The following is a 71912-nucleotide window of genomic DNA, read 5'->3' on the forward strand; positions in this document are numbered from 1 at the left end:
ATGAAAGAATTAAGTTCCGTTACCAAATTAACTATTCCTGTGTCTATACCAAAGGATCCGCTTCTTTATTTGTTTGAACTCGGTTAAATTTAACAAATTCTCTTTGGTTATTTGATCTAAAATTTGTTGTAGAAGTTCCACTAAAGAAGTTCTTTACATTAACTGTACTATTAAAATTGATATGTTGACTTCTAAATAGAATGATTAATCAGAAAAATTATTGTCATAATAACTACATAATTAACAAATGGAATTTCAAATTCTTGGCCACTCATTTTGTGCCTTTCTCTGGTCGTGTGCAATGCTTGAAATTAGCTAGTTAAAGCCATTATTGACAACCATTCTGTGGGCTGTCACTAAATAAATGTAGTGGGCACTACACTGCATTCTTATTAGCTAAGTATGTTTGGGAGCTTGGCAAATTGGACACTAATGAAGGACACATAAGGACAGACTATTGTTAGTCCACTGCCAACAAGAGGCATGAGGTTTCTATACAATAGTCAACATTTGAACTTGATCAAAACATTTCATCAAAGTTGTCCTAAAACAATTAAGGACAATTTTAAAAAAACTTTTTTGGTCGACTTCATATGTTGACTACTGTACATTATTAAAAAAGACTTGGCAGTGCTGGAAAAAGCCAGCAGGATGGACATGAAAAGACAGATATGATCTGAGAATGTCAGACCATATTGACAGAAGGTAACAGGCAGTGGAGACACTGAGAATAGGTCTTGACCTGCCAGGGAGCTTCTTCCATTATGTTGTTTTGCTTAATGTAAACCAATAAACCTGGCTAACCTTGTATCTCCAGTCAATGCTTATTTAGAATGCCATTGATTAACAGTTCTGGTTATTGATCATGTTGTTGTTGCAGGTTGAGGAATCCCATGGCACTTGATGGTGGGTCAGGAATAGTCTGTTGTAAATGGGCCCTATGTTGTACCCAATTTAACACTTAAATAAAACTGCCCAAATGTTTACATTCTCTCAGTTTATTAAAGTAAACATTACTTGTTGTTGTTTTCCCTTTTTAAAATGTGAAATGTAAAAAATAATATCAGTACATATCAGTAAACTGTCAATCAATTTTGTAATATGCTGAATACCCTTGCTGCCAATCAATGAGGTTATTACCTTTTTATTCACAAAAAAAAAAAAAAAAAAAAAAAATATATATATATATATATATATATATATATATATATATATATATATATATATATATATATAATTATTTAATGAATTGAAGCATCAATGGGATTACATTACATTCACAAAGTGCATCCGGAAAGTATTCATAGCGCTTCACATTTTCCACATTTTTACAGCCTTATTCCAAAATGTATCAAATTCATTTTTTATCAGAATTTTACACACAATACCCCATAATGACAATGTGAAAAAATATATATATTTTTTAATTGTTGCAAATTTATTGAAAATAAAAAAAAAACCTGAAAAACCACATGTACATAAGTATTTACAGCCTTTGCTGTGAAGCTCTAAAATGAGCTCAGGTACATTCTGTTTGATCATTCTTGAGATGCTTCAGTAGCTTAATTGGAGTTTACCTGTGGAAAATTCAGTTAATTGGACATGATTTGAAAAGTCATATACCTGTCTATATAAGGTCCCAGGGTTGACAGTGCATGTCAAAGCACAAACCAAGCATGAAGACAAAGGAATTGTCTGTAGACTGCCGAGACAGAACTGGAAGACTAGTCAGGATAGAGGGAAAGATGAATGCATTAATGTACAAAGACATGCTGAATGAAAACCTGCTTCAGAGTGCTCTTGACATCAGACTGGGGTGACGGTTCATCTTCTAACAGGACAATGACCCAAAGCACACTGCCAAAATATCAGTGGAGTGGCTTCACAACTCGGTGAATGTCCTTGAGAGCCCTGACCTTAATCCCATTGAACAATTCTTGAGAGATCTGAAAATGATTGCACACTGTTGCTTCCCATCCAACCAGATAGAGCTTGAGAGGTATTGCAAAGAGGAATGTGCAAGAAATCTCAAAGACAGGTGTGCCAAGCTTGTGGCATCATATTCAAAAAGACTTGAGGCTGTAATTGCTGCCAAAGGTGCATCAAGAAAGTATTGAGCAAAGCCTGTAAATACTGATACTTATGTGATTTTTCAAGTTTTTTTATTTTTAATAAATTTGCAACAATTTCCAAAAATCTTTTTTCAAGTTGTCATTATGGGGTACTGTGTGTAGAATTTTGAGGAAATAAATGAATTGAATAAGGCTGTAAAATAAAAAAATAAAAAATGTGGGAAAAGAAGCGCTATGGATACTTTCCGGATGCACTGTATACACTGTACTTTTAATTTTAACTAAGCCAGCTCAGGGGCTTACATTAAACTGTCATTCCATTATAAAATCTGATTTGTTTCAAAATAATAATCTTTACTGCCTAATTGAAATACAAATAGAGTGGTTTCATGTTGGACAAGAAGCACTGCATATAATTACAATGTTCAATACCTTGTCTTTAAAATATGGACTTTTTTTATCACAGTATTTTCAGTTTCTGCACATGCCTGCTTCTCACAATGGTGCTTGCATTTAAACAGTCTTTCATGTTGTTGCTTGAACAACTAAATTAATGCTGAAGTTTATGTCAGTGATAGTATTTTAATTAAATTACATTGTCAATGCTGTAAAAGGAATGCTATGACAATGAATAGTCAGATAACCCTTTCACTGAAAGTTATCAGTGGCTGACAAACACTTGCTGTGCATACAGCCCTTTTATTAGTTTTGAACAAAAGTACACTTTTTGTGCTTTGAAGGCTCCCTCTTAAGGAGGGGCTCTGTTAATACACAATACACACACTGTATTATCAGGATATAAAAAAGGGGTTACTTTAAACAAGTTTAATATTAAAAATATATCAATATTATTGACATATTCAAAGTAAACAAATGTTTAGCCATATTAAACTCCAAGTAATAACAATTACAATAGGTAATTTTACAATAAAGTCTCATTAGTAAATGTTAGTTAATGGACTAAATTCAACAATGAGAAAAGGCCAGATTTAATATTATTTTGAAAATACAACTCGATTTTTGATATTAACTCAATTTAATAAAACAATTTGACTTGTAATCAGATTACGACTCTAATGCACTATTAGGCATTAACTTATTACCATCACCTAAGATTAATAAAAGCAAAGTAGTTTTCATTGTTAGTTCCGTTAAATAAACTAATGCGAACTATTGTAGTTTTATTGCACAATGTAAACATACAAGAGCCCTATAAATAATTACAAAATTTTCTATCATTATTTCAGCATGTAGTAGACCAGATTAACATTTGAAAGTGTTAAAGTTTAAACTATTAAACCAACCGATTATTCCAAACTTCAAGCATTTTGTGATGTTTGTGCTGTTACATCTGCAAATACTATGAATATTCTTTAAAAGCACTCTGAAAGTTTAAATATTAAATAATTATTCATAGTATTTTAAAATGCCCATGATATCAATGTTTTGCACATTCTTTATCACAATATACTGTATATTGGTGTATGTCTTATCCCAAAAGATCTAGGCCAGTTTGTTTTCTCATATCATGATTACCTTAGCCAATTGGCAAAACAGACATAAATATTTACAATTTAATTTTAATTGATTGCAATTTGTTGATTTTATGAACCTAAAAGCCCTGAGATCATTTTTAGTTTTTTATTACTTAAGGAATTCTGCAAAACTATATTTAAAATAAAAAGTTTATAAAACGGTTCTGATGTAAGGAGAGAAGGGCCTGTCTGAGTTTTTGTCATGCTAATAAATAATGGAATGAGCTTGCTCATGTATGCAAAATGAGGCACTCAAGCAATGCACATTGACTAAAGGGGAAGTGCCCCTCCATAATGAGACAGAGATGAGATCTATAAAGTCAGAGGTCTAAGATGACTCAAGGGCCAAGGTCAACACCTCAGAATACAAGCTCCACAAAACCTCCTTACAGAGCACAGCAGTTTGTTAAATGGCACTGCTAAACAGAGAAGACGCAGAGAGAGACATGTGACATAAAAAAAAGCCAGACCTTACACTAGTACAGCTAAGAGGATGACAACAAAGAGGCCAAAAATGTGGGGATGTGTCAGTTTGCTTTGAGATACAAATATGTTAAGTAAGATTTAGTTTACTATGGTAGCAAGTGTGCTACTGGTTTATATTTAAAACATGTTTTATTATTATTTATACTTTTTCCCCCACAATGATTCAACTGTACCATAAGTACTTTTTTTAAAAGTCATAGTTGTTTACAGGCCTGTAGACTTTACTGTAGTTCACTTTTTCCCATTTCTCTTCACTTGAACTCTTCATTGTTCAACCTTAGAAGCAACAGTAATAACAGTATTTCAACTGAAAACAATATAGTCAGTGCTTCATCTAAATAACACAGATACATAATTTCAGAGGCAGAATGGGCAAAGCAGTCGATTGGCATGAATCATTCATTGGCACCCAGCACCAGAGCAACTGGCAAAAAAAAAAAACATTTGAATTACTTATAATGTGTCAACTGTGTATTGCATTTGACCAATAGATGGCACTGTTACAAAGTTTACATGGTGTGGTCATGACAGGTAATAATGACACCACAATTTTGTTTCAATGTGTTAAGCATTGCAGAGAAACAACCTCAGATGTAGTTTAACATCATACCAACAGTGCAGTTTTTTTCAGTGCAGTAAACAAAAAATGGTTCATCTATCGACACATGTTCTAAATTTGCAGCATGATCCAAAGATAATCTGATTCAGGAAGATTGGCTGATTGTTGCATAATTTATGTTTGTGCTGTCAGCAAGACCCAAGGAATAATTTGAGACAAAAAATAAAAAAATAAATAAGGACATGCAATCAAAGGTTATTACATTTTTTATGCTTCATTTGTAAAAGTTAATTAATGATTTATAATTATTAACCAGTGGGTGGTGCTGTTACCAAATGTGCAAGATGTGGTCAATCTGGGGGAAAGGTCTGCATTTCCAAATAAATTTCCAAATAAATCGCGGGAGCGGTCGGTAACGGGTTTAATTTGGGACGGGAGCGGGCTGTCTAGCAATATCGCTCCCGACTCCCGAGCGAGCACGCGTATGTATGTGTGTAAATGAAATCGCGCGATGCTGTGTTTAGCTTGTTTGTTGCTGTGTGTGTGTGTATGTGTGCGCGCGCAAATGAGAGGTGTCTGTGTGTGTGCAAATGAGAGAGAGCTTTGCCTGTGTGTGCTTGGTGCTCATGTGCGTGTGTGTGTGTGTGTGTGTTAGTGCGCGCGCGCGAATGAGAGAGAGAGAGCTTTGTCTGTGTGTGTGTGCTTGGTGCTGTGTGTGTGTTTATACAGACAGCTTGTTATAGGCTGTCTGGACTGTATAGCTGGGTGATTTTCGGTTTTGTTCTTTTGTAAAGCGCGGCGGGTAGAAAACGGGGCAGGTTGGGCAGCGGGACAACAAATGCTTAATATAAGTGGGAGCGGTCGGGTTTGGGCTAAAACCTGGCGGGTGCGGGCGGGAGCGGGATTCAAAATTTTGTCCCGCGCAGTTTTCTAGTCTGGGGAACGACAATGACACACTTATGCCGAGTTCAGACTGCATGATTTTCAAAGTAATCGTGTCACAGATGTTTTCACATTGCTTGGCTATCAGGGCTAGCATTTGGTCGCTGCTTTGTTTACACTGCACGATGGATTGAAGACAGGGCGTTTCACATTGCATGACTTTACAATAGGAAGAATCGCAGACAACTTCATCCAAACTACGTCTCACAACCAAAAACACATAGTATATCTTTTGTTATAAACTGCATAACGAGAAAGAAGCCTTTAATGGGGTAGAAAATGTACATATTTGCTCACCTGGGTTTGAGGGGAATTATCAATTTCTCCTCAACTTTCTTTTTCAAATATCCACTAGTTTTCCTCCATTTCTTGGGTCCAAATAAACTAAAAACGAGCGCTTTTAACTTCTCCCCCTACCTCCCGCTAGCCTGCAGGTACCCACACTAGTGAATGCTGCTTTCTCATTGGCTGTAGGCGATCGCCGATGTCTTTTTCAGTCAAAACTCATTTCACACGACAGGATTTGAATCGCTGACAGGCCCAGATAATTACCATGCCAAATATCTCACAGGCATCAGCAACTCATTGGCAATTCTCTCAGGTCCCGTCTCTTATAGTTCACATTTTGTGATTGTTAATCGTGTGAGCTAGCACCGATTTGTCTGTGATTTCAGGCATTTGTCTGCGATTTCTTAAAACCTGTCAGCGAGTCTAAATCTGGGTTAAAATCATGCAGTCGGAACTCAGCAGTAGGGTGAGCGCCATTGACCAACTGAAAGCTTGTCTAAAGTTCAGCGCAGAACGCATTAGTGTGCCAGTGTGGGTCCAAATGCTTACACATTGCTTAATACACACAGGATTTACAGCAACACACAAATATATTTATATATGAAAAAAATAAAGAATTAAAATGTTACAAAAATTATTATTTTCCACCTAAATATAAAAACGACTGCCTCCATGCCTTCTTCATGTCGGGGGCTTTTTTCAGTTTACTGAATATTGAAAAAGTTTTGAAACAAATCTTTATGCTTAATAAATGAAATAAATGTAGGCTAGTGGATGTCTTCAGTGAAGTGCGCACAACACAATTTCCTTTTCCATGGAAGTAAAGGAGTAAAGTAAAAAAATAAAGTAAAGAAAAAATAAAAAGGCAGAATGAAGGAGGCTCGTTCTTTATCCTTGCACTGCTGATTATCTGTTTAACTGTTTTCTTGCTAGTGAAGCAGTCAGTTTTTCCACTTACAAAGTCCACCATGTAAATAACAAATGCGCCATGGCACTACGCATCTGACTCTTAAAGGGAATGGGAGATGAGACTCTGACTGGTTTATTGCACATTATGCTCAAAACACACCCATAACTCATTAAGAGAATAAGCACAACCCTGTTAGACCATATTTTTCCATCCTTAAAATGCGCTTTAGACTTTGTAACTAGATCATTGAAATAGAGCTACTAAAGTTTGATGTCAATATGTGTAAGCATTGCAGAGTTACAGCCTTTGAATTTTTGGCCAAATTAAAAATGGTCCATGGCCAAAATAGCTGACCTAAGAAAATTGGATATCATCTGACTCAGTTTGACTAAACCATTTATTTATTTTTTTGGTAAAGTTTTTGATTAAAATGGTCTAAAGATCATGTAGTAAAAATTTGTTCAAAATTAAACAAACTTTACAGAACAGTGGTTCTCAAAACTTGACAGTCCCCTAAACAATATATGTATGTTTTAGGTAGAACCTGTTCTGGTGTGAGTTGCAAGTTGTGTGTGTGTTCTGTGGTGGGACAACCACATAACTGATTATGGTGCAGTGCAAAGACAAGACTAAAACTCTAAGCAAACATAGCACGTATATGTGAAAATGAACATGTGTGCATATGTAAAATGTCCAGAAAATGTGTATACAGTCAGAATGTAGAATAAATAGAATACGTGTCTGTGTGCTATCGGGCTCATGTGTGCAACCGTTCCATTAAAAAAAGCAACCAGAAAAGTACTGGGAATGGATCTTGAGTGAGGTATTTGTGAAGTTATGTATAGTTGAGTGGCAGTGGTGCTTCCCCAGTGGTGACAGCTCTGTTTTGTCATGTTTCTTTGTCATATAGTCTGCAACCACATTACTGCTTGCCAGGTCAATGACGCACATGGAACTTGTAGGGCTGCTTTGTCAGCAAAAACTATTTAACAGACATCTAAGTCGATGAACCTTTATCACATGACGAAAATAAGACCTGACCAAAATTGCTGGTCGTGTGATGATGACAATTAATAAAATTTATAATAAAATTTAAAATATGCAATATTGTAATTAATAAGAATGAAACCAAATGTTGTTTACATAATAAAAACTATGCTAAAATGTCTCTTTATTTTTGTTGACTAAAATGAGAAATAAATAATATTATTGTTTTGCAGTAAGGTCGCACTGTGCAGATGCAGAAGGCGTCCCTTCCTCTAACTGCACTCACAGCATTATTTAGAAGACAACAAACAGACACACACTGAGAAAGCTAGGGAAGGATGAAGTTGCAGCTCTCTGTCGAGAGCTAAAGTCTGCTGCCGGCTGCCATAATGGGTGACAAAATTTAAGTTAATTTACAGTGCCAAAAAAATAGACAGTCCAGTAATAAAGTATATAAACAACGACAGAGTAAATAAGTAACAAAATAGCAAAGAAATTATTCTTATTATTTTTAATTAAATAAACAGGAAATATCCAAATAAATAGTAGAGTGTGTGTGTGTATATATATGTTTTATCATTTTAAGCTTAACTATATATAGGATTTTTTTTTCTTTTTTGTAGTCTGCCTATGGCAGATTAAGGAGATCTCAGATTTCTCTCTAAAATACCTTATTTTTTCTTGCAAAGATGAGTTAGTGTCAGAAATTTAGAACAACATGGGACAAAATGAGTAGTTAACAGAATTGTCATTTTTGGTTGAACTAACTCTGTAAGGCAGGTATTGGCTCAGTCAGCATTCAATTTTGACACTGTATTTACCTGAATCTGACCCTTCTTTAAAGTACAATAGAAACAAATTTTGTTTTCTTAAGCTACATTCCTATTTGTAAAAAATTACCAGTGTCAAAAATTGGTACTTCTATGAATAGCTTTATTAACTGTAAAAAATAAATATGCAATTAATTGCTGTTTATTTTGTAATAGCCCTCAGTAATCATTCCTCTAGACTTTACTCAGTTCTACAAGGTAGACATCATGTTGTGGGTGGTGCGTTTTTTTTATATATATATTTTTTGCTCAGCCCGGCGTGGCTAACCGCTTAGTGCCTAAAGAACAAGAAGCCACTTTAGATACCACCACAAATCCCTTCTGGTAGAAATTATTAAATTATTCATTCACGCTCTATTTCGCAGATTTTTATAATATTTTTTATGTCTGATAAAAGGGTCAAAGGCTGGAGGCACCTTGATCAATCATTTAACATACAGTGAGGAGCACAAAGCAGATGAAGGTGCTGGAATTACAGGACACTGGCCATGTTTCATAGCTTGTTTGCACTGCAGAAAAGACAATTCCCTTATGCTAATGTTTGCAGAACATGAATGTTCCCTCTGGGCATCATGGGAGCTTTTACGTTTTATTACCTGAGCAGCACAGGGGCCCTGGGGCTAAGACACAAAGCCATTTGCAAACGGGTATGAAGAATGTATAGCCTCATAAAATTCATTCTGCCATGCCTGGCCAAGTGCAATTACAAATGGCATTATGTAAACCGATATATTCTAGCTGTAATAACATTACATTTAGCTGCATACATGTTGCTCAAGGCATTGCTGAAATAGGTTGTATTTGTCACCCTTGACCTGAACATTCACACATGACAGATTCAGTGACTCACAGAGACGTATGCATGATGACTCTATATGATATATGTGTGTACTTATAGGCCACTTTATTAGGTACACATAAAATATCCAATCAGCCAATCACACGTATAACATGAATGCTTTAAACAATGTAGGTGTGGTCAAGGCAGTCTGATGAAGTTCAAATCAAGTGACACATGGCATGATTGTTGGTGACAGAAGCATTGGTTTGGATATTTCATTATTCTAATCTACTTGAATTTTAATGCAAAACCATCTCAAGTGTTTACAGAAAAGCATCAAATATCTAAAAAAAATATAATGTATGAGAGTGAAAATGCTTTGGTGAACAGGGGTTAAAGGAGAAGAATGGCCATGTTCAAGCTGAATAAAAGGCAATACAAGCATATTGGACCTTGAAGGAGATTATCAACACAAGGTCACTCTGGGTTTAATGGTGTTGGCACATTTTGTGTAGTACATACTAAGCAATGTTTACCAGCTAGCAAAATGAATGTGGCTTAAATCTGGCCCACATGGAATGATGGGTCTTGGGCGGTCCACTCCTGCTTGCCAGATCTAGGCCACAATTAAGCCATAGTAATACCACATATCAGCCAGAATTCAACCACATAAACCAGAACTGACCTTATTCTGGGCCACAGTTTGCTTTTTTTTTTTTTTGGCCCAGATCTAGCCCACACCAGATACTTAAATCTGGCCCACATATCGCATGTAATGGTGGGTCTTGGGTGGTCCACTCCTGTTTGGCAGATCTGGGACACAATTAAGCCATTGCATTACCATATATCAGTCAGAATTCAACCAAATATATCAGAACTGATCCTATTCTGGGCCACAGTTTGCTTTTATTCTGGCCCAGATCTGGTCAACACCAGATACTTACATCTGGCCCACATACCGCATGGAATGATGGCACTAGGGCAGTCCACTCCTGTTTGCCAGAGCTTACTGTGCCAAATATTTGCCAAAAGTGGCCCTCCTATGTTTTAAAATAACTGGGCTACATTTGCCATATTTTTTCTGGGTCACTTTGGGCTCACAGCCACATTAGCCAGAGCTTACTGTGCCAAAAATTTGAAAAAAGCGACCCACATATGTCTTAATATAACTGGGCCACATTTGCACATACACATGTGAGCCACTTTGGCTTTAGACCCACATTACCCTTGAATGACTATGCCAAATATTTGCCAACTGTGGCCCACATTTGTCCTCTGTCATTTGGGACAAATTTACCATTTTGCACATTGGCCATATTAGGCTCACGTTCAGATTACATTTTGCCATAAGTGCCAGATCTTTGCCTTAAATGGCCCATGGCCCGAAATGAAATCTTTGAATTTCGCAAATGAATTGGAATCTTTGGCTCCCTTTTGCCATTGTACAGGTGGGTCATTTTAGGCTCACATTCATTCTGTCTGGACCAAAAGAAAACCACCAGTGCAGCATAACTGCCTAAAATGGCCCACATTCATTTGCTATCTGGGTAAATGTTACATTCTAACCCAGTTTTGTTGCTGACCAAGTCTGTTTATGACAAAAATGTGTCCATATTGTGATTAGTAAGTCCAGCAGGATAACACACCATGTAATAAAGCTGTTTTCTTGAACAAGACAGAGTTCACTGAATTCAAATCACCAGTTACCAGATCTCATTCTAGTAGAGTGCCTTATAGATGGAGAGGTAGGGGAGATTCACATGGGCGACAAATCTGCCTCAACTGTGTGATGTTATCTTCTAAATAAAAGCCAAAATCTTGAAGCAATGTTTCTTGCTTCTTGTTGAATTTATCCTACAAAGAATAATAAGGCAGTTCTGAAGGCAAAGATTATTCGCCTAATAAAGTGGCCAGTGACAGTATATGCTGAACAAGCATTACTGAAATGTTAGCTGATTAATCCCAGCAAGAGGGCAGAATATTATACACACATTTTAGAATGGGTGTGTCAAACTAAATTTCAGACAAATTTCATACTAATCTATTAACCCAGACACCCTAAAAATATCTTTCTTTCTCACCAGCATGACATCCTTTCATATTACTGTCTTTCTTCCCTTACCCCTCTCGCTAAAGCCAGACTGCTTTGTGTTTGAAATTAATTAGAGCTCTGTGTACTATTGAATAAGTCTCAGGTTTGGGCCAAAAACTGATTAAGTATCAAGTGGGCTGCTGAGAGCCAGAGTATAAGTATGTGCATGGGGTTACAGGTTAATCCTTATTGATTTTCCACAATCTGCATATAAGCCCTGCTAAAAAGACGTATAGAAGGGGAGGAGGAGAAAGTGAGAGACAAATGAGAAATAGAAAATGACTCAACACAACATTTGTATAAAACTGTACATAACTCAAAATGCATCCTTCCCAACTCTAAATGAATAATCTGGCACCAAATCAAAGCAAACTGATTTATCATAGTCTGAGGTATTGCTGTAGGGTTTTGGTAAAGAACAAGATCATCAAATCCTCAAATAAAAAATAAATAAATAAAACAACACAATCAAGTAATATCATAATATCACCTATAATATTTTAATGCTTTGATTGGTTTGACATACAAGGGCGTGGTTGGATTTGCTTGGATGCTTGATTAAGCGCCTCCACACCCATCATGAGACGTTTTTCCTTTAAAGTGTTCAATATGAACGATGCGACAGCGCCTTTTCCCACTGAACGTTTTTAAGGCAAAGTGCCTAATGTCAGGTGTGGAGCCGCGGAATCAAGCATCCAACCAAATGCTTGTATAATCAACCAAGCCCTCAAACTTCTCATTTGCATCCCCATATTTCTCTTATAACAGGGTTGTTGGTATTTATTCTCATAGGGGTAGAAATATCACTTGTAAAATATGAACAATAACAAAAAAAACAACACATACATCTTTAGAAAGGTTTTTATTTTTAATTAGCAATCAATAGGACCTAAAGTATACACACCATGGACAGCTATTTGCCATGTGGGAAAAATTGTGTTTAAAAGATAAACCCAGCAAGATTTCTAAATATCAGCAGGATATTTACACATCCCATCTCTGCACTATATCAAACAATTCTTGTCAATTTGTACAATACACTTAGCAGTTTTAATAATCAACTGATGTCTATCAGCTGCTGCAAAATGGTTTGTATATTGTTTATCATTTTTGTCTCCGTTTTCAATTGTTTTATTTGATGCCTTAATATCTATCAAATAAGAATTTACCTTAATTTTAATATTTAGTAGGTGTTTTCAAATAAAAAGCCAACAGTGAATAGTGAATATAAATTGTAACATTTACTGTTCTATTTGTTATACAAGATCCTGTATTTTAAAGCATTAATATTTTATAACAACAATAGATTAACTCAGTAATACGTCAAAGCTCAAAATGTCAGAGACATCTATTACATCAAATTCAAATAATGTTACAGGAGACCAATGTGGAGATATAGGCTAACATTAGTTTTGTCTTCCTTATTCCTATTTCAGACCCATTAAAAGATTTACTGCTAGATAATGATTACCTGCATTTTGTATCAGTAAACTAATAATAAAGCCAGATAAAACCCTTACTTTACTGAATAAACTGTGATCCATCAGATCCTGTAAGTCAAAAAGTATAGTTTACTGATGAAGTCATTTCATCATGGTAAAATAACACAGAAATCGAACAATAACACTTCAAACTTCTCCCGAAGCTCCAACAGTCTGCTTTGAGAAACTGTTAATCACAACTGTCAATCACACCCCATTTTTATAGCATTAAATTACTAGCTAAAAAGATATTGTTTAAAAATGTTTTTAAAAATTAAGCTTTAATTGACCAAAACCATCTTTTGGGACAATTTACTGCAAATGTAATTTTTTTTTTAATTGGGCTCAAGTCTAGTTCATTAACACGGAGGAGGCAGGCTTTATGACTTCTACTGCAGCCAGCCCCCAGGGGGCGATCTAACGGCCAGGAGCAGAACTCAAAAGCAGGTGTGTGGCACACTTGATTGACACCCAATGGTTGAACTAGGTATTGCAGTCCAAATTCAAAATACCTTTTCACTCATTCCCTTCTCCAACAATTCCATGCAAATGCAGGTTGTCAGATTGACAATACAGGAGCAAACATGCCTGACTATTGACCATGGTGTCCTAAATACACGATGACACATTATAGAGGGGATAATTTCTATATTAAAAGTTTTGTCCTGACCATTATTTGCTATTTCTATTTTTAAAATGGTGTTTATTTCTTGAGGCTAAACAACAGCATGAACTACTGATGGTGATTACCTTAGATACGGATTTATTCAGTGTTAAATGCTACCAGTGTGATTTTAAATACTTTTTTACGTGACATTTATTGTCAAACTTAAAGAGTAGACACTACAGATCTTGGAAATAAACTAAACCATTTGAAATTGAATGTTAAAGCTCTGACTCAACTGTGCATTCTTTAAATAATGTTAGGATTTTAATGTAAGAGGTTTGATATAAATAAATGGTGCCATATAAAGAAAATCTGTGTATACCTATGCATATAAATATTGTCACTTTGGAATTATAAGGTTCTATCTGCATTCTGAATGATTTTGAGATATTGAGCTTCAAAGTTTTTGCATTCCATAGCAAACAGTATGTGTGTAACATTTGTTTTTTAAATAAAAAGACATCCCATAATGTAAATAAGTTGTCATTTAATAAGAATATGTCAATAACTCAATTTTGACAAAAATGGCAGATAGAACCTTATAATTCTAAGGAGACGATATATAGAGTGCCATATAAAGAAAATCTGGGTATACCTATGCATCGGTATATATCTAGGTAAATGCATCATCAAATAATACAAGATCTGTGTATGGAAATGGCCATACCATGAGCCTTAGACACCATTGTATCCTCATTCTTGTGTAAATTCCCAATGGACAAAAGGCAGATCAGAACACAAAACAGACTGTTGCGTGACTCACAGGCCACTGTTGCTGTCCTCCAGAGGCTGTGTTTTTGAAAATGGCCGCATACAGTAAGGGAGCCTCTTGACCGAATTGAATATGCTGTTTTTTACTCAGGCAAGGCAGGATGCTTAAATATAATTGGGCAAACTAGCAATGGAAAGGTTATCAAGACCAAAACAAAGACAGAATATCTGACACGGAATGCACATTTTCATAGGAGAATAAATTATTTTAGCATTGTTTTTCAGATAAACAATTTTTCATTATGCATGTTTCCTAAATATCTGCAAACATATTATGGTATTTGTATGCTTTAAAAGTGTCAAAAACAAAAACAAATGTCAACTGAGAAAAATTTGTTCATGCTTTCATGACCTCAATTAAACTATTGCAATAAGTTAGTGGTTGCAGGCCTAATTAACAAACTAAAGTGCTTTTTAGAACTAAGAATTATATTAGTCTGATTCCGCCATCATTGCATTGGCTCCCAATTAAACATTGTATTTGTTTTGTTTTTTATTTATTGACTACCTTCAAACCCCTGAATGGCTTAGCTCCCAGGTATTTAAGTGAGCTCCTGGTGTATTACTGCCCCTTGCATCCTCTTTGCTCAAATAATTCTGGACAATTTACTATTCCTAGAATATCAAAATTGACTGTGGTGTTAGATCATTTTCTTATTTGGCACCTAACCTCGGGAACAGCCTTCCAAGAAAAGTTCAGCATTTTCATTATTATGGTGTTTTTCTGATTTAGTGTCAAAAATGACTCTTGGGAGTATGTTAGTGTATAACGTCAGGTTTAAGAATTTTAAAGGTATGTTTTCAACTTTGTTTTAAAAGATAGAAGGTGCAAAATTGATGTCCAGAGGCAACTGATTCCTCATGCCAACTGAGAAAGCCCCATCCCATTACTTTTTATGCAAGAGTGAAGGACAGTTAACAAATCTAGAGTATGAAAGAGGAGAAGAGAAGATATAGGAGATTTGCATGGGCTCATACCGGCCAGTGGCACCCCTGAAGATATGTGATCAGCACTGCAAATGTTAGTCTACCTGAGGCATAGTAAAAAATCTGTCTCTATCGTTTCCAGCGTTAAAACAAGCACCCCACTCGTTTGTGTCAATAAGAAATGTGTAAAGACTCAGGTGTTACATTTGACTTAAACAACATTTACCTCTTGCTTTGTTATTTAAATTTAATTTAACTTTATCTCTGTTTGCAGCTGACAAATCTTTCCCCATCTTTCACCAATTACTGTTTCCTTTATCATCTCTTTAAATGCTGCCTTATTTTCAGTGTTTTGAACTGAAAGTGGGTCACTCTTGCTCTCCTGCACAGTTCATTTATTGTTGTGCCGTGTTTGATCAGTGTTGTTGCTTTGTAAGGCTCAAAGTGTACTTTATTTATTTTGTTAACGTGTAAATGTAGTCTTGCACACAGCTTTTTAAAGCATACACAACTTGACAGTGTGTATACATGAACACAGGCACTAGATGAGTGCAACACAAAGTCCAGTTCTGGCACCCTTTTTTTCTCTAAAGTTGAGTGATAATGTTGTCTCTATAATCATTACATAAACGTCTATTGTTTGGTTACTTCATTACTTTGTTGCTGTTCTGTCTCTTACAATGTCTTTACCCACTGTGGGACAACAGTCCAGCAGCTACAGCGTTGACACCTTGTGGACAAAGTAAGTAAGTAAGTCTTTTATTTTTTTTATTTAAACCTGCCAGGTTACATAATGTAATACACCTGATTCAAATTAGTATCAGCATATGTATATGCCATAGACTGATATATACACACATATATATTTGAGGCTGTTCTTTAGAATAAATTACAACTGCAGCTTATCAGACCAACAACTCCAATTTGGTGTCTAGAAGATTTCAACTTAAACTAATTTAGGTTTTTAAAAACAAATGTACATCACATTGTCATAAGCATTTATACCAATTACCGTGACATTTCATGCTCAGGTGCATTGCATTTCTCTGGATCATCTTTGAAATGTTTACTTGAGATGATTACTTTTCTGTATACATTTAATTCAAATAGATTTTTATTTAATTTCACAATTTGACATCATTTTTCTTTCAGATCAGTAGGCCTCACCTGGGAACAAACAGTTTAAATTTTAAATAGGAGCTGTGAACTTCAGCTCAAACCCAACCAACTGCAATTCAACACCATTAAATAAACTTGTGTTGCATCTAGTGGCAACTCACTCAGCTTCTTTATTTACTGCAATGTTCATAATAAATTAATCAGCATGTCCTCAAGGAAATGTACTCCAGGTTTAAAGAGTCACCTACAAAGCCCAGAAGCTAGGTAATGTCTGTGCTTCAAGGGTGCAAGGGTCTGTGCTTCAAGGGTGCAGGTCTTGATCTTATGGATGTTCTTTTGGTTGCTCCTTTAAACGTCGTCTCATTTCTTCTGCATGGGCTTTGCTGCGCTCCCTTTTTGTTTGATACTGTGTGGACAAATAGAAAGAAATTATTTAACTCAAAGCTGGTAGAGAAGCTGGAATTAATTAAACCTTTATCAAACCAATTTCACAAATATTTTGATCAGGTAAAATGATTACAAAACTAAAAAGGAGCATCCGAGTAGACAATAAACAGTTTATAAATGTTATTTAATGGCAAATGATTTGTCCCTGATAACATGTTATTAACACTCATCTGTTCAATACATTACTGTTCATGCCTAGATTCAAACAAAACACAAACGACTTGCCTAGGACAGCAGATTTTGAGGTTGATTCAATTTCCAACATGTATATGTATGCTTTCTTATAATAATTCTTATAATAATTAATAGTATTTTATTGTTATAATAATTCTTATAATAATTAATAGTAAAATTAATAAACGTAGAGGGCCTTATCATACACCCGGCACATTAAGGGACAAGAGTTTTTGTCGCGATTTGTTGCTATTTTCAGACCAATGCAACCCCACCACACTCTTTAAATAGTAAATCCATTTGCGCCGCTTTGTGGACTTATGGGTGTGCTGGTCTAGAAAGGAGGTTGTGTGAGGAGTTTGCATGTTTTCTCTGCCTTCGCGTGGGTTTCCTCCGGTTGCTCCGGTTTCCCCCCACAGTCTAAAGATATGTGTTACAGGAGAATTGGGTAGGCTAAATTGTCCGTAGTGTGTGAATGTGTGTGTGGATGTTTCCCAGAGATGGCTTGCGGCTGGAAGGGCACCCGCTGCGTAAAAACTTGCTGGATAAGTTAGCGGTTCATTCCATTGTCGACCCCGGATTAATAAATGGTCTAAGCCAACAAGAAAATGAATGAATGAATGAAGTTTAGATTTGTCTGTCAGGTTTTGGAGATGTATGCATCACCATATGGGGCATAATAATAGCACATGTTTTTTGGCAACTTGCTTTGAAACAAATCTTTGAATTAACAAGCTAAATTAAGTATGTAGGCTATTAAATGTCTTCAGTGGAGCGAGTACAACACCATTTCCTTATCCACAAAAGTCAACAAGTAAAAAAGTTAAGAGAAAGTAAAGAGGCCGAATGTAGGAGGCTCACTCTTAATCCTTACTGCAGATGGTCTGTTTAATTTGCTAGTGAAGTTAGTTTTTCCACTTATAAATTCTACCATGTAAATAGCACAAGCACCATGGCGTGATGTAACTGACTATTAAAGCGATTGGGAGATGAGACTCTAATTAGTTTAATGCACGTTATGCTCAAAACACACCCATAACTCATTAAGAGAATAAGCACAAAACTGTTAGACTATGTGTCGCAGCGCAGAACGTATTTTTTCTGTCCTTGAAATAGCAAAAGTGCATTCGGACACTCCTTTAATGTTGTTGCACCATGCGCACTACCTTAAATTTTATATACCTGCTAGATGAACCCGTCTCATACAGCTGCCATTGCACGGCTCAAAGACACTTTGTACAGTGCAATTTAACACAACTGCCTCTAGGAGTCGCCAATGAAAATAAAACAGACACGCACAAAAAATGTGCGTACGCCAGCCATGAAGTTGGTATGGAGCTGCGCACATTCCCGCGTTCATTTCATCGTTAGTAAATCCAAACGTGAGCCATTCCGAGCGTGAAACCTGGCGTACGCAAAGTTTTTGTGCGTACGCAGCGTTGATACATGAGGCCCCTGATGTCAAAAGGTGATTGTAACTATGATTAGGTACAAAAGCAGCATCCCAGAAAGGTTTAGTCCTTAGGGAGCAAAGACATGCCAAGAATCACCAGCTTGCCAACAAATATACAATTGAAGTCAGAATTATTAGCCCCCCTTTGAATTCAGGGTACCCCCAGGATCCTCCAAATGAAATTCAAGGCTTTTTAAGACCTTTTTAATACCATTTCAAATTAAATTCAATGTCAACTTCGTACCCATTCTGACAGAAGTATGAGGGTAAAAATGTCAAATCTGTATAATGTTTGGACCCTAGAAAATAATTATGTACAAGTGACTACATGAATTAAATTAAACATTTTATTTCAATTATCAGTTATATTTAATACATATGCAACAACGTGGTCGTCCACCCAGTAGCATATATGAAGGTTCAACTGAAGGTCAAACATGACCACAAACCCATTGGCCTTATTCACCTGGTTAATCAGTTCTTTATACAAGTTTGACAGCATAATGGTGTGTATATAAAAACAAAATCAAACATGGAGAGTCTCAAAAACCCTTTTATATGAGGAACTACTTTCTTCCGCGTTGGATTCAAATTAAAAGCTAACAGTTAAACAGCTGAGCAAGCATCTTTTAAACTTTATATCTGTAGTGTCTTTTTGCTGGCTGTATGTGGGCGGAGTAATATACAAATCAGCCAATCAGATTCGAGAACCAGACAGTGTGTGTGTGTGTGTGTATATATTTATATAGCAAGTCCAAAAGCCAAAAGCCAGGGTCTGTCATGGTATGGGTTTGTGTCAGTGGCGTTGGCAAAGGTAACTTACACATCTTTGATGGCACAATTAATGCTGAAAAGTACATCGATTTTGGAGCACAATATGCTGCCTTCTTTTTCAGGGACAATCATGCATATTTGCAATCATGCAATACAATAAAAACACATTCTGCACACATTACAAAGTCCTGGCTGTGGAGGAAGAGGACATAGGTACTTTACTGGCCTCTTACCTTAAGACTTGTTTGCAGGAAGAATGGGACAAAATTACCTGAAACAGTTCTAAAGACACTTGATGTCCCTAAACGCCACTTGGTGTCCCTACACTACAGTACCTAAATGCATTTTAAGTGTCGTGAAAAGGAATGGCAACATTACAAAGTGGCAAATGCTTCAATGTCCCAACATTTTTAAAAATCTTTTGCAAGAACCAAAGTTGGAACATGCGCTTATTTAAAAAAAAAAAAAAATCATGAGGAACAACAATGTTTGTTGTATTGTCTACAATAAAAAGGTTTACTTGCAATACTTTTTTATTTGCGTTTTCCATGCTGTCCCAACTTTTACTGATTTGGGGTTGTGTTTAAACAGCATGAGAGTCAAATAAGTGATAAAAGCTATTTTATAATAAATCCAAAACAAAATGTCAATGCATTTGCATTGCTGATAACAGTGACATGTATCTTCAATTTCTTTTTCTCTGTGTTTAATAAACCAATATGTTATATCCTGGTGTAAATGGGTTATTTTATCCAAAACGACATTAAATGTAAATGGTATTGATTGTGCATTCTCAAATTCACGATCCCTGTTTAAATATGTAAACTCGCAAACAATGCAGCACTCACCTCTTTCCTGAGACATTCACGCATTGCACGGTCCATATCATTACATGTTCCAAAGAACTTGAGGACGTTATGCTATAAGACAGACAGACAGACAAATTAGCTACCTGCATTCCTGTTTTCAATGTAAAAACATAATAAATATTAAGCATCTCTCTCTAATTATTGGCCAGTCTTTATAACAGATTATCAGACAGAAACAACCATATAAATGGTAGAATCCATAAAATGTGTCAAATATTCCAAATAAATTTAATATCAAAGTAATAATTCATTATCAAATTCATTACTAATAATGAACTAGATCTAAAGACTGAACAGAATTAGGTTCAGGAACAGTTAAACAGCAGCCAACTTCTACTGTTTTTGTACCAACTATTGGTGTGAATGGCTACTTTTTTTCGTCAACATAGGAAAGAAATTCATAAATGTTTAGAACCACTAAAGCAGTGGTCACCAAACTTGTTCCTGCAGGGCCGGTGTCCTGCAGATTTTAGCTCCAACCCTAATCAAACACACCTGAACAAGCTAATCAAGGTCTTACTGGGTATACTTGAAACATCCAGGCAGGTGTGTTGAGGCAAGATGGAGCTAAACCCTGCAGGGACACCGGCCTTCCAGGACCAGGATTGGTGACCCCTGCACTAAAGTGTAGGCAAATGGTGACTGAATTTTCATTTTTGGGTAAACTACCCCTCTAAGCATTATGATAATGCTACTTTCATTTGTGGCACTCCTTTTTTATCTAAATCAACTTTGTTTCACAGTTGCCAATGTTACTAAATTAACACTTACTGAACTAAATCAAAGTTTGACTGACACTTTTTTCTGAATGATGTATTTTCCTCTGTAAAGCTGCTTCTAGCTAAATTAACTCCACTTTATAACAGATCTGATTATTGCAATATTGTTTTCATGTTGATAACTTTTTGAAGCAGCTTTTTTACACATTGTAAAATATGTATTTTTTTTACAATACAAAAGAATATGTCTCATCCATATATGACTTTCATAAAATGCAAAATTAATTATTACAGCATCAAAACTTTTCAGTGTCCTCTTTTTTTTTGGTCCAAACAAGTGTTTTTTTTATTTATTAGGCATAATTTCCACATTTATTGGTTGTATATTTACAGTGTGTGTGTGTGTGTCTGTGTCCATTTGGGTGGGTTAAAGGGGTAATGAAGCACTCAGTCAAGTTTACCTTCATACATAGGATTCCACTTTAATGAAAATATATTATACAAACTCGATTAATGTAACCATTTAGCAAAAAACGGCATGTTTTACTATAGATTTTAGACCTAAGGCACTGCCATCTTGGAATGTTGCTGTGTCTGATGTCACAGGGTTGGTTGAGTTCCCTGCGCTGAACAGAAACCCTGGAAGTAAAGGAGACTGTACTTTATCCCAATGCGTGAAGTTGTGAACGTGGAGCTGCTGCAAATACAAGCATCAGATGTGTGTCAAATATAAAAGTATATATATATATATCTATTCTATTTTTCCCCTTTTAATCACCTATCATTTGATTCACTCTCTGTATTAAGCTGTCTGAGTGCCTTTCTGTGATTGTAACAGACTAAACACAAGAGACTGGACAGGCTAATTTAACCCAAAGCATGAAGTTGTGAACGAGCATCACCGAGCTGCTGCAAATACAACAAATACAAGCATCTAAGTGTCTTCAGTTGTGTCTTTTTCTTTTGTTAATACTGTTCTTTTGATGAGCTGAGGTCTACTCACGCTGCTTCAGCGCTGCCTGACAAGGGGATTTACATTCAGACTAATGCAAGGATTAAAATCATTCATGACTTCACACTTTACTAAGTCACATCTGTGTGTGTTATGTCAAGACATATTCCCTTATCAAGTCAATCATCTCGTTCTCTCAACATGTATGAAGAATAAAAACCTGCCATGAGAAACACTGCGCTGATCTTAGTTTAAACATGAGCAGAGGTGAGGGAGGGGCTGTAGCAGTAAAAAAAAATGAAAGTATCCGCCCCCAATACGTCAGCACCAGACCTGCTGAAGCAGCGCAAGAGTGGAGCACAGCACAGCGCATCAAACGAACAATATTAACAAAAGAAAAATACACAACTGAAGACACTTAAATGCTTGTATTTGTTGTATTCACAGCAGCTCTGTGATGCTCGTCCACAACTTCATGCATTGGGTTAAATTAGGTTGTTCAGTGTCTGTGTTCAGTCTGTTACAAACACAGACAGGCAGTCAGGCTGCTTAATACAGAGAGTGTATCAAAGCGCATCAAATGATCATAATTAAAAGGGGATAAAAAGAAAAATAGAATAAATTTATACTTTTATATTAGACACACATCTGATGCTTGTATTTGCAGCAGCTCCACGTTCACAACTTCACACATTGGGAAAAAGTACAGTCTCCTTTACTTCAATTGTTTCTGTTCAGCGCAGGGAACTCAACCAACCCTGTGATGTTAGACACAGCGACATTTTAAGATGGAATCCAATGTACAAAATAAGGTAAACTTGACTGAGTGCTTCATTTCCCTTTTAAACTCTAAAAAGCATGTTAAGTGAGTGTTTGAATACCTCTTTGTGGCACTGTTTGAGAAGTGTTATAAGCTGATTGCACTCATCAGTATGCAGATGGGGCGACAGATCCGGATGCATCCTGAGTTAAGGTTGTATGTCTCAATCTATGACACCACTTGCCTTGTTGGTGACTACCATTATTTACGCCACCATAAAGAAAAGGAAAAAGAAAGAAAAAACGTCTAAAGTCCATTTACCCAAACAGTACAATAAAAGACACAGCAAAATAATATAAATAAACTAGTTTAATCCAAGTCTTTCGGAAGAGACAGAACTAAAATGCTTGTATTCCCAATGAATCTGGATTGTACTTTCATGTTTTTTTGTTTCATATTTTGAGGCATTTAATGTTTGGTTGAAAGGATTCAACAGATGAACAGAACTACTGAAAGTACTTTTTTTATAATTATTCTCATTTGTGTTGGAAAGACGACCAGTTACTTTCATTTTTGGCTAAATATACAATTAATGCAAATTCTTGAACACTTTAGAAAACTTAAAATTAGCGTTGTCCATTATTCTAAACCAGGGGTGGCCAACCCTGTTCCTGGAGAGCCACCTTCCTGCAGATTTCAGTTGCAATCCATATCAAACACACCTGACTGTAATTATCACGTGGTGTTCAGGTCCGAACTAATTGGTTCAGGTGTGTTTGATATGGGTAGCAACTGAAATCTGCAGGAAGGTGGCTATCCAGGAACAGGGTTGGCCACCCGTGTTCTAAACAAACATACATCTGTAAATCAGTTCACTGCCAATGCTGGTTCCTTAAAATGTTCAAATACAGCCATCTTCATTCAAGTCAATAATATTAGGCTGGACTAGCAGAAAGCTGGAAAATCAATTAAGCAATTCGACTTGAGATTAAGGATACTACAGCCGCCCCATCCCAAACCATCACTCATTCTAAAATCCTCTGAAATCTGCAACACTTACCTGCAACAAAGAAAAAACATGTATTAGTTTTAATTTACTCATAACTTTCTCTCTAATTATATATATATATATATATATATATATATATATATATATATATATATATATATATATATATATACACACACACACACACACACACACACACACACACACACACACACACACACACACACACACACACACACACACTTTCAAACCCTGCATTATAATCTACTTAAATATGTCCTAAATGAATGCACTATTAATGTGAAGTACATATTTTTGAGTGTGTTAGAGAAAAGTAAGCAAAATGTGGGACATACTACACAGAATTGTTTCTTGCCACTACAGACTTTTTTGTTAACATCAGTTTGTCAGTGAGTTTGTAAGTTTTTTTTATTTGTGCTACCTAACAACAGTTTGTCATACCTAATAAATATAAAAATAACATATTCCCCTGACAGTCCATTGGATCTGATGATGTAAAATCTGCTAATTGTTGTCCAATGATGCATTTCATAGTTAAATCAAATTTGTTTTGTTACTGTGCTATCTGCATCTTTCATTTTAAAAATTGGGCAATGTTGTTTCAGATTAAATTAAACACGAATAACACAAAATGTTTTTTAGGTTAGATACTGTCATTCAGAAATCATCCTGTCTACTTTATAAGTTCATCAACATCTTCATCCATTAACAGGAGCTCAAGTATTTATCCACAGTTGGTCTTGTACACATGCTTGGTAGTTTTTATTCATGTTTGTAAAGGCATAGTTTTATTAATAGTTTTCATAAATCCTCAACCACAAGGAGTTTTGCTTAAGTTTAGTAACTGTGTGGACAATTTTAATATCCACCAACAACAGTAAAAATAAAATTAAAAAAACTTTTTTTTTTTGCAATTATTATAATCATTATTTTAAATGAAGCTCATGGGAACCTTAGCTATGAAATAACAATTTATTCTTTTTATTTGACTAATATATTTATTATTTTATTTATTTACAATTTATTATTTTATTTGACTAATGTTAGTGCCAATACCAAAAATGTAGTTCCTTGAAAATTATTTTTATATGTTTAAAATAAAACTTAATTCTGATGAATAAAAAATAAGGTGCAATGTGAACATGCTATTCAACATTTTGACCACCAGATGGACACATATGCCCGTTTTACAGTTTTGTAACTGATCTAAATATGATAAATGAATACTTGTATGAAACTCTGCTTAAAATTAAAATTAAACCCATTTTATCCATTTTAAAATGGCAATTTTTTATTGAGTATAATCGTTAAAATAAAGGTAAAGTTTTAATCATAATCTATTTTATTATAAAGTTGGAGCATTGCAACACGTAAAGGAACAATCGATATAAATATAATCTATTCACTCTGTTTAAATCTCTTTAAGAACTAAAAGTAGAATCGCTTTTTAAAAACTTCAGGTTCATAAACTACACAGCTACAACATTAAACATTAAAATTATTGACTGGAAACTGCAGACATTATTTTTAATAAACGTTACAAGACAACTACTTTAAGTGAAGTGGAGTGTCACATATGTGTACACTGTCATCAATGCATCAGTGTTGAGGTTACAATTTCTACCTAACTTACGTAGCTGCTGCTTTTTGTGGTAACTGTAAATAAGTAGCTATCTTTTTAGTATTATCATTTATTTATTATTGAAATTCAAACGCTTCGCCATCATTACTACATCGATATTGCAATGACATCTTATCAATAAACTCACCAATAGCCTTATAGGCGGTTCAGTTGTGTAAAACTCCTGAAGGGCATCACAGTTCACGTGTTTAAAGTCCACAGTGGCTAATACACACTAACAACAAATCAGAAATGTATGTTATGTTAGTCAGCTCCTTTGCTTTATATTTCATGTTCTCACACAGACGTCAGGTTTTTGATGCGATGCAATGCAATAACCCTAAAGCCGCAATTCACCTAGGCATCAAATCACATTTAGCATGGTGCCTTCCTATGTTGCGTAGTATGTCTCTACTCCGGAAAAAGTATTGTGTTGTACTGCAGCGTGAACCAATCAACCGCTTCGTTCTCATCAAACCGGAGTAAGGACTTTTATGAAAATACTGACGGACAAAATCTCTCAACTTTTTAAAATAATGACCCAATGCAAACAGAAGTGTCTGTCTACCGTTAAAAAAATGACGTATAAAAATATATAATATATTTTCATTTTATCGTTTAACTAACAAATATTGGTACAATTATCAAACAGATAACGTAAACATTAAGAAATAATAAGGTAATTGGAATAAACGTACAAAAATATTTAAATAAATTATATTTTTACTTCTAGTTAATTTCAAATCAGACGTGTTTTAAAGATACAAGAGTTTAGGATTGTCACAGAATGGGAAATGTAGTCACACATAACAGGCACCAAAGTGGTGTTTTCTTAGCTTCAAAACCTGTTCTTTCAGAACATAACGCTAATTGTGCACGAACTAAAGTGTTTTGTCAATAATCCCTTTTAACTCTTAAATACCATTATTTACTATTTATTCAACTAACGCACTTCAGGACAATAGATATACACAGGACTATCGTGCAACACGACTGACTTTTATTTTATTTTTAACAGAAGCTTCCGGGTTAACTCTTGATTTCTGGCGGTTTGTTTTGAATGTCTACAACATTTAGCGAATATTTTTGTACACGATGGACGAACAGGCCAGATCTGTTTTAAATCGGGTAATTCGCAGAATACCGAACAAAAATATAAAAAATCTTCTTAGTAAATGGAATTGTTTGTCAGCAGACCAGCTGCAAGCTTTGGATTACACGAAACCTAAACGGATGATAGTTGAACATATAATCGACTGCTGCGAGGTAACGAATCAATTTTAATTATAGTTTAGAATTTATATTTTAACCGTTTGTATAGGACAAAATTCATAAAATGGTATCCTAGTCTTAACGTTATTGTTTAACTTACATTATTGTCAGAAATTGTATGAAAGGTAAATGTTATCAAGTAAACAATCAAGTAAATATATATATATATATATATATATATATATATATATATATATATATATAGATATATTTACTTGATTGATTTTATATATATATATATATATATATATATATATATATATATATATATATATATATATATATATTTATATATATATATATATATATATTTATATATATATATATATATATATATATTTATATATATATATTTATATATATATATATATATATATATATATATATATATATATATATATATATATATATATGGTTGTAAAAGAAGTGCTGTACAAAAGGGCACTTTTAGAGGATATATTTTTGCCGATTCTATGGTTGTTAATATCTCTTTGAGACCCTAGCTAGTTCAGTTCAGTTTGTACCAATTCTGGGTTTTGGGGACCATGGTTATTCCAACTTCTTCATAATATCATGGCAATAAAGAGTGATTAAATTCAAGCTGCCTTTGTGTAACCTAAAATCCAAGATTGATGCAAACTAAACTGAAACTTAACTGGCTAGCCAGATAATCCAGCTTCATGGTACAAATTCCCAGTCACAAGTAAATTATCGAATTTTAATTTGTATGTAAACCTTCTCTTTAAGCTCTACCTGCATATATATATATATATATATATATATATATATATATATATATATATATATATATATATATATATATATATATGTATATATACACACACACACACACACACATATATATATATATATATATATATATATATATATATATATATATATATATATATATATATATATATGCTTCTTTCTGCAAATGGACACAAAATGAAGATATATTTTGTAGAATATTGGAAGCCATCGAGTCTGTGTTTTTTATTGCCTTTTGTTCTTATTCTTAAAAATATCTACTTTAGTGTTTGGCAGAAAAATGAAACCCAAAATGTTTTGAACAGTTTATAGATTAGTTAATTGTTCATACATTTTTTTTATCCTGGGTGATTGCTCCCTTTATATACATAATTTTAATGTGTAAATATCTTTTTTTCTTCTTCTTTTTATGTGTTGTAGAGCAGCAACCTTAACCTGAAACACATCACAAATTTGGAAATGATCTGTAAGTCAAGGGCCTAGCTTTCAATTATTTATTGATTTAAACTTTTTTTGAATTTCAAAGTATATTATTAATTGTCTGAATATTTTTTCTCCCATTAGATCATTTAGACAACCCTGATCAAGGCACTTGGTATGCTTGTCAGCTTACTGATGCACAGGGTAAGGGAACTTTCTTTTATTTCATTGGTTAATTAAAGGGATCATGAAATGAGAAATCAATTGTCCTTGATGGTGTACTGTACTCATAGAATAAGATTAGTGTTTTGATGAGTAGTTAATATGTTGTACCTTATAATGATCAGTTCTATATCATTGAAAGTTTGTCTGTGTAGTAGGAGTCAAGTACAGAGAAATTCATGCAATAAAATATAAAAAAATTATAGGGACGCCTCGAAGGATAACAAGGCATGTGCAGTGTCTTTGCATTGCCTTTTTATGATCCTAACACCATAACTACACCACAGAAGAATATTTGATGTTGTAGATCACATAAAACTGTTCATTTGTTTACTTGCTTTTACTGAAGTTAAACAAGACAGCTGATCTAGTCATTTCTTAGAGAAAAGATAACATTTTTATTCTTAAAAAAAAAGAATAAAAGGTTACGCATTGCTAACCATGTTGGATGTGACTAATGTTTGTGGAACACACAAATGTGAGAAGCAATATTAAGAGTAATTTTGTTTGGGAAAACTCTTTATTAGATTATAAATTGCCTTTACATTACTTTTTAATGCAGTTCATGACTCCTCTAATTGATAAAGCAGTGTATAGTTAAATAATAATCTAAATGTTGTTTTATTTTCTCCACAGATGATGCAGTTTGTGTAGAGCTGACCCAGTTTAAAGAACAATTTAAAGCACACTTGCATGGGGTCATTCGGCATGTAATTATACTTTACAAACTTAATTTGTCATTAATTCCAGCTCAACTATTTTCATTTTAATTATTCAACGTGTTGATTAACATCTTTTTATTTTGTGTTTTAAGATTTCCATTAAAATGAAGAAACACGAGGACGATGCTATATGGATTCGGATTGCCTGGGGAGACAATTTTAGCAAACCCAACCACCTTAAACCAACATATGTTGTTCACCACCTGCACACTTCCTACGTGTTTATTTCAAACCTCATGGCCAAACACAAAATCTTCTTATGTCAGGTGATCTTTTTTTCATCTTTAGAAGACTTATTTGGAATTAGATACTTCTTTTAAATTATTTTGGTTCAAATTAAATAATCAGAGGCTATTTTTCCACACACACACACACACACACACACACAAAGTCAAATCTATCCTCATATCCATTTATTTTCATTCACATTTCCAGGCACTAGTAGTAGCCACAAGACATGGCTCTATAAAAGATGGCCATCTGAGTACCAGGAGCCTCACTGCAATGAGGGACTTGCTTCTGAGACGTTATCAACAGGTAACCTATCAATCAGAGTTCTCCCAACTGTCAGCTTATGGGTCAAATGCAGTCATTAAATGGAATTTACAGTTGGATGATTATATTAAATTGACTTTTTCACTTGATAAAATTGTTGAATTACAAAAAAAATTCTATCTAAATAATAAATTATGCATGTTTTGCTTACGTCTGTGTAAATGAGCAGGAAAGTTTTATCTACTAGACATAAGCATGCTACATCATCATTTGCAATATGCACTTGTTTTGCCGATTTAAAAATGCAACTGGTTTTAAATCATTAAAATACTAGAAGAACTTGGGAGGTTTTTTAATACTTGCACACAGATTCTAAATTAGTTTTCAAAATACTCATCGTCAAGGGAAAGTAAAGTGTATAAGTATATTGGGTCAGAGACTAAAATATAGATATAGTCTAAATATTATGCATGGGCTGCTATAAGATTCTGACGGTTTAATAATAAATAATAATAATAATTATTATTAATAATTAATAATTATATAATAATTATAATTAAATAATAATTTCCTTGGGAAAAAATATTAGTTTCATGATTACTTGCCTAAAAGAAGTTATTTTTAAATGTCTGGGAAACACAGTTAAAAAGAACAGTTTTTCTTTTTTTATACAATATACTTTATTTTTTAAGAAACATTTTAAATATTTTGGAACAGTAACCAAATAAGCTAAATAATCTTTCCTTTCATTGAATATAAAGTAAGGCACTGCACTATTCAGGTTACATGTTGTTTCATAAGTGATTTGTTTTTCAAAATGTTTTCTGAATCATGTTTTGACCAGTAGCTTTTGATGTGGAGGGTATGTTTATAGATACTGGTACCCTAAAAAATAAACAGAATAGTCATAAAAAGAACTTAAATATACTATAGGAATGGTATAACAGAAAATTTTAGAAGTTTTAAAACCTTGACTTATCCAACCCGCGGTAAACCTTGAAAGTGGCTATCGTCCCACGTCTACTAAATATGTACATGTATAGAAATGCATTAACTGCACTTGACTGATTTAGGTTTGAGTCTGAATATATGCAGTAGTTTTGTATTTGATGGTTTATTTTTACAGCTGAATAATACAGATAGACCTAATGGAAAACATGTTTTGTTTTGTTATTTATATCCATCTGTTGCTTGTCATTTATTTAAAGGGATTAATTTCTTTACTCTTCACTTGTCTCTTGTTTTTGTTTTGATATCAAAATTGAAAACAAGAATTTTTAAATTTCACAAGTATTTATAAGATTAGTTTAATTACAAGAATAAACATTTCCTGATAATTTACTCACCATTCATGATGTTTGTTTATTTATTTATTTTCTCAGTTTCTCCATATAGTGGAATTGCTGATGTGAGATTGATCATTATTTGCAAATATTTGTTTGTTTCTTAGGTTTTTCCAAGTGCTCAGTCAAAGATACAACAGGAAAGAGACAGTCCTCCGTTGCGTATGTACACGTTTTTATGTTTGTCTCTTTAAGACATTGATAATGAAAGTGAATAATGTGTCAATACATATTAATCCTATAGACTATTTTAATTGATCCTTATTAGATTTATTATATATGAATTATACTCATTCAAAAAGAGATCTTCTTAAAACTTCTCTTCCATTATCTCCTGAATGTGTGTACCACTGCTTATACTTTTTATACTATAAAATAGGGCATAAGTATGCATATTGGGATGCACATAAGGACACCTTTAGAAAACTAAACTTTTGGATGTTTGAAAAATTACATTAGTAGGACCATTAATAAGGGACTATACTGTCAATGCAGTGAACAGTATTCAGTCATTCTCTTATTTTCCTTTTGTATATTTAATTGTGTTCATTTTGAGTAGCAAACATAATTTGAATTATTTGCAGTTTCATGTTACACTATTGAATCCTTTTTATCTAAATTATAAATGTGTATGCATTTTTTGTCTTTTTACAGATCCCTGTATTGGAAAGGAACACAGTGACTATGAAGAGATGAGACATCAGATGGCATGTGAGGCATTTGGACATGGACCTACCCCAAAGTTAGAAACAGCAGTATATAAAGTATGTCAACCTCTGATTATTATATTGTTGTTTGTTTCATGAAATGCCTTGTTTAATTTGAGTCAATCACACACGGATCTAAACAAGCTTTTTAATTGTCATAAATCAGGGTTGCCCGAGGTCTTAAAACATTGAAAATTAAAATATTTAGGCCCTAAAAAATAGGTCTTCGTTTTTCCTGTGTCTATGTAACACTACATACAGCTCACTGAAATGCTCCTCAGTGCTTTAAAATTGGTTGTTATTGATTCTGTGGTTTTCTTACTCTTTCTTTTGCTAGTCCAAATATTTGCTGTATTATGACTGCAAATGAGATCAACATTGTGATATAGATGTTCATTAAAAGCTAAATCCTTGGATTTATATGGATCCTCCTTTTTCCCTCAGCTTGAGACGAGGTACAGAGGAAATGGCAACCTAACGGTCAGTGACAGAGAGGAGTTCTTCAGAGGAGTAGTCAGGTTCTCCAGCAGCAGTCTGCTAGAGTCCTTACGCAACTGTGTCGCCTCAGGTGAGTGTTCTTTTAGTGCCGTGAACACCAAGCCAGCTATAGCTAGCACTGATAAAAACAACTGTGTTGTCAGCTCATGTCTAGATCCAAAAAGCTGCTTGTGAGCTAGTGTTGTCAAAAGTATCAACTTCGGGTACCAATCGGTACTGAGATTTTAAACACGATCATTTCTCGCAAACATTTAAGCACATTTTTAAACACTGCTTATTGGCCATTGTGTTCAACAGAAATGTCTGTGATTAGCTGTAAAGTTCAGTTCAACACTCTTTACCGCTGTTCAGTGGGTTCTGATCCATTAGCGGATCGCTCATAAGCAGGGCCAGACTGAATCTGTGGACGTTTTTTGCTGTTTCTGCGGAGAATTTTGGTAAAAATCTGCGGAATTATTTTGGGAGTGTCCAGCGGAGTATCATAACTTACACCTATATATATGAAATAAAAAGTAATAAATTACTGAATAAAAACTGAATAAATTCAGATTTACACATTTACTCAAGTAAATAAACAGAATTAATGATGGGCTAAATATCTGCAGAAATCTGCGGAATTCTGCGGAAAATCTGCGGAATTCTGCGCGCGCAGATTCCGTGTGGGCCTACGTCATAAGTCAGCTCATTGACAGACCAGCTGATTTCACCAATGCTACTTTGAAAAGCTCCAGTGTCCCTGGATTAGCAGCGATGAAGAGTGGTGAACCGATGACCTTCATGGTCAATCACAGTTATTTATTTATTAGTTCATGTGAGGAAATTGTATTTTTTGGGTGAACTATCCTAGTGTTTTGATATGTTAGCAAGCCATTTCTCACGCAGTAAATGTGGATCTCTCAGGGGAACTTGATCTTGACTTGGTCTCATAATCTATTGACATAGGTCTTGACTGCAACAGTACTTTACACATCATATCTGTTCCCTTCTGTCATACACTAGACCATAAATTAAAGTAGCCTTTAAAGTGTTTCTTTTCTTTCTGCAGGTATGGCTGAAGGTCCAGTCACTCCACTGCTGTCTGCTATCACTCGGAGAGGAAGGAATTCTTTTGTTATCACAGACAAAGGCCCTGGTGTTTCCAGCCAAGCATCAGCACCAAGAGCCTGATGACGCTTGTACTGCAGAGAATGATCAGTTAAAGGAGATGGACATGATCATGTATTGAGCAGCCTGAGTTATCTGAAACAGCTGGAATGATCTATGAACCAGCAAGGATAACCTTTTTTTACAATTAACCACATAAATGCAGCATGGATTATTTTTAAAGTGTCATTATTGCTTGATTTTAAATAAACATTTTAAAATGAAAAAAATATATATATAAACAGTTCTTTCTAAAACTTAATTTTGTAATGATAATTTTCTCATTTAACACAGTAAAGAATACATTTTAGTTACCCTTTAGAATATGGTTGTATTAGTTAATGCATTTACTAACAGAAACACAACTAAACACATTTGCTACAGTATTTGTTCATGTTAATGAAAACACAGTTGTTCATTGTTATTGATATTACTAGCATTAACAAGCATGAAGTTGAATGTTAATAATGTATAAAGAAATGTTGAACAATGATTAATAAATGCTAGAAGTATCGTTCATAGTTAGTTCATGTTGGTGAATACATCAACTAAAAAAAATCTTATTCTAAAGTGTGACCACACTGTGCATATTGTGCATGGTTAAATTGTGCATAATTAGGTTAATTGCCTCATCGTGTAATTATATAGATTAAATATCTATGCACTTGAGAGCCCATTATGAATGTTTTGTACACTTTTAATTGGCCTGAAGTCACACAAAATGCAAACATGCAATAAGTACTGCATGACAGGATTCTCTGTTAAATTTTTTTCTTTAATGCTGTACTTTTTAATCATAAATGCTATTTTGTAATCCGGAATCTTCAAAATATCTGTTTAACAGAAGAAGAAACTCAAACAGGTTTGGGAAAAATTGGAAGGAAAATGAATGATGCAATTTTCAGGCAAGTTATCCTTTTAAGTATAGTGTTAGGTTTGGCATGATCTAATAGCCACAGAACACCAAGTTCGCTTTCTTTCCAGCATCCGTTGTCAAGTGTTTGTGTTCAATTTCTACTCACCTCGAGCCTCAGGTTATTCCTGTCTACTGTATGATTGTGTCGTTAATGTGCGGGCAGTGGTACCACCAGAAAGCTTGTGATGTACAATCTTTCCCTGTTCTCTAAGGCAGCAATGTTTTGCACCAGTAATGTGATATGAATGGACAATAATAATGCAAAGATAAGTGTAGTATAATCAAAAGCAAACCTCTCGGCTTACGTTTAACCTTGACTCTAAGATGTTGGTAATGAGACACTGGTGCAAGGAAATAAGAAGAGAAGCTGACCAGGCCGCATATGGGGTAAAAGGTACACTAGAAAGTGCATGTAAACAGCACGTATGTTTGTCCAATGTAAGATGTTTTCTTAAAATCCAACACTTCAAGTGTTTGCATAGGTTTACTTGTGTTTGAGTATATGTGTATGTGTTCATTGTCGTGAACTCAAAGTTGACTGTTTCTGGAACCGAATACCACAGTAATACAGGTCAATCAGCTGGCTTCTAGTTAGTTCCAACTTTAGCTATATATCTGCTGTTGGCCAAAGGCACAGTGCAGAATTTAGACATTTGGATTATAAAATGTTCTTAAATTGTCTCCTTGATCAGTTTTACCCTAAAAACATCTATACCCACTGCACGTTTGGTTGTCTGGTGTAAATATATTTTCTCAGTTGCAGTGTACTGCTTTTTGTCTTTTAATTAAACCCCAAATCTATTGTAATGAAGCACATGAGACAACATTTGGGAACCTTTAAAAAATCTTACGTCATTTAAACAGTTTGATTGTTTTATTGTTAGGATATTCATATTTTAGGAGTTTCTGGAGATGATGTCAGCAAGTATATTCATATCATGGTATTTAAATGATTAAATGCTCACCACAAAAAAGAAGATTCTGTTATTAAATTCTGACCCTCTGTCATTTCAACCCCTTTAAAACTTGACACAAATTGAAAAAACAACTTATGAACACAAATTGAAATCTGAGAGTTCCTTCATCCTCCATAGACAGTAATTGTTCCTGAGATGTTCAAAGTCCAGCAAAAAGACAAAAAACTATTGTCAGAATGTTCCATGTGTAATCAAAGCTCCAAGAACATTTTTTATTTTGTGCTCAAAAAAAGATTTTTACACATTTTAAAACTGTTTGTACAAGTAAATGTTTTTTTTTATCAACAAATAATTTTTTCCCAATATTTTCTTCTTTTCTACCTTTCTACGTTGCTATTTTTCTACTATACTACAAGTGTGGCTAGGGGCAAATTATTAAGTCAACAGTGACATCTTGTGGCCTGACAGAGTGCAAGTCAAGATATGAGTGTGGACATGGGAGTGAAAATCAAAATACAACAAACAGATGTGAGAAAGGCTTTGATTTCCTGTTGATGGATGTTATGCAGAAGTACTGTCATAAACACATTTTACAGATTTTTTATTTATTTTATATTTTAACACTAGTGTTTCCCAAAACTTTACTACTAGCAAACATTTGCAAACAGCATAACATTTTTTTTTTGCCAATTCAATTAGATCCACTTGTTTGGTAAACAAAGCAATCGTTCATATAATATATCCATGGAAACTTTCTTTAAATTCCATAAGTAAATAAATTGACTCAATGGGCTATAAAATCTGCAGATTTTTGAGCACTCGAATTTCGTGTTGGCTTACCTATTGATCAAATACATATAAAATACAGATGAAATAAAATAACAAATATGTCAATGTTGCTATTAAAAATCAGGGTAATTCCACCCAATATTCCTCCTTTTTTTTTTTGTTAAAAAATTGGTATTGTGATATGCATGTCTGAAAATATGGCATCTTTTTATTATTTTGACAAACTTGAAATGTTTGCTCCAAAAACAAAAAAACATTTATGTTAAATATATGAAGTGCTATCATTATAGCTTGCAGAACAAATAAATATTACGTTTTACTCACTCATAACATAAATACAAATATAAATCATGAGAAACAAGAGTTACTGTGGTTAAGTCATGGTAACCATACCTTGCTAAGCTATTTTTATTTATATTATTTTTCCTCTTTACTAATAGTTATTTTTGTACATTTATATTTTAGTTGTCTATAACCTTGTGTATTGAGATTAAATATATAATAGTTTTATTAGTTAGATGTTTGAACTGATCTGGATGGAAGATCTTTCTTACTCGGGCCGAAGATAAATCGGCGATATATACTTGGCTGTGAGGGTTAGAGAGTGTTGTGGAATGCCCACATGTAAACCTCATACTGTAAAGTTTATTCTGCAGCCCAGATCGCTCTGTAAGCTTTAAATTAACTTAATGAATCAAATGGATAAACTCAGTTGAAGCCTTTGACCGATCATTGAACCTGGGAGACAGGGGAAAGGCCAACAAAAGTAATAGCAAGTATATTTTACTTTTAATTATTTATTTTAGTGGGAATGAAGAGACATTTTTAGTTCTTTTTTCAATCAGTTCATTTCTTCTATTTTGATATCTATCTATCTTCTTGATCCAGGTTACTTTAAACTTGTTTAAATAAAATATTAAACATGTAAATCTTAATCTGTTTTTTAAACTAAATGTGTTTTCTGGTTATTTATATTTTCATAATCATTTAAAATGTTTTGTTTTAATTTTTTAATTAAATTATTATTATCAATATTTTTATTAACTAACGTCCCTGGGCTTGGAAAAAAAAAAAAAGTTTGAAAAATCTCTGGTCCAGTAAATACAATATCAAGTCTGCAGCCAGAACTTTCAATCTTTAATGGAGCAGTTCTTAATCTTTCTTAAAAAAAAAAAAAAAAAAAACGAAAATCGAGCGTTTGTTTAAGAATAGATGCTTCATTAAGATAAAAAGGTAACGTTATAACACATTTGATTTGTGTGGTCAGTGCTGGGTTGGCATTGCACGTGGGCAAAGAGTATATTTGGGCTGTTTCTCAATATGCGTTCTTGTCTGTACTAGTGTCCTCGTGAAACGTCATCAACCGTCGCCAAAGTACTGTTCCAATTCAAAGTTCACATCTTGCCAAGTACAGATGAAATTCCTGGATGTGTACTTGCTCTGCCCCTTTGGCCAAGGATGCATCGAGAGGTGACTTGTGTGAACTTGGTTTTGTCCATATTTAAATGAACGTGTGTAAATGCACGCTTTGATCAAACCTTTTATTCCCCTTGATGATATGGTGCTTTTTTCCCTCAACGTCCTCCAAAGTTTCAATGTTTGGCCGTGTCTGCCATATCTGTTTTTTTTTTTTAAAAAAGAAAAAAAGAATGCATCGGTTCCTGCATGTAGAATTCAGAAATCTCATGGCATTGAAAGAAAACTGGCAGCAGTTGAGTGCCGAGGTCAAAGGTCAGATGAGCAGGCATCACACCTGATCCAAACCTGGGGCAACTGTACAGTAAAAAAAACAAGATTAAGAAATATTGCTTTAATTTTGGAGAAAAAAAAACCTCTTCTGTGTTAAAATTTGATGTTCCTCCAGCGTTCTTACTTCAGTCTTTAATGTCAGGTGATCCTTCAAATGTCAGTGTAAATTGTTGAGTATACCGTTAGTGTTCAGTCGTGTTTTTCATAGTTACCAGTGCTGATGGAGTTTTTTTAGAGCGTCATATTCTGCTGGAAAAGTTTTATTTTAATGGTAATATGCCATAAGCTGATGTGTATGAGTAACTTCACAAGTTGACCATAGTCTAGACCGATGACATGCTCATCTACTCCCAGAACTTGGGAGAACCAAATGTTGCAGCTCGTCCGGTCTTCAATGATGAGCCCAAAAGAGGCCACTTCACAGGGCCGGCCCAAGGCTTAAGAGAACTGAGAGGCAGGACAAGATGCCGGGCTGGACTTGGTTAACTTTAGATTTTACAAAAATCTCATTATTTTGTTTTTCACCTAAAATATTAATTAAAACATCCAAGATGTGTTTTGCCTCATCAAAATGTGGAATTTGATCAGCAAACTACTCGTTCTAAGACAACTATGCCTTCGGATAAATGACTTGGCTTCAAGTACGATGCCAGACGATTCAGAAATAAAGGTACAGACTGCACAAACAGATAAACGACATGATGCATCTCATTTCACCACAACTAAAGGCAGCGACAAAAAAAGTCAAGCTGTCACGATGATGACATTTCTCATGCAACCCTTTAGCAAGATTACATAGTATTTATGCTTCATATATATATATATATATATATATATATATATATATATATATATATATATATATATATATATATATATACATACATATATATATATATATATATATATATATATATATATATATATATATATATATATATATATATATATATCCATGGGCTACTGTAAAGTAATATGGCTCTGTCATAACGTTTTGAATAAAAATTCGAATTTGGATAAGACATCTTTAGTATAGTTTTGATTTTAAGGCATAATAAAGATCAAATGCAAGTACGAGTGGATTAACATTGAAAATTTAAAATGCATCAAGAAAACCATGTGCTAAGGAAATTTCAAACCATTTTGAACGCACAGAGACGAGCTTTTGTGCAAAAATGAACTTAAAGGTGCCTTTAAAAAGTGTCAAAGTACTTTTAAAAACAAAAAAAAGCAAACCCCCAATAGGTGGCAGCAAGAGGCCGCTTTATTTGAGTAAAGCATTGAGCGATTTATTCAGCCAAAGAAGCGAATAGGATAAACGGACAGTTGAATCAATCACTGAATCATCGACTCACCCGAGTCTTCTTTGCGAAGGCCTGAATCGTTCGTGTGGGGAAACGTCGCAGTGTATTATTCAGAGATGACCAACTGTTCTGCTGTTTATTGTATTATAATTATCGCAATGATTTTACTACCACTACTATCAATAAAATTATTAATTATAATAATATTGCCGGAAGTTATTCAGCGCATGCGTCACGTGTTCATCATCAGCATCCATGACAACGGTTCTGTGGGTGTTGTTTGAATCCATTGACTGTAAAAAATATGGATGACACGACAGCCCTTTTTCCCATTGAACGCCTTGAGGGCAAAACGCCTGCTTGACGGGCACAAACTGTCGCAAAAGACTGCTGAAATTGGAGCCAGACATGCGCAGAAGGATTGTCTGATGGAGCCAGAGGAGGAGCCGCGAAAATGAGCAGAGTCGAGCTTCCAATCAAACGCTTTATGTAAAATCAACTACGCCCCCCGAACTTCTCAGCATGCGTTTGCTGTCATATCAACACAAATGGATGTAATAATGTTAACAAATATGAGGGTTTTATATATTCAATCGCGCCAGCTCCAGGCCGCAGCGCATAACTTACTCGCGGCGTCGCGGGCTGATTCCGGCTCGCATGCAGCAGCGCCGGCTCGCTCGGCCGCCGCATCTGGCTCGATCGACTCGGGCTGGAATTGGGTAGTTGGAATTGAGTCCAGGCATCCGGAGTAGGTCCAGCAGAGGTAACATTAGTCAGTCTGAGCTCTAAGAGATAAGTCTCCGGCAGGCGAGAATCTAGCCGGAACTGTGTTTTGCTATCTGGGTGGCTAGGCGTGTATCAGCAAACTAATAAACCCGAAAAAAGCCCTGAACTTAGCGAATAAACAGTGTTCCACCAGGATCATGTATGTCAGAAACTATAGTTTACTGCTGAACTCATTTTGTCATGGTAAAATAACACAGAAATCGAATAATAACATTTCAGTCTACTTCAGTCTCCTGCCGAAGCTCAGACGCCGCGCTTTGAGAAACTGTCAATCACAGCTGTCAATCACGATGACACGCCCAGCATTAAATTACTGCTAAAAACAAACTGTTTACAAAAATGAAGATCTGCACCTATTTCAGCACAATAACCAGTGCCTTAATCGACCAGAACTATCTTTCGGGACATTTTATTGCAAGTGTAATATTTTTTTTTTATTTGGGCTCAAGTCTCCTTCATTAACACGGAGGAGGCGGGCTTTATGACTTGTACTGCAGCCAGCCCCCAGGGGGCGATCTAACGGCCGAAACCTTCACTCAAATGTAGGCTTGCGGCACACTTGTTTGAATCTCGCTGTGTCGATTGGCATCTGATCTCTGCGTCCTTCGTGACAATTTTTCCGGATTATCGACATTATTGATCGTTGGATACGTCGATTGATCGCCTGCTGTTCCCATCATTCAGGTTTGACCCTTTTTATTACGCTGTGCTTTGTGTTTGTGTTCAGTATGTCTTGTGTTCACTACAGGTTCCAGAGTCGACTCACCTACGACTCGCTCCAGTTTGAAGGCCTCAACATCACCGCGGGAGAGCTGAAGCGGCAGATCATGAGGAGCAAGAGGCTGAAGTTCTGCCAGCTGAAGATCAGCAACGCCCAATCTGATGAAGGTGAGTTGAGGAAAAGACACTTCAACTGTTCCACACTAACATTAGCTGCGTTATATCAGACACTTCTGGAAGCTGTAAGGTGGTGCTGATGCTGACATGTAGTGATGTTTTGACTGTTTTAAAAGGCTAATGGCAATTATTTGCTGATTCTGATTTTATTTTGCTGTCAGAATACACAGATGATGCTCTCAACCCCTAAAAACATGTCGGTTATCATCAGACGGATCCCTGCGGCGGGACTGAAGTCCTCAAATAGAAGATTTGTTGGGTAAGTGCTGTGAAATGAGCACAAGCGTCCCCTGTTAGATAATATATGAAGACTCCTGGTCTGTCCCTGGTGTTTTAGTCACACAAGCTCCTTTGTTTTGCAGACATCAAGCTGGACGATGGGTTGAATCTTTACCAAGAGGTGAACCTTCACTCCTCTCACTGGAGCAGTTGTTGAAGGTATTGAACAAATGAATAGCAGAATAGCAAAACGCAATGTAAAGCACACAATACACACACACACACACACACACACACACACACTCAGCTTCTTAGTGAGATTTGAGGGTGTTTGAAGGGTTGAGGGTGAAAAAGATTCAAATGTTGCAAATGCTTGTGAAACAGACTGAGAATCTGGCTGAGGCAAAGGCGTCAGAGGAGGACAAGCTGAAAGCGGTGATGTACCAGTCCAGCCTGTGCTACTACTCCAGCAGGTGAGCGTTCAGACACTGACAGGTTTGCTTTGTGAGAAATGTCTGAACTGATTCTCATGGTTCTGATATTCACTAGTGAGGCCATGAAGCTACTTGGGATCCCGGGACACCACATTAGGCACTGCCCCACTAATGTGGTAACTGGGTTTTCCAAGCTCACGGTTGCTGTGAACTTGAGCTCTTGTCCTCATCAGTCAGATTGTTTGCTCAGAGTTTGACTGTCACTCCTCAATTCACAGGGCAGCGGCTCTGCTTCGCACAAGCTCATCCGGAAGAGCACAGGATGTGTTCCCCGCAGCTTCCCCGCAGCTTCCTGTTGGAGGTTGATGACCCAGACCGAAAGGGAGTCATGATAGACGGCAGTGGCAGATACGTCATTCCCATCATAGACGCGTGAGTAAACTGTACTTGGCATAGCCGCATGTTCCAGTGTTTGTCCAAATCTCACATGATGTCTGCTTGTGTGTGTTTGCGCTCGATCTGTTCAGTGAGGCCTATGCTGCTGAGAAGAGAAAGAGGCCGTCCTTCTCCTGCCAGACCGAGCCTTTGCCCTCCTCGTCCTCAGCAGGTGCGGCATCTTCGGTCCGGGACGCCGGAGGGAAACGGTCCCGCTCCCCATCTCCACCAGAGACGCGCGGCGACCAGAAGAGACCACGTCGCTGAGAGATCTTCATCCAAGAGACCTGGAGCCAACGTGTAAATATTGTACATAGTTTATTTATAAAAGATAATAAAGATTATAGCTGCATGAACTATGTGGACTGGTTAACCTTTACTCCAGCAGTGCAACACACACTAATTAATTCATTAACACAATATTATGAAGTTTTGCTTTAATTTAGGAAAAGAAATCCTCTTCTGTGCTAAAATCTGATGTTTTTTCAGCGTTCTTACTCCAGTCTTTAATGTCAGGTGATCCTTTAAATGTCAGTGTAAAGTGTTGAGTATACTATTAGTGCTTAGTCGTGTTTTTCATAGTTACCAGTGCTGATGGAGTTTTTTAAAGCCTCATATTCTGCTTGAAACGTTTCATTTTAATGGTAATGTCCCATAAGCTGAGGTCTTGTGAGTAACTTCACAAGTTGGCCATAGTCTACACAGATGACATGCTCATCTACTCCCAGAACGAAATGTTGCAGCTTGTCTGGTCTTCAATGAGCCCAAGAGAGGCCACGTCACATTTGCATTTGCTAAAATCAGGTTCTGTTATGCAGAGTATTATAAGATTGTGAGTGTGATACCCTGAATATGACATGACATTTATCTTTCAGGTCAATCCTTTTTTCATATTTGGGCCCCAAATTGTGACATTATCGACCCTCTTGAAACCATGATGGTGCATTTAAAGGGTTAATCCTAAAAATAATCAAACATTACTTCAAATTTTGAAAACATTTCATCAGTTTATTTCGCATTTGGTGCTTATTCAAAATCTTTCAGCACTAACACACAGATCATTTAGTTGTAAATACACTATTAAATATTATTAATACAACCTTCTGTCTCGCTACAATCCAACTCGCTCTTTAAGATCTCAAAACTCAGGGCTTCTGGTAGTACCTAGAATAGCAAAATCAAGTAAAGGAGGTCTAGCCTTCTCTTTCATGGCTCCTACACTCTGGAATAGCCTTCCTGATAACGTCCGAGGCTCAGACACACTCTCCCAGTTCAAAACTAGATTAAAGACCTATCTGTTTAGTAAAGCATACACTCAATGCATCACCTAGCGGGTTCCACACAGGCTTCTGCATCTTGTTTATATACAATATGAACAGCAGCTACGCTAATTATTCTCTTTATTCTCTATTTTCACCTGGGGATACTCATCCCAAAGTCCTCAGATTATGCGGAGTCACTGATTGGATCCAAGACCAGCGACGAGATGATCCCAAGGATTACATATCCAGGACCAGGCCATATCCTGAGCTGCTGCTGCGCTGATGGTCGTGGGGAGTGGAGAACATGAGTCTGATTCCAGCGACGCTCCAGGGACAGACGAGTCTTCGCTGAGGCCATCTTCCAGCCTAAACCACGGCGACTGAAGCTCTGCACAAGACTTTTGGCCAGCGGAGAAATTAAAATGGTCGTGCCCAACTGAGTCTGGTTCTCTCAAGGTTTTTTTTCTTCACTCCCATCAGGTGAAGTTTTTTTTCCCTCTCCGCTGTCGCCACTGGCTTGCATGGTTCAGGATTGGTAGAGCTACGCATCGATGAATTTGCTCTTCAGTGTTTGATCTCTCAGTAATGATTAAATCACACTGAACTGAGCTGAACTGAACTAAACTGAACTTAAACACTAAAACCTGAACCACACTGTTCCAGTTACTATGACCATTTATGTGAAGCTGCTTTGACACAATCTACATTGTAAAAGCGCTATACAAATAAAGCTGAATTGAATTGAATTGAATTATTATTTACTGTATTATTTATTGAACAATAATATTTAATACACAAAGTAGCCATTACAAAAGTTGTCAAGCTGTTTAGTCAAAACTTAGTTTATTTATGCAGCTGCATTATAGGACCTTGATCTCTGTTCTGTTGACTTTTGATGTGTAAAATTCTTAAGCAGGATGTAAATTGGGATGTGGATGCATATTTATTTATTATTATTATTTTGTTCGGTTATGACTCAGAAGTCACTTGTCTCGGTGTAAGTTGTGTAAGGTTTCTGAGGGTGTTGATGTGTCGATGAGGGTGTTTATTTCAACATTAGCGAAAATGAAAGATCAGCACTTATATTGTGTGGATGGCATCGCTATTTATTTTATTTCATTTAATATCCACAATGCAATATTAAAGTCATGACAAGAAACGTACAGTGAAACAAACAGGTTATAAAGTTTTACAGAACTGGTCACACAAGCCTGGGGGAAAAAAATATTTGCTCGTAATTTGAGATTTATTTTCTCCACCTGCTCATGTAACTTTTGAGGATTTTGATTTTAATATTTCACCATACTTAGTGTTTGCAGCAACAACTTTATTCTCAGTAACGTTGAACAGAAATTTTATGTCTCATTTACTGGAGTGGGCTATGTGCCCAATAAAAGTCTACTGTCTGCGACCTTGTAAGAGATTTGAGTTACTATTTAAATAAGTCTGTGTATTAATTATGAGTGTTAATCCCAGAGTAAAGATAATATTGTCTATGTAAAACCGAGTCAGTGCTTGTGAAAGCAATGTAGTTTAACTCAAAACAAACTGACTCATGTGCAGGAAATCATCCCAGCACAAGTCTTGTTTATTTAACTTTAAGAATTAACTTAAAAGTTTATATGTTTGGGATATAAGGCCAGGTGTATTGAAAGATCATACACTGTAATTCAGTGGGTTTTTTTAGATGGAATGAGACAGTGCGCAGTTCCAGTAAACCAATCCCAGTCTAGTTTGGCATCTCAATTCATCAAACTGGAAAATCCAGCTTATGAGTATGACTGACCCACAAAACAACATGTGATCAAGTAACACACTGAGATTTTTCACAGCTGCGTAGCTGAACAACAGTGAAGCGAAAGTTCTGTGGTTGTTGCTGGCAAATAGACTTGTATGTAAATGAGCTGATCATTTGGTTGGTTATTCGGGTTTTTCCAAATATAGGTGTACAGGACACCCTCTCACCCCCCAAAAAGGACTGTATGTGCCAAAAATGTGAATTTCAATTCTTTAAAACGGCAGTCTACAAGTATCTCGGTCTCCATTACTTTTAGAAACCTGCTTTTAAAAGCAGAAGGATCATCTTGACATGGTCTTTACGGTGAAGCTCTTCAATGCTAATGAGTCTGATGTTTCAAGGAGTATGTGTAGCTGTGTGGATACTGTACACATTTAAAGAACAGATTAATTTTCTTGGAAATACTGTATAACCCAAAAGGATTTTCTTCGCAAAAAGTAATCTAAACAAGCAATATTTATGGCAGATATGTCATTTAAACATCGCTCTGTTATGTGTTAATATCTGATTAATTGCTTAGCACATCAAACCATGCAAATTGGTATTGGTATTTTTATGTTATTAGCTATATTTCTCAATTGGTTACTGTTAATGACATCAGCATTTCATAGTGCGTTTAGCGTTACGTGTAGAATTGCAACTTATCTACACAGTCTATCATTTCTAATTGTCATACAATCCAATATTCATATTGATACATTTATTTATTCCAGCTGCTGTGAGAAAAGGCTAATGACCCTTACACAGGGTCACAGTAGCCTTTATCTGTCTATATAAGTCCTTCTGTACAATAAGACAACAAAGATGGAAATCTGCCACTCAAATTGGAAAGCATTATCGCATGCTTATAAATCAGGCTAAGGTAACAAGATAGATTTGAAGACTGACTGGTTAGGTTCTTGCTCATTCTTTTGAATATTTTTTATTTAAATTACAGCATTAAGTATATTCTGGTAAACAAGATGTCTCTCTGAAACACCTGACAATACATCAAATATCAAACTAAAGCAATATTTGCATATTAAAATAATATCTATTTACTGTCTGATTGAAAAATATGTGTCAGTTTACAACATTTATATTTACAGTATATGCATTCAGCAGAATATGTTCTGCATTTGTCAACAAACTTCCCTATACCATCATGTGAGACTTTTAGAATTTTAATATTAGTCACTTTTAAGGTACTAGACCAATGATTCCAGTAGATTGCTCAGAGAAACCTCTAAACCTCTTTTGCCCTTGCACTTTACAATGAATAAAGAATTGTTTTCTGTTTCCCACATGAGTTTATACAGTATGTACATTTTATATGTGCACCACTTTGTCTGCTTCAGGATAATTAGTAGTTACAGTTGTTTCCTTTTGCGGTGAAAAAGACCCCAGTAGCAAAACCCAGTAGCCCGAGAGCAAGACCAACTCCACACTTATGGACCAATGCTGGGCTGCTTTACCTCCACATCTGCACACAACACACACAAACATTTGGGAAATTCACATGTTTTATTCGTGATTATATGTGAATGTTGAATAAACACTCACCCCATGTTCTGGTCTGAGGTTGCTGAAGGGCTTTGTGCTCCACTAAACAGCTATGAATGTCTCCTTCCTCAGGAATGAAGCTCAGTCAAGAAAAGACGTTCATTGTGCCATCTTTGTTAGGGTAATATCTGCTGATAGTTGATCCATCTGTCACATTCACATTGTTCTTGGTCCACAAGACTCTGACCGGTGGAGGGAAGAATCCAGTCACTTGACAGATCAGAGTGTTCTTGACATTTAATTGTGGATCACTTTTAGGATAAATTGAGCTCAAGGGAGGTTCTGGCAAAGATTAGATCAACCACCATTTTAAACATTTTACTAAAACATTTTTTGATAAGACTTTATAATGAGATTGTATTAGTTAATGTATTTACTAACACAAACAAATGATGAACAATATTTATAACAGTATTAATTCATCTTTTATAATGATAGTTAATGGTAATAAACATGCTTTTGTTACTTCTTGTTAACTCACGGTGCATTAACTGATATTAACAAACAAGAATCAGTTGCTGTATTTTTCCTAGCTCATGTTAGTAAGTATTGCAAACTTATCATAAAGTGTGACACATTTTTATCCCTATTTTTGTCTTACCAAGTACTTCAGGTGAACTGGCATACACCTCTCTAAGCACAGCCAGGAAGGCTTTGCCGTTGAATTATGCCCTTTTAGCATCCACATATAATGGCTGAAACACAGCTAGATCAGCAAATTCAGGTAATGTAATAACATCTTTTTGCTCTTTGAAGTCCACGTGTGCCAACTGTTCATCATCAAACTGGACAATAAAATCTTCCTGATCTGCGTCACCACTCGCCCCAATCAGTCCATATTTATGATAATCTAAAAACAAAAAAACAGGTTTACAGGTCTGAGTATTATTATTTTTAAGGAATAGCATTTTTAATATATTTACATGAAGCATACACGAGTATAATCTTATTTATCAACTTGATTATCTATGAAATCTCATTTAACAAGTGTGAAATCATTTAGGGTATCATTAGTTATGTGTTACTGAAAAGCAAGCAGTTTTAAATGGATAGTTCACCCCAAAATGAAACTTTACTCTCTATGTACTCACAGTAAAGTGGATCTAACCCTTAAACACAAAAGAAGACATTTTGTGGAAAGTTGAAAACCTGTGAGTTCTGACTTCCTTATTAGTGAAAACAAATACTACAGCAGTCAATGGTTACAGGATTTCAGCTATGTTCAAGATACCTTCTCTTGTGTCTAGCAGACGAAATAATCTCTTAAAGGATTGAAGCCACTTGAGGAAGAGTAAATGATGACAACCTTTTAAATTTGGGTGAACTAAGTCTTTAATGCTAAAACAATTTTATGCTTGGTTCACTCACCTTGAGCTCGGACACAAACACAGACGAGTGTGATTCTTAACAAGGCCTCCATTGTACATCACAAACAGTAAGTGCAGGAAGCAGAAAATGCCACTCGACGGCATGTCAGTAGAGTTTTGTTAGAAATGGTACAACCTACTATTTAAACAAGCTTTATTTGATGACTTAAATCATCCAATTGGCTTTGCAGCTATTCTGTGACAGAACAGTCTCCATGGGATATGGTCTGGGTTTAAGGCATGAGGAACTCTGTTTTAGTTCCTTTGTTAACCACTAGATGGTTCTGCTTCTTAACCACAAGTAACATTTTGGCCACTTTATCAGGTACAGTTAGTCAAACGCTTCCTATGTAAATATCTAATTAGCCAATTAAAATATGGAACCAGATTAGTCTCAAAAGAAATTCACACAAAAGACACGATGTGCACATGCATAGCCAAATTCACGTGCATAAAACCAAATTCACATGCGTAAAATATTTATTTATATTCACAAAAAAATTTCACGTGCACAAAATAAAAATACATTTTCATAAAATACGTTTCACAAATGCAAAACACCATTTGCAAATGTATAAGAGTGTATAAGAGTGCGCTTCTTTTGTGCAGACTGTTCCTCTCCAGCATGGCGAACGGAGAAAGCAGCAGTCACACTTTTTTTAAATTAATTTATTTATTTGACCATATCCTCACTCTTTTTATCGCAGAGTTAGCGCAGAGTTGGTTTTATTGAATACAGCTCTCATCTGATTGGCTGAAAGGTACGAGTAGTCCTGATTCTGGCAGGAAAGTCTCAAAAATACACACACTCATATCCAGGGGGAGTCGTGTGTGAAAGTGGATTTGCACATTCTCATTCAGGATGAACTCGCAAGTTTTAAACATTCAAAACTTTTTGTACACTCTGCAAATGGTGTTTTGCAGTTTTGAAACGTATTTTATGAAAATGTATTTTTATTTTGTGCACGTGAAATTTTTTTGTGAATAGAAATAAATATTTTACGCACGTGAATTTGGTTTTATGCACGTAAATTTGGCTACGCATGTGTACATCGTGTCTTTTGCATAAATTTCTTTTGAGACTAATCTGGTTCCATATTAAATGACAGTGGCTTCATGCATTTAAGTGACTTTGAACTTGGTTATTGGTGCCATATAGGGGCTAGTCTAAGAATTAAGGTCAAAAACAAAAATTTAAAAAATTAAGGGTTGTGTTTTCTTGACACACTTTAGTGCCAACAGAGCATTGTTTAAACACCACAGCCTACTGTACTTGAGTATTATTGCTAACCCTGTCCATTCCTGTATGATTTGCATGTTGCAAAATTCGGATAATCTCAGACTGGTTTCTAGAATTTGACAGTGCATTCAACTAACTCAAATGACCTCCACAGTCACCATATTTTAATCTAGTAGTGCACTGTGCTCAAACAAGAGATTCACATTGTTTCAGATTTTCAGTTTCCATTAAAAAAGAAATCACACACAAAAAAACTTTAAATCTACAGTACTTTAAAACAATTAAGACAGTTCAGAATGCAAAAGTGCATACACTTTATACCATCTAAGAGCAGCCTTTCTTTCAGTATGCTGTTAAATTAAAGCTGTGGTTTATCAGTGTTTGGTGCCACAACATGGAACTTCATAGTCAGCAACGGCACACATTTGGTTGTTCAAAGACTGCTATGGTAAGTATGCTTCAAAAGAGTGCAAAAAAGGCACTTTGCCTGGATAAACTTTTAGGCAACACAAACCTGTTGAAGTGGTTTTCTTAGGACAAATTAAGCCAGTGCACCTCCATGACAAATCCAAAAATTATCCAAAATGTTAGAACATGCAAATGAATTTCTGTTAATGCATTGTCCTGCATTGTCTGAAATCACTGTACATGAGCTCGGTGAAACATCAGTTTTTTTCTCTATATTTGCAATTGTTATTTATGTTCTCTTTTTTTTTTTTTTTTTTTTTGTCTGCACTATGTTTGTACTTTGTACATTTTGTACTCTCAGTACTGGAAGCTTCTATCACTAAAGCAAATTCCCAGTGTGCAATAAACCTCTTTATAATTCTTTCTGATTCAATATGATAAAACCGATTCATGCTGCATCATCAACACTCTGCAATGTAGGTCCTGATGTTGACATATCACATAAGAATGGCTGATAAGAAGATCGATACCTCACTTTGTTGCTAATATTTTGTGGGCCAAATAGGCTCTGGTTATAGGTGGGTGATCATAATGTTAATGTCATAAATAAGGGTGATCTAACTGCTACTTTGCATCTGAGCTTCTTTTTAATCCCTTCCTCATTTGTGTCTTTAGGGAAAGAATGAATAGAGCAGAAAAAAAATTCAGACGAACTTCCTCATGTATCGTAGTATAAACATGAGTATTCTATTGTCTGTGAGGCTTAATATCAGCTGACTTCTATATTGTACAGTATATCAGGGGTTCCCAAAATCTCAGTTCAACGGTCTGAATCACAATTTATCAATTTCAACTTGATTCAGAACAACTGTTCATAACAAAATGTAGTTTTAATAACATGCATAAGTAAATTAAATTGACCACCCTGACATCTTTGCACATTCAATTGCTCATTGCGGTGGAGAGTATGGCCCAGTCATGGCAGACGTCATACTGTATGCTGACTGGATATCATGACAAAAGTATGCAACAACAGCTTCTTCTGCAAGGTATCAGCTTGGAAAACTGTTTCCAGGTCCACGCTGCTAATCCGTTGAATTGAGAAAATATTTATTTATGACCCCTTTTTAGTCATATCACACATTAAAGTGATTTTTCAAATAAAAAGCATGGTGTACACAACAGTCTCTGCACTTGCTGCATCAGACATCAATCGTTTAACAATTTTAAAAAAATTAATCACTTTCTGGCCATCTGATAGTAGGCCTGGTTATATATATATATATATATATATATATATATATATATATATATATATATATATATATATATATATATATATATATATATCGAGATCCTGATTTTCAAAAGTGTTACAGCGATTTCTAAAGCGCTTGGATCACATGACGTCAGAGTTAACAAGCGGATTGCACATTCAAAATGGTGACCCTTTGCATTACGTTGTCACCAGCTCTATTAAACTCAGTCCACAGTCCGATTGGTTCTTTGCTGGAGTTTCTCCAAAAGTGATGGCTTTACATTAGCGATGTGCTGCCAAATATGTTGCACTTGCTAAAATTCATTTCTGCACATCAAATCAAAAAACACTGAATTTATTTCATTTATTTCATTGTTCATTTAAAAATTAGTAAATAAAACATTTTTGGTGGTACATCGTACAATAATAGAGCCACTGTGCTTTATCTTCATAATATAGACATCCTGTTGAGATAACTGATCTGTCAGTTTATCCTTACGGAGATGTCTATGAGCACATATACCATATTAGATAGAGATATTATGAATCGTCATACATAAAACAAAGATTATTTAGACTAAATCCTTATGAAAGATAATGTGTGATGATCAAATGTGATTGTAAAACTAACCAGAGGAGAAAGTCTCTTTTTCAATAAAAGATCAATAAAATTGACTGATTTTTCAATCAATCAATCAATAAAAGTTGCAGTTGAGATCTTAAAGGTCTTTACAGATCTTACAGAGAGGATTAGTGTTTTTCACATGCAGGTACACAGTCTGTGCTTATCCACTGCACATCTTCATTTACTCGCTGAGGGTCTGCAGAGGTTCAGAGCATCCGATGTATTGACTTCCAGCTGATGTGTTGCCTACTAGTAAATAAGGACATGAACATGGGATTTCACTACATAAAAAAATAGAAAAAGCATGAAATCTCTAGTGCTTTATCATAATTGTTTTAAGTGTGTGTATCTGCAAACTAACCTGTGTGTTTTCTTTTATAGTAGATCAGTCCTCCGGCAGCCATTATGGCCCCCAGAACTATTCCTGCAGCCCCAGTTATTATCTTATTCTTGTTTGACTCTGTCAAAAATGAATCTGAAAAAATATATATATATATATATTTATATAAAATAAATAATAATAATAAAATTATATATATACATATATATATATATATATATATATATATATATATATATATATATAYAYATATATATATATATATATATATATATATATATATATATATATATATATATATATATATATATATATATATGTAAATGTGAGTAAATGCAAAACTATTCTTCTTTTGCTATGCAGTGCACAGTTTTGTCAAATTCATTATGCTTGAAGTATGCACTGAGGTAAATGCACTATTCATAATAAAGGGAACAAGCATGTGGTAGAAATTACAGTTTGGTCTCTGTGGTCATTTCTCTCAGTTTGTTTTATAGTACCATAATTGTGTTCTCACCCCAGTAATAGATCATGGGTTTATGGGAGCTCGCGTGTTCCACCACACAGGAGATCTTCTCCCCAGGTTGAGGAAAATATTCTAGGTGAGAGTGAATTTGGTAGTACCAGTCTCCGTCAGCCATCACCTTAGTGGACATCACATCAGCTGTAACCACTTTATCATCTCTCATCCACGTCAGTTTGATGTGCTTGGGGTAAAAGTTATAGGCACTGCAGCTCAACAGTGCTGGCCTTTTACCACTGGCCTCCCTTAATGACCGCACAAAGACTTCTGGTTTTACTGTAGACATAATCATGCTCATTCTGAGTTTCATGCATGTTGTAAACACTAACAGTAAGTGTTCAATGCATCTTACCTGTTTTTGCTACAAGAGGGAAATATGTCTCCCCAAAGAGCTTGCAGTCTGCAATATTTTTCTCTACTTGTTCGTGTAGCCATTTAGGCTGTTTATTTAAATCATTTGCCCATTTCATTGCATATTCAGTGTAAGCAACGGCTTTATTCTCTGTACTGTTGAATCTCAGCAATTCGGTTGTGTCAAAATAGATAGAGTATGTAACCTCTACATTTTGTAGAGAACCAAGCATATGGCAGGTAAACTGGACAAATCCATAATGTCCATGAGCTGGAAAAAAAGGTTGATAAATCATTAGACAATTCAGTAATTATACATGTTCTGATGGGTTGACAGTATAAATAATCATATTTCTAGCATAAATACTTTCTTATAGAAAACAATTAAAACAAATATAAATAAATATAAAAAATAATTAAAACAAAAATTGGGACGTTTTTATCAAAAGCTTTTAAAAAGAATTTGCTTTTAATCCTTTTTAAAAAATTGACTGACAAAAGATGCAAATGTTTCACTGACTAAATAAACTGTATTCTGGAAATGTGAACAAGCTTTGATTTTGATCAAAACACATCATAAATTTTGACATCATAAATTTCATTTATTTGGGGAGACAAAGATACTAATTGTTAATGTGTTATAAGCAAGACAGACTTCAGATCCTCATCAGTTGTCGTTGTTGCCTGAATCTCCTTCTCATAATAAGTCACACATTTTAGGAAAGTCAAACAGTCAGTGTGTACCAAGCACACTGTTGTGCAGATACAGAATGAGACTTGATCTAATAACCATAGACCTCTAATAAAAGCTGTTATCATGACAGCAGTTTATGTCTCTTTTCCATCTTAATATATGCCTCAATGTTAACGGTACCTGATATTTGTTAGTCCCTCTATACCATTTTGTTCTGCTACTCCCCAAACCATCATTTAAGATGTTGAATTTTCAGTTTAAAAACCATTTATTCCAGCTACAAGTATCAAGAACATTCACTTGAGGTTTCATCTCAACATCTGTCACAAAATTATAAAACGATCTAGCTTTACTTGCAAAGATTGATATGCGCGTTGTATAGACAAACATTAAACTCTCATATTTCACCTGTTTCAATAATGTAGTATATTTTATGTTTTAGTCCTGTTCCATGTTATTGGACAGTGTTGCAACCATCAACATCAAACTTTGTATTTACAAAATACATTAACACATTTTCTTGATTTTATTGCCATTTTCAAAAACAAGGCAACCTTTTGGGAACTGTTGTTAAATTATAATTATTATTGTATTAAAACATCAGATCTTACCTGTTTCAAGCAGAAAAGGCAACAGCAAGGCCAAGCGTATCACAAGAACATTGAACATTGTTATTCAGTGTTGTTATAAGAGGTGGAATGAGTGCAATTACAGTAAATGCCATGGCTAATGCCAGCCCCGTTTGACATCATAACACGTCAAACAGGAATATCAAGCTTTTCTGAATGACCCAAAACAACTACATGTGTCTAATAAATGAAGTGAAACTTTTATGGGGATTTGCTAGAAAAATGCCATTGTTTATGAATGAATTGTTCATGCATTCACTTGACTTTTTTTTGTTACTTTGGGTTTTCCATATGCAGAAATACAGGTCAGCTTCTTGCCCAAAAAAATGACTCTCACAGAAATATATATGTCTAACATATAGAGAATCATTATATCTTTGCACTAATACTTTCATCTGCTGATTTTTGCTGATTTTGTCAGATTTTATTATTATTATCTGCATTATGAACAAGCCTTTATGTTATGCATAATAAAAAAAATAATAATAAAAAATATATATATACATATATATATATATATATATATATATTATTTATTTTTTTTTTTTTTAAATCCCCAAATTACTAAATCTGTTCTTCTGGAGCTGTTTTACTGTAAATAAACAGTTAAACGATCAGTAATATGTTTTATTGCTATTATTTACAAAATGATAAACAAATAGCTTACATTAGCTAACAAATAAATTAGCAAACTGTTTAGCTTTTTAAAATGAAAAGCTATTATAAAGAAACAGAATCAAGTAATCAAATCACACTAATCTTTTCTTCACTGTATAACCTACATATTCTGATTGAAGAGCAGTAGATAAACCTTATTTATTTGGATCTTTTGTTTGATTACATTCATTAACAAGTGTCACTTTAAAACGGCACACATCTAACATTATAAATGAAAGCATTTAATTGCTTTCCAAACAATTTATGCCAGGGCCGGAGTGGGAATCCTTTTTAGCTCTGGAGTTTCAAGCATTAGACCGGCCAGACTCAGTCGACGACTATATTAAAATAACGTTATTTCCAATTCAGTTTCAAATGACACTAACACGTCTTTTTCAAGGACACAGCTGCTTTAGAACTTCAAATGTTTTTCATAAATATGAAAACAATAATTCTTTATAAATATCCAATCCTTTGTAACAGTCGTCTCACACACACACACAAAAAAAATATATGTAAGTAACCCAAACAGTATTACATAATACTGCCGGGAAGTGCAAAACAACATTACAAAGTTTGAAACACTTATACAAAGCTCGAGACAAATTTACATTTTGAATAACATTTTTCAGACACAATTACATAGCAAAAACTATTTTACCAAGGACAAAACAAATTTACATTTTAGAAAACAAATAACAAGACGCTAAACACTTTTACAAATCCCGAAACAAATTTATATGTACATTCTACGTCACTTCCATTGTGTGGTACATTCCCTTTCCGTAAGAAATCTGTAATTGTAAATTTGTTTCGGAATTTGTAAAAGTGTTTTGCGTCTTGTTAATTTGTTTTCTAAAATGTAAATTTGTTTTGTCCTTGGTAAAATAGTTTTTCCTATGTAATTGTGTCTGATGATAGGTAAAAATGTTGTTTCAAAATGTAAATTTGTCTCGAGCTTTGTAAAAGTGTTTCAAACTTTGTAATGTTGTTTTGCACTTCCCGGCCACCGTAGGTGACAGCACCTGTAACGAAAAGGAAGAGAATCTCGCTGCTTTTATATTCATTTCAAAGTGTTTTCATGCCTAAATAAAACGAAAGCACAGAACAGACTCACATTTAAGAGCAAGAGGCGGCCCCTGGTGGTTCGGCGGTATGGGTTGTGTATAGGGAGGATCGGCTCTTTAATGTTTGTTGCCACCCTTCAGAGAAAGACTAAAAAACGTGAGAAACACAGGAAAAACGGGAGGGTTGACAGGTATGAACTATATTCTTTTTATAAAAATATTGAACCAGCAATATAAAACAAAATGAACCCTTTCGCACGTACGATCCAGAGATGTCCACATTTCAGCTTGTTTCAGGGCGAAAAACAGACACTGAGATCCAGTCTCAATCTGCATGTGCTGCAGCAGTGTGCCTTTGAGACACAGAATGAATGTGCTTGAGCCTTCCTGCAGTAGCTACAGATCTGTGACCTGTTGATAATGTATATGGCTCATCAGGAAGAAGAGAAACAGATGATGATGACCACTGACTGTTGAGCATCTGAAGTTTTGTATTACAGCAGAATATAGGCAAAACACTCACTCGCCGGCTATTCTTTGGCTAAGTCTCTGATTTATAAGGGGTCGCCACAATCGAATTCTCCTCCAATAATTCAAGAGGGGTCTGGATGCAGACTAATGCTCACACCAAACTCAACCCCTACCCCTCACAGTGACGTTACTAGCTCCATTGAATGCATTGCGTCTGACTTTGCTAGTATGCAGTCTCTTGCAAATCCATGTCTGCATCCAGATACTATTGGATTACTCTAGCATATATTTTATGCACTGGACGCCATTCCAGCCACGACCCAGAACTGAGTTTGTTTGTCACATTATATATTAAAGACACGGAGAAGCATTTTTCTAAATTGGTGAATTTCTGCTGTTAGGATTAGTTATTATTGATGCTAAGCCAGGGGTGGCACAGTGGTTCAGGGGTTAGCACTGTTGCCCTTATAGCAAGAAGGTTGCTGGTTCGAGTCCTAACTGGGCCAGTTAGCATTTCTTTGTGGAGTTTGCACGTTTTCTCGGTGTTCACGTGGGTTTCCTCCGGCTGCTCTGATTGCTTGGTGAAGTGTGTGTGAATGGGTATTTCCCAAATACTGGGTTGCAGCTGGATGGGCATCCGCTGTGTCAAACATTTGCTGGAAAAATTGTCTTATAGTCATTATGCTGTGGAAACCCCTGATAAATAAGGAACTAAGCTGTAGGAAAAAGAATGAATGGTGCTCAGCCATGCGTTTCATAATTATCAGTGCTGATGGAATTTTTTAAAGCGTCATATTCTGCTGGAAAAGTTTCATTTTAATGGTAATACCCCATGAGCTGAGATCTTATAAGTAACTTCACAAGCTGGTCATAGTCTACTCCAATGACATGCTCATCTACTTGCAGAACCTGGCAAAACATAAAAATCTTATTTTATCTTAATAAAAATTTTATTATTCATGTACAATTCTACAATTATAACGTCATTATAACTCTGTTATTGGGCTTCATCAGGCAGAGAATCTTTTGGACTCAAAATGTGTTTTTGATTATCAGAGCCAATACATATCACACATTTCTACTAAACCGGTCTAAATTCACTGTAAACCACGATTACGCAGACATTGTACACACAGATCAAACACAAAGATCATCTAAAGCTTGAACTTTGCACTGCAGCAACCTGCGAAACTTGATGCATGAACATGACCCTGCGTTTCCGGTCTGACGCATTCGCGTGCGTATGAATGGAAGTCTATGGGGAGAAAAGTCAAGTGTGGCTGCAGTTGTATCCTGCCCTCAGTGTGTCACTACAACATTCTAAAAATAAAACCCGTTACATATCGTTATACAATAATTACCCTAACCTGCCTAGTTAACCTAATTAACCTAGTTAAGCCTTGAAATGTCACTTTAAGCTGTATAGAAGTGTGATACAGTTTAAAGATACAGATTGTTGAAAAATATCTAGTAAAATATTATTTACTGTCATCATGGCAAAGATAAAATAAATCAGTTATTAGAAATGAGTTATCAAAACTATTATGATTGGAAATGTGTTGAAAAAATCTTCTCTCCTTAAACAGAAATTGGGGAAAAAATAAACAGGGGGTCTAATAATTCAGGGGGGCTTCAACTATATGTATAATATAAAAAACACAAATTAATTATTTTATTTATTAATTTATTTAACAATCCATCAATCAATCAATAACACATGCTGTTCGCTAAAGGTTCAAAACATCAGCGCTCGCATAGAGAACAGCCACAAGTTCTGCACATTCTATCTCCACTTGCAAGTCTAAACCCTCCCTGTCCAGAAGTGAGCACTGCCTCTGTACCATCCCAGCAAGCATTTATGTTATGTTTAAAAATAAGTCTAATAGACAGCTTGATTTTGGCTAAAACAAGGCTTAATTTGGGATGTAATTGAAAGTTTAATAAACTTCTAAGAAAAGCCCAAAACTAAAATAGTCATCAAATACACAGTGAATGACTACACATGTCAGCCTGTCTAATCTGTGTATTGCACTTACACATTAAAAAGGGAGAGAAATACTTGTCACTCTTTGATTAATTATTTCCTCTTTTATCTTTTATTATACTAACAATTATATTCCCCTGTATAACTGCATTATAGGCTTCATCAGGCTGTAAATCTTTTGGACTCTTAAAATGTGTTTTTGATGATCAGAGACAATAAATATCACACACTCCTAAATTCACTGTAACCATTGCCACAATTACACGCTGCAGATCATCTGAGTCTAATATAGAATCACTGAGTCAAATAGACAAACAGTGCTTCATTGTCAGCATTTCACATTTCATTTTACAAATTGTCAAATTATGTTAAAAATTGTAAGGATGGCTAAATATTTCCATAATATCAGACCCCAAGAAATGTCTGTGAATTTCATAAGGCAAGACCATGAGAATTGTCATGCAATTAAACAATAAGCTATTAATCTGGGAAGAACATTAGGAAACCAGTTGTTCAACTGTCTCAGTCACCCACCCTGAGCCTGAGCACGTTTGCCCTCAACTTTACCTTCTTTAGCAGAGCAGCTCAATGACACTCCTTCACGCAGAATGGCCAACTTCTCAATATTGTGGATCTATACTTTTTCTTGGTATCATTTTAAAGGTCTTTGTGTGATTGGTAAAGTGGTCTCACATTCACAGTAATATTTCATAATTTTATAAGATGCTCTATTACAGGGGGAATGGTCTTCAGATCAACTCATGACCAGTCTTTGTGAAGCTTTTATTCTCTTGAATTTATGGTTGCTTGTTCTTGTCACGAAGCAGACGCTGAGAACAGACGTGCAGTTCCAAATGCAGTTTAATAATCGAGGTTGTACACACAGAGGTCAAAAACAGAAGCAAAAGAGTAAAACAAGAAAAATCCAAAAGACATGGTCAGTATACAGGCGAGAGGTATGGTTATTCAACAATGAATCAAAACAAGGAACGAGGCAAGGATCAATACACACGAAAATGCTTTGTAATGTTCAAACTGAAATAAGACTCGCCAATGTGTGAATTCAGGTAAGGTCTATTTATTGTCCTGTAATCAGAATAGATGAGCAGCAACTTTGTCTGTGTGTGTGTGTCCGGATTATTGTCAGCTGTTGCAAGAGTTGATAAGTGCAGGGAGTTCTGGGAGTTGTAGTTCGATCAGCAGTAATTTCTCATATAGAAAACCCCCCTGACGATTGCAACAAACTACAGTAAGTAAATCACTAGTGGAGACAACACCACTGGCAATTATAACAGAGCCCCCCCTCTATAAGCGGCTTCTAGATGCTCTTAATACAGTGCAGGAGGGAGGTGAAGCTGAGACGGAACAGAGGAAGGGACTGCGGGCCAGGTCCATGCAGCAGAGGGGAGCCTGGAGCCACATAGGGCCTGGAGCGTGGAGCTGCGGAAGGCCTGGAGCATGAAGCTGCAGAGGGCCTGGAGTGTGAAGCTGCAAAGGGCCTGAAGCGTGGAGCTGTGAAAGGCCTAGGGAATGGAGCTGTGAAGGGCCTGGAGCGTGGAGCTGCAGAGGTTCTGGAGCATGCAGTTTTGGTTCAGCAGACATTGACGGTTCAGAAAGCCCCTGTGGATCAGGAGGCTTAGGTTCAGGAGGCACTGGCGATTCAAACAACCCCATTGAGTCAGGAGGTTCTGGTTTAGGAAGTGCTGAGAGTTCGGATAACCCCATTGGATTAGGAGGCTCTGGTTCACGAAGCACTGGCAGTTCATATAACCCTAGTGGGTCAGGAGGCTTTGGTTCAGGAAGCACTGGAGAGTCAGATGGCTCTAACGGCACTGGGAAGCCACATGGCTCTGGCCATTTGTGGGACTCAGGTGGCGACCCTGGCCATTCGTGGGACTCAGGTGGTGACTCTGCCCATTTGTGGGACTCAGGTGGCGACTCTGACCATTTGGGAAATTCTGGAGGATCTGGCGCAGGGAATTTGAGGGTATCTCAAGGCGGCGTTGACTCTGGCAGCTCTGGCGGCAATGTTGAAATGGTTTGCTGGAACTTAATAGCATGTCTGCAAAATGTAGTTACTCACCTAAAACATTTAATTCATGCTTCTGTAAGACGTGAGATTTTACTAATATTTTGATGTCTTTGACCATTCAAACATGTGCCGAAAACAGAGACAATCGGCTTTACAACCCAGCAGGCGGGAATGCGGGAAAAAACAGCTCCCATCCTTTCCTCCATTTTCAACCACCCCCTCTACATACTGTACTCACACAGAATGGTCATTTCAAAGTCTGAATGTTCTATATCAACCCAAGTGACTTTATCTATCATGTTTGATATCATTTGAAATGTCTCAGTGCGACTGGTCTCACTCCCTCAGAAATAGACATAATCAAAACAATAAATATATAACTTCGGCTATCTTTTGAACCACTGCCAAGGGTGTGCCTTTCCTATAGGCAGAAACTCTTCCACTAAATGCAAATGCCTTTTGTTATTCACACACCCCTTTCCTTGAGGGGATTCTTGGATTTACTACTTAAGGGAAAGTTTCTAAATGTTCAGTGCGATTCTGTTATCCAGATCAGCCCATAGTGTGGAACTTCATATTCCATGCTATGTATATTTTGAAGTCAGGTATGCATCATTTAATCTTTGATTTATCTTTGATAATTTGATGTTTTGTATTGATCGTTTATGAATTGACTGAATGAATTGACATAATACACAATTACCTGACTATTAAATTGTTATGTTTGAACATATTTTGCTTACTCTAACTATTAATTTCAGTAGATTATGCTGTATCCTTGTTTCCGCACTTCCTGTGTCAGGTCAGTAGATGGATTAAAATCCAGTTGAGATGGAGCATCGAGCACACTATTTGTATTTCAGGGATCCGACTGTCTGTTGATATTGATTCAAGTGTACTTCGGTGGAAAGGGCATTAACTTTCGTCTAGGACAACAAAAAGTTGCACGACTAACCTAGATAGGGTACCCGACGCTTGTTTAAAAGTAATGTTATTCTAAATATGTATATTTAGTATATATGTACATACCTTCCCATGTATATGGGAAACCATGGGCTTGGCTAAACCAAAATTATTCTAGAGTAAAGTAGTCGTTACACTTTTTATAATGGCCCTGTTGCAGCAGCTTAATGTCGAAGGCTTGGCATCTCAACGCACGTTTTTATGCACACAACCAATGTCCAGTCTTGCTTCCTCTTCAAATTTAAATTCACTTTATTTAGCTTGATATAAATACATACTTGCAATTAATAATGTTGAACCCTTCAGAGACCTCAAAGGTGTGTGAGTTTAATGTGGTAAAAACTGCATGCGTTCCCTTCCTCAAGTCTTCTTCTCTCATGCAAGAAACACCAACTTTAAAACCCTATGTGCACATATTGCCCCCAAGTGGTGACAGCCCAAATTACATTCAAGTCAACATATAGGCTCCTACAGGCCCTAACCTCTGACTGGAAATGATATTGTCTTTACTCAAGGGTGTACATCTAAGGAGGACTAATCAAAAATACTTTAGAATGAGCAAGCAAGGGAGCGGCCATTTAAAAGTAGTAGACATCTACCTCTGTTTAATATTCAAGAATGACAAGAGTGTGACCATGAGATACGCCGTCGGCCGGGGCAATTTCTCTGAGCGACATGAGCACCCGAATGAACAAATCTAATAATTACGAGTGAAGATAAAAGGTTCAAACATTTATCTAAATTATAAATCGATATAATCTAAATGTTTTATGATTGGAGTCAGATAAAACGAAAGATAAATATATTAATATTCTAAACCACCTTATATTCAAATTGGAGTCAGATATGAGTTAAACTTAAAGTAAATCAACATTGTGCACTGGAAAGACCGAACAGGCATTGAACCTTCATCCACCAGTGGACACCTCCTTTGAACCAACTGGGTGGACCTTACACTTCAAAACCTAGTTATTATGTCAGTAATTTGGTCAAGACCACCAAAACATAAAGTGTGTTTGTCATCGCGTGAGCTACACTGCTCAAAATTATTAGTTGTTTATTTACAATGGCAGTCAACCATGAAAATTAAGGTTTTTAAAAATCTGAAATTTGTTGAGACAAGTCAATAGTACAAGGACAAAATAATTAACAATTGTATTTATGCAGTACATTTATTTTTGTTTGAACGTATTACATATAAAGAGCAATGTTGCTTGTACAATTACTGTATGATATATTTCATTACCACAAAATTATATCATTTTGAGTTAGAGAGAGAGAGAGAGAGAGAGAGAGAGAGCCCTACTAATATAGGATCTGTTGATATTAAAGCCTGGTTTATACTTCTGCATCAAGTGGCCGGCGTAACCCATGGCGCATGCAACGCGGGTAGCTGTGCATTTACACTTCTGCGCACCGTCTCTGTTGGTCTGCATTAACACTTCCGAAACGCTAGTTGGCAGTGAGGTGTTAATGTGTCTCTGTGTCGAGTTTCTTTGCTGCTGTTTTGCTTTTCCTGAACGCTTCTGGAATGTACAAGTGGCTCAAACTCATGGCTCATTTTGAGGCAGGAACCGACGGACTTGCAACAACTTTAACTATGAGGTAAACACAAAACAAAACTTTTCATCTGGAGCTCCTTCACGAGACTCCACACTTGTAAAGAATCGCCCCATCAGGCTCGCACCATTCACGCAGCTCTCGGTCCCGCCCAGACTCATCAGCGCTACCAAGCCGACCAATCACAGAGCTTGCGCTATGCGTCGTTGCAACATGTAGTTACATTTTTTGAGAGGTGCACGTCAGCGTTTGACGCAGAAGTATAAATCAGCCTTAAAGGGCCATGAAACCCCCTTGTTTCAGCAGGGTGTTTTCACACCTCTACTTTGGAAAAAGTCAGAAAAGTGGGCGTGTCCAGCTCTGTTTAGGGGGGAGTGTCGGAGGAACTAAAGTGGGATGGTGTGGGAGTGTCTATTTGTGCACGCACGAGTTTCAGAGTCAAAATACACACCCACACAGACAGGAGAAAGTGATGGTGTTTAACCTACATGGACATCTGTAGTCGAATTATTTGCCAAATTATTAAATGTTGGACTTTAACTGCAGTTTGGCTCTTTCATTCAGGGAATTCATTCATGCCTCTCGCGACAAACGAGATATTTGATTCGAGGAACTGCTGCAAGCGTGTATTTTTCATGCAATGTTTGATACCGCACGGCGAATGAGAGAAAAAAAACTCCGCATTTCCCGGAAACTTAGATGCTTTCGGCAGGTAGCATCAGAAAGCCGCGTGTGTTACTCTGGTCACAAAATGCGGTGCTAACTTTTCTGCACTCAGTGCAATAGTTAACTTAATTCGATACGAACAAACTGAATAAACAAAGAGCACTGGTCGCTCACTTACCAAATCTGTAGAGACAGGACAATCACCAGCAACTAGAACCGCGTCTTTATGGAGAGAATACTACAAGCGAATCCAGATTTCAGCGTTTGCAGATGAGAACAGCTCTCAGGTAAACAATAATCCCCCTTAGACACGTAAGTTATTGTTGTCGAGCGTCGCGTACACTGTTAATCCACACGTGATCCAGATGAGCTCTCACAGAGAGAAAATGAAAACGAAACTTAACGGCAGCAAACTATAAAAGCAAAACTCCACGCTTGTTTTGCCAACACAACGTGGCGTCTTAGTGGTGTAGACACGGTGACACTAATGAATATTAATGAAGTTGCACAATAGAGCGCGCTAATTGGTTTGAACCAAGCCTTACTCATGCATTAATGTATTACACTGTAAGACGTAATAAGACTCACTCAGGCACAGACGCCCAGTCTGCACGCTGGAATACAACGCTATTATGTCATGACCGTGACGCAGCTTCAAAAATTCGTTTCAAACCGGAAGTACAAATTTGCTTGAAATAACGCAAAAACAACCAATTTACACTTTTTAGTGAAATATAGGTGTCCTAATAGTGTTTTTAGCAGTGTGGGACACATATACGACTGTCAACAGCTCAAAAAATGTGTTTTGGTGTTTCGTGAACCTTTAAGCATTTTTTTTTCTTTTATTTTTCAACAAATTATTTTAAGAACGTTCTGCTAAATTACAAAGGTGTTTCAATTTTGAAATCATAGTTCTTTATGAAAAAAGTTATCTAATAAATAAAAACGTTTTATGTGTTCAGTTTGATGACCTCTAGAGGTTAAGGGGCGGGGCTTGGAAGACGAAAGAAAAGTGAAACAGAGCAGAGGTTGAGATGCGATTGATTTAGAGTTTTTGTTTTAATAGTTTACCTCGAAATAGTTACACAAAAGCAAATTCGTGTTGCAGTTTTGAGTTACAAAGACTGTTAACCCACATCCTTATTGCATTTGAGGATCGCTGGACAATCTGTGTGGTTAGACGTTCAGAGAGAGAGAGAGAGTGAGAGTTAGAGTGAACGTCAGACCTCCTGTGGATGAATGAAGACAATTGGTATTGAAGGAGTAATGTTTAATTGGGTATTGAGTTTTTTATTTGATAGAACAATTCAAGTCCAAGTAGGTAGTGAAGTTTCACAAATTGTGAATATAGAAAACGGAACACCACAGGGAAGTGTGATCAGTCCCATACTTTTTAACATCATGATTAATTATATTTTTAAAAATGTTGCTCCAGGAATTAGTACAGCATTGTACGCAGAAGATGGAATAATGTGGAAAAGAGGAAGGAATATTGCATTTAATATGGATAAACTTCAAGAAGCTATAAATATAGTAGAGAAATGGTCATTACATTGGGGTTTAAAATTTTCAACATCTAGAACATGTTATCAAATTTTTTACAAAGAAGAAAATAACAGGGAATAAACAGCTTACATTATATGGATCATGTTTAGAGAAAGTAGAACATTTTAAGTATCTAGGATTATGGTTTAATCAAAGGTTAACATGGAAGATTCATATAAATTATATATTAAGAAATGTGGAAAGATAGTAAATTTAATGAGAGCAGTTTCCGGACAAGACTGGGGTGCTGACAAACAGTCGTTAAAAGGAATTTATGATGGACTTATGCGATCTAGTTTTAACTATGGATGCATAGTACAGTATATGAATCAGCATCGTCAACATTAAAGAAACTAGACATTATGCAAACTAAGGCGTTAAGAATTATTTTAGGGGCAGTGAAAACAACACCTATAGCTGCTCTTCAAATAGAGACATCAGAAACACCACTCCATATTAGAAGACAAAAATAGGCTATGACTTATTGGATAAATCTACAGGGACAAAGTGAGAATCATCCTGTAAGAAAGGTTTTGAGTGATTGCTGGGTATTTATGAGTACACAAGGGAAGGGCTATGCCTGGAAAATAAAAGAATGGGTAAATGAGAATGGTCTTGATAAATTATCATTTGCATCTTTAAATATAATTTCACCAATTCCATCATGGTTACTTGATCAACCAAAAGTAGATTTAAAATTACATGAAAACAAAAGAGAGATGAAAGAAGCTGTTAACATAATCACATATGTCAAGAACTACATTAATAATGCATATTACTCATATCTACAAATATATACAGATGGTTCAAGAGTATGGAATCAGGAAGGACAGGAGTGGCTTTCTATGTCCCAGAGCTTGAAATGAGGAAGGCTGGAAGGATATCAGATGGAACTTCAGTATACACAGCTTTGATGGTTGCAATTTTGATGGCATGAGAGTGGACATATGAAACCAGACCTGATAAAGCTCTAATATGTTCTGATTCAATGGCTGTCTTGATGAGTTTAAAATCAATGGAATCAAAAAGAAATGACATCCTAACAGAAATCATGATCAAGTTTAATAGTCTAACACAGATGGGAGTAATAATTCATCTAATGTGGGTACCAGCGCATGTTGGATTTCAGGGCAATGAGGAGGCAGATAAAATAGCTAAAGAATCTCTACAACAAAATGAACCAATTAGACGCATTTCACTAAGCAGAGCCGAAGAGAAAAGCTTAATCTTAGAAGCATGCAATAGGAAATGGCAGAAAGTTTGGGAGTCCAATAACACAGGTATACATTATCATAAGATCCAAAAAAAATAAAATAAAGAAAAGAAAAGCAAAAATCGCATAATCTTAGACGAAGAGAATAAGTTATTTTAACACGTTTAAGAACAGGACATACACATTTGAATCAAACATAATACATAATGGGGAAACATGTAACAGGTTTATGTAACACATGTCTAACAGAGGAGACAGTGGAACATGTTTTAAATAGGTGCAAAGCACATAAAAATGAAATAAGAAATCCTAAAGAGGAATTGCATAGTTTAGGATACCAGGATTTCACAATAAAAGGTTTATTAAAAGATGGTGTAGATTCAGGGAGACAAATAAAGGCAGTAATAAAATTGATTAAAAATAGTGGATTATACAAAAGAATATAGGAAACCAGTTCAATCTCTTCACACTCCATCACAGTAGGTGGCGCCTTTGAAGTTGATTCGCAACTCGCCATAAAACCAAGAAGAATAAGAAGACCTACGCACTGAAAGATTGACTGGAGAGAGACTGAAGCTGCGTCCGAAACCGCCTACTACTCAGTAGGTACTGCATTTGAATTTAAACGTACTCGGCCGTTAGAAAAGTACGTTCTATACAGTATGATTGTGAAAAGTATGAATGGAATTCGGACGTATGACATCCGCCATTTTGTCATGGTCACGTGACCTACCTGCGTCAGTTGCGTCGCCTCACTTCCATTCATGAATTCTCTCACGGGGCATTATGGGATAGCGCAGCGTGCATGGGATGCGCATTTCAGAATCTCGCCGGAAGTAGTAAGTCATCCGGGTACTTCTCGCCTACTGATTTTCGGATTCTATAAATTCGCACAAACTACTGCTCGCATACTGATTTTAGCGTACTATATAGTATGGAAGTATGCAGTTTCGGACGCAGCCTGAGGCTTTGCTAATCGGACCTGTTTGCATCGTGATCGAAGGATTTGCAACTGCGGTGATGCAATTCAATTTCGTGATCGGGGATAGACGTCAGAGACGTTTGGAGTGTGCTTGTCCTCGTGAAACAACCGTCATCAACCGTCGCCAAATTACTGTTCCAATTCTAAAGTTCACATCTTTCCAAATACAGATGAAATTCCCGGATGTGTACTTGCTCTGCCCCTTTGGCCAAGGATGCATCGAGAGGTGAAGCTCCAGGCCCGGAGACCCAACCGCATGCTCAGACCTGCTCGCTCAGACAGCTAGATCTGCACTTCCAGACCTTCACAGTGCCACCTGCTGTTTAAAAGATCGACTAACCTGAATTCAGCTGCTTATAAATTGTGACTTAAAGAGCCCTTATTATACATGAAATAGGGTCATATTTTGGTTGTAAGGGTCTCCAATAACAGTCTAATATGCATGCAAGGTCAAAAAACACTTTCATGGCCTTATAATCTGCATATATTTTTACCTAATTATCCCAGCGACTGCCATATGAGTCGTCCAGTGATTCATTTGTTCCCAAGCCCCTCCTTAGCGCGAAGCTAATCTGCGCTGATTGGACCGATGACAGCCTGTTGCGATTGGTCGACACTGATTGCCTTTAGCGAGAGACAGAGTCAAATGACCAGCAGCTAATTAACATTATAAAAGTTGTCACAGTGCATACACGCTCGATAGTTTAAGGCGTGGATTTTAGCTGCCAGTGGGTGAATGTAAATACAGACGATGGACTTGAAAATACCGACGATTAACTATTTTATTGAGCAAAAACTCTAAGAACTTGCGAGGAGATCTCCTAGCTTGTCACACTCTGCTCTTTTCACAGACACACACACACACACACACATAGCCCTCCTCCGGACGACAACGTGCACACACGCTAACACATAGCCCACACATATCGCGTTTTTAACGTGGCTTTGCACGCGATATGAGAATATAGCGAGTGTTACAATTAGGGATTAATTACTGGACCGATGTTTGCTAACCGCCACAGGGTTCCGATTAGAGAACTTGGAGTCAGTATTAAATGATATATGTAGCTTTAATGATTGCTGAGATGGACAAATGCAAGGTTTCTGAGAACAATAAAGAACAAAAGAATTACAAATTAATTACTGAAACATTCTTATACAAATAACAAATAAACTGAAATATATCTTAGTATACAAAGTATCAAGTGTACACTTATTCCTTTGTTAATACAAATTATAATGATCATCAATTTACACTTTCAATGATCAGCGTCTCATATTACAGAGCACAATTCACGGGCAATGAACAGATCGCGATAGTAAACAGATTGTGCATAATAAACACATTTAAACTGCTAAACAGTGTTTGCTGTTGATTCAATCTTCAAATAACAGTATATAAGCAAATAACATTAAACTTACTTTGTCTGTCACTCATACATTGTCCCAATAATGCGTGCAATCGAGCGAACTTTCCAGACGGAATGGCTGATGCAACACTAAAGCACGATGCCTGTAATCAGTTCACTAAATGTCCATATGTGATCAAACAGTGCCACCTTGAGGCGTACTTGGTGTACTGCATGCTCATACTCTCTGACAGGCATACATGGAGAATTCGTAACAGCCGCCCCCACATTTGAGTAGCAAATGTGTATATCAAGAGAATTCTTTATGCTGACTGATCTTTAGCACTGTCTGGCAGCCCTGGTAGGGGAATAAGTCGTGCCACAGGACGAGTGTAGACTTTATCCTTTACTTGAATTTCGACTGCTCGTACTTTGCCGTCTTGACTCGGAAAGAGCTTCAGCACTCGTCCCACAGGCCAGTCTGCACGTGGTAGATTAGGATCTACTATCATTACCACAGTCCCTAATGCAATGGCTTCCTTTTGTTGCTGCCATTTGTAGCGAGATTGAAGTGCTGGCAGGTAGTCTCGCAAGAAATGAATCCAGAAATGCTCTATGATATTTTGACAATGCCTCCATCTTCGTCGTCCTATAGTTTCAGGAGCATAAACGGCTTGCGGCAGGGAAGCATCCCGCCGCCCCATGAGGAGCATGTTTGGGGTTATAGGATCAGGGTCAGCGATGTCAGCTGAAACATATCCAAGAGGCTTGGAGTTAATGATACCTTCTACTTCAACAAGGATGGTGTGTAGCACATCCTCTGGTAGAGGTTGAGTTCCCACAGCAACCTGGAGTGCATTCTTGATGGAGCGAATCTCCCGCTCCCATACACCTCCGAAATGTGGAGCATTAGGTGGGTTGAATTTAAACTCAATCTGGTAACTTGCCAGCTGCTGTTGAAGCTGTGTTTCCATTTCCTCAAAGGCTGCTCTCAATTCCGCATCTGCCCCTCGAAAATTAGTGCCTCGATCTGAGAGAATCTCCACTGGTCTGCCTCGCCGTGCAATGAATCGACGGAGGGCAAGTAAGAAAGCATCCGTATCCATTGAATTGAGCAGATCCAAGTGTACTGCACGGGTTGTTAAACACTTGAAAATCACTCCCCATCTCTTCTCATGGCGCCTGCCAATCTTAGCAATGAATGGCCCATAGCAGTCAATGCCCGTTGAGTGAAATGGTGGAGAAAAGATACGGAGGCGAGCTGATGGTAGGTCTGCCATTTGAGGAATTCTAGGGCGAGCTCTCCATCGTTGGCACTCTGTGCATTGAAGCTGATGTTTCTTTATAGCCTGCCGCCCCTTCAAGATCCAATACTGCCTTCTGATCTCTGCGAAGACTCTCTCAGATCCACTATGCAGCAGGCGCTCGTCATAGTCTTTGATAAGAAGGGCAGTGGCAGGATGACGTGAGTCGAGCACTATAGGATGGATCTCAAAGTCACTGATCGGCTGCATCCGTCGTAGCCTCCCTCCTACTCTGATAAGGTTAGTTGCCTCGTCCAGCTCTGGTGCTAAGTGCCTGAGCCTGCTGTTGATATGAACGGGCTGGCCTGTCTTAAGTGAGGTGAGCTCCTCTGGAAAGCTGCTTTCTTGGCATGCTCTTAGAAGGGTGAGTTCAGCTGCACGGTAACTATTGCTTGGCTGAGTTTGAGCAGGCTCTCCTGTACCCTGACATTGGAGGCGGACAGCTTCGACTAGGTCCTTCCATGATGTGAACTGACTTGCATCTGGCACACTGTCCTGCTGTTGTACCGATACTAAGTTGCAGAGTGTTATATTTCTCAGTTCATCTGACTGGAGTAATGGAGCAGTATGTGGTTTCTCTGGCCAACAGTCAGGAGCTTGCAACAGAAAGGATGGCCCTTTACTCCACCTGTTGGGAGTAGCTAGATCTAGAAGTTTCTTTCCTCTTGTCAAGTCATCCGCTGGATTACTCAGCGTATCCACATAACGCCAGGCTCGCAGATCTGTAAGTTCTTGTATCTCTGATACACGAGCACCAACGAATACCTTAAATCTACATGATTCTGATTGCAACCACTCTAGAACTGTCGTGGAGTCTGTCCACAGTGTAGTCCTTTGCAGTGTGACTGACAATTCTGTCTGGATCAGATTGGCAAGCTGCGCTCCTGCCAGCGCTGCACACAACTCCAGTCGTGGCATAGTCTGTTGTCGTTTAGGGGCAACCTTTGATCTGGCCATGACGAATGCTACATTGGTAGCACCACCTTGTGTGGATGAGAGGTAGGCTACTGCTCCGTACGCCTTCTCAGAGGCGTCACAGAAAACATGAAGGTGGTGTTCAGTGTTGGGCTGATCCATTCCATCTGGGAGATAACTACGAGGGATTGAGATGGCACTGATATTTGGCAATTCACTCTCCCATTGCTTCCAGGATTCACATAGATCTAGAGGGAGATCTGGATCATCCCAGTCTCTCCTCTTTGCCCACAGCTGCTGCACAAGAACTTTAGCTCTGGTTAGGTATGGCGTAAGGAACCCTAGCGGGTCGTACTGACTGGCCAGTATCTTATAAATTGTGCGCATGGTCAGAGTTGAGTACTCAATGGGTCGATATCTGTAGCCCAGTGTATCTGAACTACAGTTCCAGCAGAGTCCTAATGCAGGCTCTCTTTGATCACTCCGATTATGCTCTAGCCACAGCTCCATGTCCTTAGACCTGGCTTCAGGGGGTAGGTGAGCCACAACTGATAATCGATTGCTAGCCCATTGTCTGATATCAAATCCACCATCAGCTAGTAAACTACGCAAGTCATCAACTCTAGCTTGGGCTGCTGCACCATTGGGGTGACTCTCCAAACAATTATCAACATAGAAGCTGCGCTCGACTGACTCAATGAGACCTGGAGTGCTGCGTGGGTGTTCTCTGACATGCCTCTGTAATGCGTAGATAGCGCAGCAGGGACTACTTGTTGTCCCAAAAGGTAGCACCTGCCATTCATATATCTCTGGTGAGGCTTCCTGCTGTAAGTCCCTCCAAAGGAACCGTAGCAACGGAGTGTCCTCAGGCAACAGGTGAACCTGGTGGAACATTCCTCTTATATCCCCACTGATTGCCACTTGATGTTGCCGGAATCGCAGTAGGACCCCAATTAGAGAAGGCCCCAGGTTCGGACCTGGCAGTAACTGATCGTTTAGGGAGGTGCCCTTGTATACATGGGAACAATTGAACACTAGCCGTGCTTTATCATTATGATAAACGAGATGATGTGGCAGATACCAGGACTCCTCTGAGTTTTCAGCTTCCTCTGCAGTAATCTGCTTCACATAGCCAGCCTGAATCAGCCTATTCATTTCTCCCTTATAAGCAGCTGCTTTCTCCGGCTGATCTCGGAGTCTCTTTTCTGTGTTACGTAGATTGGCTAGTACCGACTCTTTAGGAGCTCTCAGCTTAGGAGCTTCTGCTGGGCGTAAGAGTGGGGTGGCATAACGTTCCACATCATTAACCAATAATCTGCACGTTTTAGTATCAAGAATCTTGATGGACTCTTGGTCTTGTCTAGAGCGAATTACAACCTTCTCGCTGCGGTATGGTAATGAGTCTAATTGCCACAGTCTTTCCACATCTCTATAAAGTGTGTCGTGTGCTGCTGAGGCAGTAAAGAAATAGCTCTGAGTCATTGTGGTACCTTTGTTTAGGAGGCCTTCTGGGCCTTGAAGAGCCCAGCCCAGCTTTGTGCGAACTGCAACTGGTCCCATCTGATTGCTGGCTTGAACTGTCTTCTCCGCTGTGATCAGAGTGCTATTATCTGACCCAATCAACAACAAGGGTTGAACATTCTTGAAAGGCTGCAGTGGAAGATTCCTTAAGTGTGCATATTTGTGTTGGAGAGCCTTTATAGGGTAGCTCTGCTCCACCAGATCTAAACCAGCAGCAGTAAATGCATTTTGAATCCTATATCTGGTTCCAGAATTGAGCATGGAGGACACATCAAAGGTAACAATCGAACCAGTAAGGAATGTAACATCATGGCGAATAGTACGTAAGGCTAAGGTTTCTTCCTTACCCTCCAGCTGCAGC

At 36.5% G+C, this 71912-nt stretch overlaps 5 protein-coding genes and 1 pseudogene across 13 annotated transcripts in view; 2 read left to right on the forward strand and 4 right to left on the reverse strand.

The window, feature by feature from the left end:
- Window positions 1-16071: 16071 nt before the first annotated feature.
- cmc2 (C-x(9)-C motif containing 2) lies at window positions 16072-25655 on the reverse strand. Of its 3 annotated transcripts, none has more exons than NM_001282139.1 (5): window positions 25604-25655; window positions 25395-25481; window positions 22717-22850; window positions 20144-20215; window positions 16072-16853 (listed from the first exon to the last, which is right to left on the reverse strand). In NM_001282139.1, exons 3-5 carry the CDS (start codon window positions 22795-22797, stop codon window positions 16770-16772), a joined length of 237 nt encoding a protein of 78 aa, NP_001269068.1. In that variant the 5' UTR covers window positions 22798-22850; window positions 25395-25481; window positions 25604-25655; the 3' UTR covers window positions 16072-16769. The 3 variants fall into 3 exon arrangements, with proteins under 3 accessions (NP_001269068.1, NP_001002614.1, XP_073785030.1); XM_073928929.1 differs by adding an exon at window positions 23433-23655 and having other exon boundaries at window positions 16423-16853; window positions 22717-23260; window positions 25395-25653; NM_001002614.2 differs by having other exon boundaries at window positions 25395-25655.
- A 607-nt stretch (window positions 25656-26262) lies between these two features.
- Window positions 26263-33358, forward strand: cenpn (centromere protein N). 4 transcript variants are annotated; one of them, XM_073928927.1, is made up of 10 exons: window positions 26263-26512; window positions 27710-27755; window positions 27854-27913; window positions 28568-28637; window positions 28746-28919; window positions 29089-29190; window positions 30599-30653; window positions 31146-31255; window positions 31643-31766; window positions 32742-33358. In XM_073928927.1, the coding sequence occupies exons 5-10, from the start codon at window positions 28758-28760 to the stop codon at window positions 32861-32863; spliced, it is 675 nt and encodes a 224-aa protein (XP_073785028.1). In that variant the 5' UTR covers window positions 26263-26512; window positions 27710-27755; window positions 27854-27913; window positions 28568-28637; window positions 28746-28757; the 3' UTR covers window positions 32864-33358. The 4 variants fall into 4 exon arrangements, with proteins under 4 accessions (XP_073785028.1, XP_073785027.1, XP_073785029.1 ...); XM_073928926.1 differs by having other exon boundaries at window positions 27715-27755; window positions 28568-28641; XM_073928928.1 differs by having other exon boundaries at window positions 27715-27755.
- Window positions 33359-38172: 4814 nt separating this feature from the next.
- On the forward strand, window positions 38173-43956 carry LOC108180010 (E3 ubiquitin-protein ligase RBBP6-like). The gene is made up of 6 exons (XM_073930368.1): window positions 38173-40188; window positions 40359-40456; window positions 40560-40635; window positions 40801-40889; window positions 41129-41282; window positions 41378-43956. Exons 1-5 carry the CDS (start codon window positions 40183-40185, stop codon window positions 41214-41216), a joined length of 357 nt encoding a protein of 118 aa, XP_073786469.1. The 5' UTR covers window positions 38173-40182; the 3' UTR covers window positions 41217-41282; window positions 41378-43956.
- Window positions 43637-46176, reverse strand: mhc2dbap (major histocompatibility complex class II DGA gene, pseudogene; annotated as a pseudogene). The gene is made up of 2 exons (XR_011007187.2): window positions 45888-46176; window positions 43637-45807 (listed from the first exon to the last, which is right to left on the reverse strand). The product of XR_011007187.2 is annotated as a major histocompatibility complex class II DGA gene, pseudogene (transcript).
- A 4334-nt stretch (window positions 46177-50510) lies between these two features.
- On the reverse strand, window positions 50511-53393 carry mhc2dbb (major histocompatibility complex class II DBB gene). Of its 2 annotated transcripts, none has more exons than XM_005159194.4 (5): window positions 53305-53393; window positions 52001-52270; window positions 51643-51924; window positions 51147-51260; window positions 50511-51034 (listed from the first exon to the last, which is right to left on the reverse strand). In XM_005159194.4, the coding sequence occupies exons 1-5, from the start codon at window positions 53360-53362 to the stop codon at window positions 50967-50969; spliced, it is 792 nt and encodes a 263-aa protein (XP_005159251.1). In that variant the 5' UTR covers window positions 53363-53393; the 3' UTR covers window positions 50511-50966.
- A 14124-nt stretch (window positions 53394-67517) lies between these two features.
- Window positions 67518-71912, reverse strand: part of LOC141378846 (uncharacterized) — a 10250-nt gene continuing 5855 nt past the window's right edge. For both annotated transcript variants that reach the window (XM_073930362.1, XM_073930361.1), the window contains exon 2: window positions 67518-71912. This exon is cut by the window's right edge and continues 2309 nt beyond it. In XM_073930362.1, coding sequence (XP_073786463.1) covers window positions 68135-71912 — 3778 coding nt within the window. In that variant the 3' untranslated portion in view covers window positions 67518-68134.

Source organism: Danio rerio, chromosome 18, assembly GCF_049306965.1.
Source record: "Danio rerio strain Tuebingen ecotype United States chromosome 18, GRCz12tu, whole genome shotgun sequence".
Classification (NCBI taxonomy): Eukaryota; Metazoa; Chordata; class Actinopteri; order Cypriniformes; family Danionidae; genus Danio; species Danio rerio.

Excerpts from the sequence above, each read along its gene's own strand:
- LOC108180010 (XM_073930368.1), top strand. Across the intron at positions 40,457-40,559 it reads TCAAATAGAAGATTTGTTGG|ACATCAAGCTGGACGATGGG; the intron begins GTAAGTGCTGTG and ends TTTGTTTTGCAG. Across the intron at positions 40,890-41,128 it reads CTGTGCTACTACTCCAGCAG|GGCAGCGGCTCTGCTTCGCA; the intron begins GTGAGCGTTCAG and ends CTCAATTCACAG.
- cenpn (NM_001002341.1), top strand. The coding sequence starts at position 26,342 with ATGGACGAACAGGCCAGATCTGTTTTAAATCGGGTAATTCGCAGAATA. Across the intron at positions 29,191-30,598 it reads TTCTGAGACGTTATCAACAG|GTTTTTCCAAGTGCTCAGTC; the intron begins GTAACCTATCAA and ends TTTGTTTCTTAG. Across the intron at positions 31,256-31,642 it reads TAGAAACAGCAGTATATAAA|CTTGAGACGAGGTACAGAGG; the intron begins GTATGTCAACCT and ends TTTTTCCCTCAG.
- mhc2dbb (XM_005159194.4), bottom strand. The coding sequence starts at position 53,362 with ATGTTCAATGTTCTTGTGATACGCTTGGCCTTGCTGTTGCCTTTTCTG. Across the intron at positions 51,925-52,000 it reads CCCTCTTGTAGCAAAAACAG|TAAAACCAGAAGTCTTTGTG; the intron begins GTAAGATGCATT and ends TTATGTCTACAG. Across the intron at positions 51,035-51,146 it reads CTATAAAAGAAAACACACAG|TAGGCAACACATCAGCTGGA; the intron begins GTTAGTTTGCAG and ends CTTATTTACTAG.
- cmc2 (NM_001282139.1), bottom strand. The coding sequence starts at position 22,797 with ATGCATCCGGATCTGTCGCCCCATCTGCATACTGATGAGTGCAATCAG. Across the intron at positions 20,216-22,716 it reads TCAAACAGTGCCACAAAGAG|CATAACGTCCTCAAGTTCTT; the intron begins GTATTCAAACAC and ends TCTGTCTTATAG. Across the intron at positions 16,854-20,143 it reads GTGAATGTCTCAGGAAAGAG|TATCAAACAAAAAGGGAGCG; the intron begins GTGAGTGCTGCA and ends TTGTCCACACAG.